The sequence below is a fragment of the Fundulus heteroclitus genome, chromosome 18 (genome assembly GCF_011125445.2).
Source record: "Fundulus heteroclitus isolate FHET01 chromosome 18, MU-UCD_Fhet_4.1, whole genome shotgun sequence".
NCBI lineage: Eukaryota > Metazoa > Chordata > Actinopteri > Cyprinodontiformes > Fundulidae > Fundulus > Fundulus heteroclitus.
In genome coordinates this window covers 33,187,838-33,259,926 of record NC_046378.1, presented here as the reverse complement: position 1 = coordinate 33,259,926, position 72,089 = coordinate 33,187,838, and the positions used below count along the sequence as shown (strand labels likewise).

General features: G+C 39.0%; 3 protein-coding genes across 5 annotated transcripts in view; 2 read left to right on the top strand and 1 right to left on the bottom strand.

The window, feature by feature from the left end:
• The window catches only part of rcbtb2 (regulator of chromosome condensation (RCC1) and BTB (POZ) domain containing protein 2), an 18,773-nt gene extending 13,151 nt beyond the window's left edge, over positions 1 to 5,622 (top strand). For both annotated transcript variants that reach the window (XM_036150024.1, XM_036150025.1), the window contains exons 10-12: positions 2,586 to 2,725; positions 5,188 to 5,318; positions 5,416 to 5,622. In XM_036150024.1, coding sequence (XP_036005917.1) covers positions 2,586 to 2,725; positions 5,188 to 5,318; positions 5,416 to 5,556 — 412 coding nt within the window. In that variant the 3' untranslated portion in view covers positions 5,557 to 5,622. The remainder of the gene's footprint in view (positions 1 to 2,585; positions 2,726 to 5,187; positions 5,319 to 5,415) is intronic.
• A 13,633-nt stretch (positions 5,623 to 19,255) lies between these two features.
• lpar6a (lysophosphatidic acid receptor 6a) lies at positions 19,256 to 21,915 on the top strand. Its single transcript, XM_012875237.3, has one exon. It carries the CDS (start codon positions 20,020 to 20,022, stop codon positions 21,079 to 21,081), a length of 1,062 nt encoding a protein of 353 aa, XP_012730691.2. The 5' UTR covers positions 19,256 to 20,019; the 3' UTR covers positions 21,082 to 21,915.
• Positions 21,916 to 50,380: 28,465 nt separating this feature from the next.
• On the bottom strand, positions 50,381 to 60,954 carry nek3 (NIMA related kinase 3). 2 transcript variants are annotated; one of them, XM_021322923.2, is made up of 13 exons: positions 60,617 to 60,954; positions 60,284 to 60,377; positions 58,737 to 58,834; positions 58,542 to 58,625; positions 58,310 to 58,377; positions 58,112 to 58,198; positions 55,847 to 55,922; positions 55,416 to 55,616; positions 55,115 to 55,220; positions 53,691 to 53,852; positions 53,479 to 53,601; positions 52,565 to 52,682; positions 50,381 to 50,627 (listed from the first exon to the last, which is right to left on the bottom strand). In XM_021322923.2, exons 1-13 carry the CDS (start codon positions 60,731 to 60,733, stop codon positions 50,561 to 50,563), a joined length of 1,401 nt encoding a protein of 466 aa, XP_021178598.2. In that variant the 5' UTR covers positions 60,734 to 60,954; the 3' UTR covers positions 50,381 to 50,560. The 2 variants fall into 2 exon arrangements, with proteins under 2 accessions (XP_021178598.2, XP_021178599.2); XM_021322924.2 differs by having other exon boundaries at positions 55,868 to 55,922.
• Positions 60,955 to 72,089: the final 11,135 nt, after the last annotated feature.

Here is a 72,089-nt window from a genome sequence, read left to right as displayed (position 1 = left end):
TCATTAAAAAAGACAAAACACTAGTGTCCAAAAAAAAAAAAACGGTTCCCGTCTACGAGTAAGGTCAAAAAAAACATGAACACACAATAAGTCCAAAGAGCTACAGTGGATAAGATTTGTGGTCCCTGAATGCATTTTATGGAAATTAGGAAGACAGTACAGGGTCCTGCTCCGTAAACACAGCCGATGTGTTTGAATGAATTCATCCTTCTGCCTCTAAACCTCATTAATGATTTAAAAAAAGAAGGATGAACTAGAAGACAGAAGGCCTCTGAGGGCCTGTTGATGAATAGTTCTGAATATGAATGGTTGTGAGTCAGAGTGTGCGAAGATGATAGGTTGCTGATGTTGTGACGAGAGTTTTATTGATCTTTTATGAATTAACGTGTTGTTTTTTTTCCCTTCTATGACGGACATGTTAAGGTTTTGTTTGTTGTCGTGGTTGTAGCGGTATTTCCCTCTCCAGAAATAATTTTTCCCAAGGGAGACAATAAAGAAATCTTGTATCTAAAAAAAAAAAAATAGGTTTTCAAAAAGAAAAATTCAGGACGGAGTGGAAGCTTTTCGAACAAGCTGCCTGCTCATGCGGCGCTGAAATGATTAGCAACTGCAAAATCACTGCGTACAGTGCAGTAAACGTTGGCTGATATATTCCAAGTTGTTTGAACTTGCATTTTTCTTGTAATATTTAGCCACTTGGACAGAGGGTCACACTGCAAAAACAAAACTAAATATAGGTCAAATTTTCTTGAAATTAGTTTATTTGTCCTTGAAATGAGCATTCAAATAAGATGATCTGCCAATGGTATGAGTATTTTGACCCCTAAAATAAGATAACCTATTTTAAGCGCAAAAATCTTATTCCATTGGCAAATTATCTTATTTACGTGCTGAAATCAAGGATAAATAAATACATTTCAAGAAAATGTGACTTATTTTTAGTTCCGTTTTTGCAGTGCACGCCAGCAGAGGCTCACACCGGACACAAATGGCATTACCCAAAATGCTAAAGGCCACAGAGCAAAGGAAGGACAGGGAGAAAGCGAGAAGGGAGGAAAATAGCAACGGATATTGTCATTGGAATATTTACCAAACGATATCGCCTTGTTGCATTAGTAACAAAATTGTTGTAATTTATTGACCTTTTTTTTCTAGCTAGTACGACCTTGAAAGGTACATAGAGATATCTGATGATTGACTACAGCAAACAGCCCTACTTTTGCCGTGACAACATCAGAAGATAATTTCTATAGCAGTGCAATCTCCAGGAGTTTTTGCAACTGCCTTTCACATACTTTTTTCTTCATTTTATCACTAAATACACATGCAGACACAAACACGTCAGTCTAGTCCAGCGTTTCGGAGAGATTTGCGTGTACTTTGACATAAGATTGCGGTTGTCGTCATATCAGTCGCAAATACAGCTGATGCAAAAAGGGATAAAAGACAGAAAAAACTGTTTTCATGTGTTATTTCTAATGAAGAGTGGACTCCGGGCCATGACCCTATTTGTTATTTAAAAATGACAAATCACACTACAATAAAGTTATTGCTGCGAATTGTAAAAGACAGTGTTATGGTGCTGCTCTAACTGATTCATTCGGAGATATAACGGCGCTAAATGGTGTTAGAAATGTATCAGATTGTAAAATTAATAAAAAAGGCCTAAAAATATATGACACTAGCTTGTAGTGTTATCACAGTAAAAACAAGACGGTTGTACTAGGATCTGTGCTGTCTGTGGGCCTGCTTGCTACTTCCTCGTCGTTCGTCTCGGTCCAAATCCGAAGGCTTATTCTGTGAGTTTTCTTTTCCACCAAAATTACTGAAAGGTTCTAGTAGATGTGTTTTTTTTTTTTGTTTATGTTTTTCTTTGCACAGTCTGTGTAACACAAACAGCTCTTTTTTTTGAGATAGTGATGCTAATTGCTCCGGGTCTAATTTACGTAACTGGAAGCAGAAAGTCAGATTTTCACACATTTAGCACCACAAATAGCTTTGACAATTTGCCTTGTCAGTTTGCGTTTTCACATTCCACCTCCCGTCTAATCATGTTAGCTGCATTTGGCCAAATCTAAGCAGACAACTTATCTAGGAACGATTCAGAAATAATCAAGGCACGTCTGCTTTTTGTAAAACTGTCCCAGAATCCCTGGACTTATATGGTGTCTTCCCCTTGCATGCTTTCATATGTTTTTTTTTTTTTTTTTAGCTTTCTTTCCTTATCATTTTGCATTTTTAAATGCTTGTAATTTTTTCTGCCCTGATATTACTCCTCTCGTACTGCTGACTCTTTTTTTAAAGGATTTTTTTTTTATATGACTTTGATGTCCTTTAGGCTTCGGAATGTCCCGCACCCTGCTGTGATCCCTTTGTGTTTGGTCTTGTGAAGTCTTGGAATTGGTTTGATCTTGAGGCAAACTGGAGTCTTGTGAATAATCGGACTGAGCATTGACTCGTGAACAGCTGTGATGTTTATGCAATTTTTAACAGATAAGCAAACAAAGGCTCAGTTACTGGTCTGCTATCTTTAGTCATGTCGTAATAATAATAGTCTGCCCCCCCACCCCCCTCTCTCTCTCTAGGTGTGAGCATTTCCGTGCTTTGTTGAATGAAACAGACGAAGATGTTATAGAAATTCACCAGTTCTCGTATCTAGTGTACAGAGCCTTCCTGGAGTATCTCTACACAGACAATATTAACCTGCCACCAGAGGATGCTATTGGTAAGCATAAACTTTGGAGCGATGTTCTTTACAAGCGGATTGACACTGTGTTTATACTCATTGAGCTTTTTAGATTTTGCCACATTGTACCCACAAACCCTGTGTTTTTTTTTTATTCTGATTGTATGTAGTATACAAGGGGCGTCCAGCCAGTGAATCACAAGCTGCATGTGGCTCCTTAAGCGGCCCACATCAACTTTATGAACTTTGGTCAAAAATTATTTTGAAATTAGCATAAAAACATATTTTTTACATGTTCTCAAGCAATGTCTGCCAGTTTTGTTTTATTTTTTGAAAGTAGAATCCCTCCAATGGTGCAAGGAATACTGTAAAGATTTAGGCCTCAGTGTTTTTTTTTTTTTTTTTTTTTTTTTTTTTTTTTGGGGGGGGGGGGGGGTGGGGTTGTTGCTTTGATGTGTTTCTTTAATCTAAATCCAAAACGGCAAATACAAATATACAGTACGATCTTGCACAACTTGATAAGTAATAACTTTTTTTTAGATTTTGCAACTCTAAGCAAATTCTGTTCTGCATTCATTAGGACAATAATCGCTCTTTGTTTTTAAAGTTTGCTGACCGCTTTGATAGACCAACACAGAATAGAACTATGCGAAACTATGAATTAAATACTTGCTTTTGATTTTTTTACAAATAAAAATGTGAAAAGTGTGGCATACATTTGTGTTTAGCCCCCCGAAATAAATGCTTTTTAGAGTACACTTTACAATTACACCTGCAAGGTTTTTTTTTTTTTGTTTCTCCACTAGCTTTGCCCTTCTAAAGACTGACGTTTTTGCTCATTCTTCTTTTTATTAACAGTTCAAGCTCTTTCAGATTGTAAAGACAGCATCTATAAACGGCAAATGTTCAAGTGTTGCCCCATATTCACATTAAGATTTAGATTTAGGACCATTCTAACTCGTGAATTTCTATCAAACTAAACCATTCCACTGTAATGTTTAGGCTGCATCTTTAGGGTGGTTGTCCTTCTGGAGGTTGAACCTACACTCCAATCTCAAGTCCTTAGCAGCCTCAAGTAGGTTTTTCCTTCAGGATTTCCTCATACATCCATCTTCCCATTTTCTCTGACCAGCTTTACTGCTGCTGCTGAACAAAGGTGTCTCACAGCATTGTGCTGCTGTCACCATGTATGCATATGTGAGGGAATATACAGACATATTCAACCAATCATTCTATTAAATTAACTAAATTAGCTAAGTGAAACATATTATATACATTCATTATATTATATAGTATAGTATATTTAAAACCTGCTTAAAGGTTATTATTTTGAAAAGATGCTTTCAGTCTGACAAATGAGCTTCATTGGAGTCTCAAAGTTTATTATATGGAATATTAGCTTTCCGTTACAAGTAGTGTTTTGCAGGTAAGCCTTACCTCTGAGTTCTCCACAGAACAGCTGTATTTATACAGAGATTAAAGAACACACACTTGGAGGCGGCAAGTGGATTAGTGATGGAGCAGGTGCTCCATACATGGAGGCTGTTCTGTCCCTATGCAGCTGTCTGGGGTTTGATTTCGCTCTTTGAAACCTTTGCTTTTTGCCCCTCTTCACTTTCTGCCCATTTTCTGTGTGGTTTCTATAAATTGAGGCGACCAGTGTCGCAAAATGTGGTTTAACGGAACTATGCTTGATTCAGCACGAACTCGAACTATGAGTGAGGAGAACAGTTTAGTTTGAATTGCAAGCCCCGCCCCAAGGGTGTTTTTCCAATGAGAAACCTTCGACATGCACAAGACTAAACACAGCCTCAAGCTCATCCTCTGGAGGAAACAAGGCTTCATCGAGGGACTTTTATTAGTTTTCTTTGACATAAAAGACTACATCTCGGGTAAATGATATTTTCCTATGTGAATGGGCAACACTTACATGCAAGCCATGCTGTTCTGTTAACATACGCTGTCGTGCACGCACTGGGGGAGCTGCTGTTTTGCAATGGCTCCGCATCTCGTTGTGCCATTGACAGAGGACTGGACTCGCTCGATCACGCAATCAATTAGTCAGTTCTTATTATCAATTTACGTCTTTTAGCTCTGAATACAATGTGTAAAAAGCATTTTTCTGAACCAGACAAAAATAAATTCAAGTATAGTGCCTTTAAAAAAAATGTTAAGCAGAGGGATATTTACGAAAAAAGGGACTGCTGAAAGGAATTGCAGTGGATTTTATTTAGGGGCATCACAGTAAAAGGTGGGTGAGTAGAAATGCATGCCACACTTTCCAGATTTTGTCTTTAGAAAAAAGTGTAAATCCATTTCCTCACACTTCACAATGAAGCAATACTTTTTGTGTTTGTCTTTCCTATTAAATGTCAATAAAATACAGAGATTTAATATGCGATTGTGCCATAAGGGATATAAGTACTTCTGTTTCTTCGTAAAAAAAAAAAGTTCTAAATATACTCAGATACTGTTTTTTTTTTCTTCCCTCCTGTTTGCAGGGTTACTTGACTTAGCCTCGTTTTATCGAGAGACAAGACTCAAAAGATTGTGTCAGGAAACAATCAAGAGGGGCATCTCTGAAGAGAACGCCATCACTCTGCTTTCTGCCGCCGTCAAGTATGAGGCTCGGGTAAGATCACTGCAGTGCGTTGGCAGGGGGGTCCTGCACAGTAGCCTCTAGTCACTTTAGTCCTCAGCACTCATTACATAGCCCTCTTCGTTTTTAGGACCTGGAGGAGTTCTGCTTCAAGTTTTGTGTCAACCATCTAACGGCTGTCACTCAGACCCAGGCCTTTGGGGACATGGATCATGACCTGCTCAAGAACTTCATTAGCAAGGCAAGCCGCTACGGGGCCTTCAAAAACTAGCGCGGCCCTTGCGGCGGCGGATTCCGGATGATTTGTTTTGATTCTGCAAAAGGAGAGCCAACCAAAGTAAACACCGAGCTGGACAGCTTTGCAAAGACTTGTTACTGTTGGATGTAAACACTGCAGAGGGCCAGTGGTTTCGGGTGGCAGCAGCTATCTGATGCTGCCGTGTTACTACTCTAAACCTTGTCCAAACACGGTGAAGTGGGGCAGAAATATTGGGTTACTCTACTAATCCGGTCTTAAAATGAAGATGTACCACAGAGGTTTGCAGTTTGTTAGACTTATGTTACCAAAAACAAGCTTAATTGCGGCTACTTCCGGTTCGTTTGAAGCAGACATACAGACGGATGCAGCTAGCTTAAAAATGCTGTATGGTTCTTTACATATATCTCAATAAATGACCAGTTTAAGGACTTTCAATAGCAAATTTCCAAATTACGTGGTAAGCTGTGTCTAATTCATGTAGACATAAAGCAATCTGCAACAAATAAATCAATACTTCACATCCTGCTGCAACCTACACGCCAGTCAGCCGATATTTGTTGATCCGAGGTATGTTTGTATATACTGTATATATGCGTTTTCTGTTTTGGATACAGTTTTTACACTAATTTAAACCAAACTTGTGGTAATTAGAAATTAGTTTTATCATATTGGGCGATCCAGTGGAAACCTCCAGACTCTGTTTATGTCATGATCAACCACTCACTGCTCTGTGAAATAAATTCCTAAAAAGTTAATTATCATAAAATTTTGGATTTGTTTCATCTTCCTTGTGTTTTTTTGGGTAACTTGATTCTCCAAATCGGAAGAGTGAGGTCTAAGGAAAGGATCAAACTGTTCCTCTTAAAATACCCTGCGAAATATTGACCATATTTGGCATACTTGGCAAAGATGTGTTCAAAACGAAGTAGTTAGTAGTAGTAGTATTAACAACTACTTCTTCAAAAAAGAAGTAGTTGTTAATATGGATATGTTATGATTGCACTATTTGCTGCTGTTCTCTAAACAATGAGCTTTGGAGTTTGTTTTTTTTAACCTCCCTTACTGTCCACCTGGGTGTGCCTGACATTCACCTTTCTTTGTTAGTTCAGGTCGTTTTAAAGTTTTCAGGTGATATTCTTGTTGTCATTTTCTGATGTAAGAAAAATGGCACACATCGATTTTACTTAAATGGAATAGTCTTTTGGTTTGTTCCATTTTGATGAGGGCAGGAAGAAAAATGAACACAATCTAAACAGAATATAATCTAAACTCATATGATAATCTCATACTGAGCCTGGTTCTGCTGGAGGTTTTTCCTTCCCGTTAATGGGGAGTTTTTCTTTCCACTGTCGCTTCATGCTTGCTCAGTATGAGTGATTGCTGCAAAGCCATCAACAATGCAGACGACTCTCTCTGTTGCAATCAACTGGGTTCCCTTATATAGGACATTTTTTGACCAATCTGTATAATCTGACCCACTCTGTTTAATTTGATTGAATTTGACTTTGGAAAGTGCCTTGAGATGACATGTTTCATGAATTGGCGCTATATAAATACAATTTACTTGACTTGACTTAAACAGTCAATAATCACCGATCCAACTACTTCCTTAAGTTGTTTTTTTTTAAATAATTTTGAGTCCTGAAATTCACAGCACTTGTGATTTTGTAACCAAACAAACAGTTGTGTCTATAACAATAATAAATTAAATCTTCTGGCAGATTTCCGTTTCTAACTTTTTAAAATGCTTTGACCCGCAGACGCTGATTTTAGATCTCTCTTTAACAACTATGAAATGATTTATAACAATATTTTTTCTAACCTTCTGCTTTTAATTATTTCTATTTCAAATGTTACTGCTGTTAAAGACAAATTGACCCCACAGCTTTTAAAAAGTCTTTAGTATCTTATATTACGGATTAGCGAGGTTAGCATACTGAAAAAGGCAGTGTCTGTGTGGATTATCTAGAGAACAGAGGTCCTCACATATTTACAAAAGGCTATAAACATTGCCAAATCCATCATAATCCTTGACTGATAGAGACTGGGAGCTCATAAAGATAGAACAGAGAAACTTTGCTGCACTCTCTCGCAGCCTGAATGACCTGCAGACCTGTCTTGACAAGCTGCAGGAAATACAGGTTTCTAACAACTCCTCTGACTTTATTTTTAAACACATCACTGTTGCTGAGAGTAGTTCGTGCCACTCTTCTTCCTATATCAACAGCATCCTGCACAGGAACCTTATATGCATTCATCCCGTGTGGCAATAATTGTAGTGGAGGCTGTATATTTGTATTCCACCTTATTTCTAAGCAGTTTGGTTTTGTGTTTTTACATGTCATCATTGTTTTGACCATGTTTTTTTTTTTTTAAATCGCTGTTTACTCATTTATGCCATCAAAACATGTTGCAATTGCTGTAAAATTGTTAACTAACACTTCGACAGAATGGGAAGGATGTAGTTTTTTTTTGAGATGCAAAAATTTACTTTTAATGTGCTTTGTTTTGTGATCTGTGCAGCTGGAAATGGTGCTTTACTCACCACAAATTCAATGTGTATTGTTGCTGTGTAGATTAAGTTGAATTGCTTTTCATTTTTATTTGGTATGTTTACAAAGTTTTTTTTTTATTATTTATTAACATTATTGGTAATTCATTGCAAGTGTGTTTTTTTTTTTTACAGGAATATCTCCCCTTACAGCACCTTATGATAATACATACTCCTAGTATTATTTCAATAGGCCATTTATATTGTTTTAGAGAAATGTAATGTCAAGAAATATCAATGTTTTGACTTTGTATGTTTAATGCTGTTAACAAGTTCTGACAGTGTTTAGAAGATCAACTTAATCATAATTTTTTTTGTTGTTGTTGTCATTGCAAAGCAACCCATACTGGAATAAGTTTCAGTATCTTTTTTTCCAAAGTAAATATATCTAATGGGTTTATTGAGATCAAATGCACACACCTGTAACAAACCATTATTATATATAAAAAAAAAATCAACACAAATCAGTATCTAAATTAAATTCCCCAAAGCTTTGTTTGCTTAACTCTGTGTTGGATCATTGGCCTATTGAAAAATTCACTATTATTTCATCTTCAGAATCTTATCAAGAATGTCCCAGCACTTTTCTCCGCTACCATTGAAAAGCAGCTCCACACCACAAAGTTCCCACCTTCAGATCTTACTGTTGGTATGGGTTGATGTGCAATGTGTTGCCATTTTTATTCCAGACAGGGTGTACAATGTACAAAAAGCAAAGGTTTCAGTTTTTATCTCATCTGACCAGAATATATTCTCCGGGTGTTTCATCGGCATGCTCACATCGCTGGAGGATTGACTTTCTGTAACATTCTTGCCGCTTTTTAATAAAGGTGACCGTACAGCAGGCCTTTTTTTTCCTGTTCTTCTTTTGTTACTGTTAGCACAAGCTTTCAGGAAACAGGAAAATGCTGTAAATATGTCTTCAAACTTTGTGTCCCTGCCGTGTCTGTTTCTTGTCGGGCACACGTTACACAGACAGTAATATATATAGATTTTTATAAATATGGGTAACATTATCTCTTAATGCATGCTTTCAACTATGAATAAACTATCAGGGCAGAGAGAGGTTTTTTGCTTTGCAGTACAGTTTGTGGTGCAAATTTTCCTCTATGTATGAGTTGGATGGAAAACTCTAGTTTGCATCTATTTTGTACATGTAAAACATGTGCAAGTGGGCTATGTGTTAATGCATTATTGCCCAAGTGCAATACTATGAAAGGGGCAAATACACCTTGCCACATTTACAAAAAAAAGATAGAATGCACAAGTGTACACATTTGAGAACCTTTAACTGTATACTCTTGAAAAGCAACGTTTTTATCCGATTCAACATGCTTTTTATTCAACAATGGAGTCTTGCGCAGTCGACACACAGCCGCGGCTACAAATGCCTTTCCTTTTTGTTCTCTGGAAACAGCTGTTTTGGCTGACAGGCATCTGCTAAATCTCTATGTAAGGGGGTTCTTGGCTGCAGGAAAACGCTTCTGATAATTTTTTTATTTCACTCTTCTATCAGAATTCCTGCGAGCAGCACCTGGCTATGGCTGGTTTAAGGAGCGACGATGTTCTTTTCACTTGTAGACTACAGCATGCTCGCTGGAGCATTCAGACATTTAGAAATACATCTGTAACCAATTACCGTACAAGCATGTTTTGCAACAAAAGGATTTCAACATTTTTGGAGAACTGTTTGCTTTTACCCATCATGTAATGCGTCTTGTGTAATACCTTGGTATTTAGCACTGGACCAGCTGGTATGAATTTGCATTGATAGGGAGCATGCTTGTGTTGTAAATATTGACAGTTTTTTAGAATTTTTCATGGCTCTCTCCATCTTTTGAACCTCCATTTACATTATCAAATTCATATACCAATTTTAAATGTTTGAATTCTTTTCATTTACGGACATGGTTTAATGTCAATAGTGGAACAGAGATAAGAGATGAGCAGAATCAACAGGAGTAAACAGAAACCAACAGAACGAACCGACAGGGAAGGACAGAATGCAGGGAGCTTAAATAGGGAGGATAACAGGTGTGGTGAGTTCTGGCTTGATTAGTTGCTGACAGGTGTAGATGATTACTGAGGAGGAGAGGAGACATGGGTGTATGGAGGGTGAAAAGTGTCCTGAATATGTGCATGGTGCAGCAGACCCAACTGCACCATGACAGTTGTCGTAATCAATGCAACTTGGTATTGTCTTTATGTGCCTCTAAAGGTTCAGGCCTGATTGGTTGTTCCTTAACTGAAATAAATATGGTACAAACACACGTTGATTTGTTCTATGCATCTACCCAATGCTTCCTAGGCATCTGGTGACATTGTAATGCAGACCTGTGTGTCATCTGCATAGTTATGGTAACTTATCTTGTTGTGTATTATATCTGAGCTAGTGGGAGCATCAAGATGGAGCCTTGAGGAACCCTGAATTGTATTTTGGTCAACTCCAATGTAAATTTATCTATTGAAACAAAGAAGTCCCTGTCCTTTTAGCACAACTTAGTTATAAATATATAAAACTACTCTACAGCTACTCAGCATATCAGACAACAATAAGGAAGTGCTGTCAAAAGCTGCCCAACGGTAACTGGCTCTCTGCCTCAGTGAAATAACCAGCTCTTTATTCTAGTGGTCTTGAATAGTTTTCTTTATGAAACTTTATGTACTCCTTGAACTTTTACACATTTAGTCAGATTACAATAACAAACCTGAATGTATATTATTGGAATTATGTGTGATTTAAAAAAAAAAAAACACAAGGCATAATTGATAAGAAAATACAAACAGATGAAAATCTGAAAATGTGTCCTGCATATGTATTTAGTTCCCTTTACTCGTATATGATTAAATAAAATCCAGTGCAACAAATTGCTTTTAACCTGCACCTAATTAAAGAATAGTCTGTTGTATGTATTTATGTACCATATGTGCATAGCTGTTCTGTGAAGACCTTTTTTTTTTTATAGGGAACCTTACTAAACAAATCGCATGACGAAGAATGAGAAATCCGAAAAAGAGTAATAATAATAATAATAATACATTTTATTTAACAACGCCTTTCTAGACACTCAAGGTCACTTTACAGAAAATAAAAATGAAAATACAAAAATACAAATACAGGAACATAAAAACAGAGTAAACAAACCTAAACTGACATGATGATCATATAAAACATCAATAAAAGAAAAAGCCAAAAGTTAACACTGGAGGAGCTACAGAGATCTATTGCTCAGGTGGGAGATTCTTTTTTTTTTTCTTTTCTTTTTTTTGCTACCGTAACTGTATGGCATGAAGAAAACCACTCCAAAAAATAATGTCATTGGAAGTCCCAATGTGCGCTTTGCAACAGGGCACAAAGAGGACACAGCGAGCATTTGGAGGAAGGTGCTTTGGTGTGTTGAAGGATTGCATTTGACCATTTTGGTCTACATGGTCAACAAACCTGAATGTATATTATTGGAATTATGTGTGATTCCACACATATGACATGCAGCAAAAAACCACCACTTCCTATCAGTCTAAACATAACATCCCCACCATAAAAACGGAAGATGGTTGAAGCTAAATACATCACAATCTGGAAAGAAAACATGTTGGAGATGGCTAAGGTTTTATTTTTGATAATGACAGCAGGAAAGATTACGCGTGGGACAGCTCCTCTAACTCCTCCACAACCGTTTTAACGGACCATCCTCAGACAGGCATGCAGCATTTTAACAGATCCAGTCATGTTCTGCACTTTGAGTGAGTCTCGCTAAACTCAGGACAAAGGTACAGAGTTCTTCTCTGTAATGCTTCTGTTATCAGTTAAAGTTATTAATGAACACAGAGCATGAGATGAACACGTCTGGAGGAATGCAAAGCTACCCAGATAACTTATTCCTGGCAGAACCAGTTAAGTCCTTCAACAAAGTATGTAGAGGTTGGATGAGCATATTTTCCTTTTTTTTATGGTTGTAAGGGTTCCTTCTAGGTTTTTCTAATCATGGGAACACAGTACTGTTTTAAGGAATTTAGCTATTCATTGTGTTTTTTTATATACTTACAATAACACCTGGTTAGTAATGTGCTTTTTAATCAATTGGTGCTTTTTTTTGGAATTATGATTTTATTAAATTGTTGATGTATGTATTATCTCTGTGCAGTGTTACTCCTCTGTCCATGGCAAATTTCTCCCAAGGGAGACAAATAAAATACATTGACTTTGGAGACAGAATAAGACTTCAGGGACAGATGTTCACTTTGCAGCAGGACCATTACCTGTAACAGACAGAAAGAGCTACACACGGATGCTACAGCATGTGTTAAAATAGTGCTGAATCTCATTGAGACTGTCTGGCAAGGCTTGAAAGCTGATGTTCACAGACACTCCATCTTATCAGACTAAATTTGAGCTATTTTGGACAGACAAATGGGCAAAATAGACTTGCAGCAAGAGGTTGTTCTGAAAAGTATTCAAAACGATGTCTCATTTTCCTTCCTCTTCACAATTATTCAATTCAATTCAATTCAATTTTATTTATATAGCGCCAAATCATGAAACATGTCATCTCAAGGCACTTTACAAAGTCAAGTTCAATCATATTATACAGATTGGGTCAGATTATACAGATTGGTCAAAAATGTCCTATATAAGGAAACCAGTTGATTGCATCAAAGTCCCGACAAGCAGCATTCACTCCTGGGGAACCATAGAGCCACAGGAAGAGTCATCTGCATTGTACATGGCTTTGCTGCAATCCCTCATACTGAGCAAGCATGAAGCGACAGTGGGAAGAAAAACCACCCTTTAACGGGATTATATATTATATACTTCTTTGTTTGTTTTTAATCACAAACAAATCACTAAAATATACTGAAGCTTTAGGCTTCAACATGGCAGGTTAATTGTTGTGAACAAGCGTTTTTTTTTTTTTTTGGTGGGGGGACTGTGTGTGCTGGTAATTTATTTATAGAGGTTTTAATGAGTGCGTGCAGTGTAGGAAAACAATGTTCTGTATTTCATAGACAAACTTGTACCTAAATAAGTTAGCATAGAGTTGCATGTTTACAACTATTTCACCTCATGCTCTCATTGTGGCCTCCAGTGTGGTTTGCTCTTTTGTTCTATATTCAACAACAGTATGTCTCCTTCAAATGTCACTTATCATACCGTCAAGAACTTTTCCATGGTGGTCCTTTTAGACTTAGACTTACACTTAGACTTAGACAACTTTATTGTCATTTTGTATGTACAGAGTGCATACAGAACGAAATTTCGTTGCATACAGCTTACGACAGTGTAATGGGATTGCAGGTGGAATAGCACCTTTTTGTAACGTGGAATCCTGCAAAGAACTTGAAGAAGACTCTCCTACAGAAAAGGTTAACCCTTTTAACAGCATGTGGATTATTTTGTTGTCGAGACAGACTCAGTTTGTAATTGGCATGCCCTTTTTATGCTTAGTTAAAAATAGATGTGAAAACATTCTCCTCTCACCTGCCCGTGGACAACATCTATAAACATCAAAATAGATCAATTTTATTGCAGACACATAGTCAATGACTTAAAAAGGAACCCAGTAACAACAAAAAAATATACATAAGACAATAAAATGAACAAAAGTACAAATAAGAACAATGTGCCCTCTGTGCCAACACTTCATTTCATGTTTGCACGACGCCGCAAACTGTGACTCATTTCTATCACCACTTCTTACAGAAGCCACATTGGCCTTGAGGTTTTTCTTGAAAGCCTGAAGAAGAGTAATGGGAGACGTGTGACGTCTGTGTGTGGGCAATTTTTTTTTTTGATGATGGAATGACCCAGATGTTTTTTTTTCTTTTTGTTTTGATTTAGATAAAACCATGCTGGGGAAAAACAACATTTCCAGGGACGTACATTGGCTCTTTATGGGAAAGTGTCAAAACCCACTATGACACAGTTTTTCATACAAGATGAAGATAAAGATAATGTATGTTGGAATTCCGACTCATTGTCCTATCGCTCATCTGTCTGATGCAAGCTGATGCAAGCACAAAAGATTCTCGTGTGAAACAGAAAAAAAATCACCATAAAATCTCTTCAGTTGGTGCTATGTTATTCTTATCCTTTACCAAAAACTCTTTTGTCTTAAATGATGTGAAGTTTGTCGCTGGCTTACTTTCTGTTTTATAAAGTGTCCGCTAAAAGTGGGGCCAAGTGTTAGCTCTCTTCCACACATTTATGAAACTTCTCTTTTTAGAATGAACTGAAAGTTCTTTGCATCACAAGGAGGCCATAGTGCTCTAACTTAAAATTAGACCAGAGTGAAACTGCTCTATCGCAGCCACTGACCATGCACTCTTCTGTATACTAATGATATGCTATAGTCAAATGTCAGAGGTTTGCATGACAGTTGGAGGTCGACCTAAACTGGGTCACCTCCAGAGCAGCTCATACACAGAAGCTAAAAAACAAATCTGTCGCAATGTCCCAGTCAAAGTCCAGACCTCAATTGCAATTGCTTGAAGGAGCCTTCAGAGAGCTGTGAATAAATCGATGTTTACAGATCAAATGAAACAATTTGATCCAGTGAATGAAGGTGTGCTCATTAGTGAGTTAAATGTAGAGTTAATGATTTTTCTGGAAATGTTCACAAGTCCCTCTTTGAAAAACTGCGCATGTGCAAGAGACCATCTTACCTGCTCTTCGGCTCCTCAGGGGAAACTCCCAAATCCATCCTGGTCTTAATTCGTTCTACTTCCTCTTTTTCTCATAAACATGAACACAGTATGCTTCTTGAGACTCTCAGCCATGTTGAAAGTATATGGTGAGAGAGGTGGAGCTACAATGAATGGCTAACACCCAAGCTTACCGCTAAGCTAACCGGATACATAAACACTAGAAGTAAGCATACGCAGCCAGCAAGCAGAAATGAACAAGGAACAAGCATACACGTGAATGCCTCAGAATGATTGACATGTGGGACAACTACGGTAACAGATAAGACAAAGGGGGTGAGAGCAGGAGCAAAACTCAATCTCTGCTCTTAAGACCGAATGGCAGGGATTGGTTAGAGAGTTTACAGGCCTGAACTCCCCACAGAGACTGATTTTTTTACCTCCTTTTTCTGAATACATAATGTATTGACTACTTTCAGGATGGAAGGAGCATTTTACCCAGTATAACAAAAAGTGTTTCGGAATAGGATTACCAACATAGCTTTAATGCCCCTTTTCTTTTCAATGGTGACACATTGATTCAATCCGGTACGGGTCGGCTTGACTCACTTCTATGCTGGTGGTTTCCATTACGACTGAGCGCCACGCCAATGTGGGCGTGATCGACAGCAAGACGCCACCGAGAGTCACCACATAATGTTGGTGCTAATGGAAAAGGGGCATTAGTGAATGTGACTGGGTGAATGTGGCTCTAATGTACAGCACTTTGAGTTGTATTATTATTGTTATGCAGAGTCAGTTCAATTACCATTGGCCTCTTGCTGGTTCTCCGGCCAATGCTCTTCCAAGCTGGCCCGATAATGGCAGTGGACAGTCATGCTGTAGTAGGTTTGCAGTTGTGTCTTACGCTTTCCATTTCCTGATGATGGATTGAACAGTGCTTGGTGAGATGTTCAAACTTTGGCCTTTGTTTTGTTTTGTCAGCCATGCTTTTGAACTTTTGCTGACCTGCCTGGTGTGATCCTTTTGTAATGCTGTTTTTTTCACTAGTGTTCCCAAACAAAGCTCTGCTACCTTCCCCACAAAAACTGTTTCTATACAAATGACAAATGAGACAAAGAGGGACTTTATTTTCTAAGCAGATGACCTATGAAGGTAATTCATTGCACTGGATTTTAATTAGGACGAATCAGGGTAAAGAGGGCCGAATACGAACGAACACAACTATCTTCAGATTGTAATTCTCCAAAAAAAAAAGAAAGCAATTTTTCTTACGCTTTACAAGTTGTGCTGGTCTATCGCATAAAATTCAAATAAAATCCACAGAGGCGTGCGGTTGTTGTGACAAAATGTGAAAAGGTTCAAGGTGTGTGAATACTTTTGCAAGGCAGTTTGAGGCTTACGTTGTGGTATTGATGCTTTTACTTAAAAAAAAAATACTTCCACATGACAGCAGTTGTAAGTTTCATAATGTATACAGCAGTGCTGCTTAATCACTGCCTGGTCAGCTTGTGTTTCTGTTGCAGTTTCTTTTTGTTGTATTTTATTTTTATTTTTTTTGTGGTTTAAGTAGTGATTTGTGGCCCCTTGAAATCATCACGTTCGAAAATGCCGTCTGACCACATTTCTGGCTCCTCCTCATGATCATCACACAACCGCATCATGACTCGGGTGATGGGTGGGGGGTTGTGAGACAGTTTCCTTCCATTGTGAGAGATTTAACAGTCCAGGGATTTCAGGCCCCTTGTTTTTGTTTAGAGACCGCATAGTTGCATGTGAAGAGCGTGTTTTTTATGTGCTGGATGGAAGTATTTTGTAAGTAAGAGACAATGGTACAGAACATTTGGCTGTAAGGCCTTGATGGTGTTTGTTTTGCAGCAGAGTGACAAAGAAAAGGCATTCTGGCCATAAATCACACCGTGTCTGTTTGTCTCTTTGATTCCCTATGAGATTTTCCTTCATTTGTTTGACTGTTGTTTGTAGCTATGAAGTCGTGTTTGTATTAGCCACGATCCTAATCGCTAGAGTCAGGAAAATATCGCTGTTACCGACAACAAACAGCTGAACTTAGCCTACATTTGCAATATCTCATTCCAGTACAAAGAGAGGATTTGACAGCAAAACACCCATTGCATCATGTGTTTACAGAACCAAGCGTGGTTTCTGTTTGACAGAAGAACAATAGCCTGGCGAATCTACATTCACATTTGTAGTTTTCAGTCCCTAACAGAGAAAGGGTCAATTCGGGGAAGCAGAAATTTCTGTCAAGTAGTCTCATTAATTAAAAACAACATTCCTCCTTTCTGGGCTGCTTAACTAACGACTGATGACCTCAAAGTCTTTACCAGCTGCCAAGAAGACTTTCTACGAACGGAAACCTTGAATGCAACTTTTGAAATCTGTTTGAAAAAGCTGTGGGCAGCCACTATTAGGCTGAACAGAGAGGGCCTTCTGCGTCTCTCTCTCTGTCTCATCCCGCATGTTCCCAGGAAAACAGAAAGCTGTTCTCCTTTGGCAGAGCCGCGGCCCACACAGGCCGTAAAAACTACCCCCATCAGACCTGCGGAGGCAGTCACCTCAGGCACTTCCAGTGTTTTCAGAGACCTTCTGACGGTCTGTTGACCTTCCGTCCTTATCAGGGGCTTAACTGATTCTATCAGCCTCTGTCACGCTGCATGGCCTGCACACTACGTATGTTTACATGCGTTAGCAGAAGAAAGGATTCTAACATTACGTGTGAAAGTAGAAGCGCAACAGAGTAAATGTCAAAAGCGCTCATTAAAGACGTTGAAATGCAAATAAATCAGTGGTTTCGAAAGTCCGGATACCGGATACTTGTACGATTTATCTGTCTAAAGTTATTATTTTTTTATTTTTTTATTTTTTTTTTTTTCATCCTGCTGCACCATTTTGTGATAACGTGTCAAATAATTGAAAATCCTCGGCTTAAATCACATACAAAAGAGGAACAAGGGCGGACGTCAGAACATAACTGACGCGGAACAGCAGTTGAACAGCAACCGTTAAAAAAAAAAAAAACAGGGTCTAGAAAAGTGTACACATCCAAGTTATTTCAGCAGTTTTTCTAAATGTAACGCGATACATATCAAGCACAATTCGACATCAAAGAAACGGAAACAGCCCTAGTGATAAGCGCTTAGTCTTGATTCTATGATTTTCCCACATATTGAGTTGACTGTATTTGCCTGCTAACGTGCAAAATGTTAGCAGGCAAACGTCCAAATCTACCAGACTGTGAGAACATCTGTTGTCCACAGCGACCCCACAGATTTGCTGAACAATTTAGATCTGGACTCCAGATCCAAAAATTCCTCTCATGAAAACATTGTTTTGTTTATTTGGATATATGCTTGGGCTCAGAAATTAAACCTTGTCTCACCTTAAAGCACAGACCAGAACGTTTGCACTGGTATTCAAAACTATTCATAAAGAGCTCACTTGCACCACCTGATCAAAAACCCTAATCTAAAGTAAAGGAATCCTAAAACATGAGGCTGCCACGGCCATGTTTTACTGAGTATGGTGATTTTGGTATGGTTTGTGTGCCAAACATCCCTTTTGGAATAATGAGCCAAAGGTTCAGCTTTGGTTTAATCAGACCATGAAAATGCTTTAGACCAGCGGGGTCCAAACATTTCAGCCTTTGGTTCAAAACTGTTGAATCGAAAGCACTCGGGGGCCAAAAAATAAATAAAATAAAAATAAACATTGCCAAAAATATTGTGATTTTCTTTTAACCTGCCCAAAAAGATATCATCATTCATTTTTAAAAAAACATATTAAACTGTATTTAGCCCATTTTCATAAATGAATTCCAATCAGATTTCAAAGTCTGCTGTGGAGTAAAAGTTGCCCTATTTACTATTAAATTAAAGAGAATGTAAAACGTGTGCTTATGAAAAGACAAATGTTTTGTGTTGTGCCGAAAATTCAAGTAAACATTGAATTGGAAGATTTTCACATGTCTATAATCATCAAAATCATCAGAAATGGCCCCCAGGCCACACTTTGGACATCCCCGGTTTAGACAGAGGCAACATTGCATTAGAATCTAGTTGACGGTTTATAGCGAGACTTGAAAATTGAAATTTCCCAAACCTCTAAATCTGATCCGATTGAGCTTGAGGGGTAAAGCTGGCAGCAAAAGAGGAATCCACAAAGCACCGACCCTTGGAGCTGACTGCAAATGCACGCCTCAGTTTTTTTCTTTAAATGCTGAAAGCCAACCTGCGAACCGCTTTATGTCGCAGTGCTACTTTGCATTGCTCTGTCACATAAAGATCCCCACCCCTACAAATTACATTGAAGTTTTGTGGTTATAATCTGACGAAATGGGGAAAAGTTCAAGAGGTCTGACTACTTTATCACGCTACTGCCTCCAACTGAAAGGCACTTCAGTAAATTCCCTGTGAGTGCAGTGTTGCTCCTTGCTGCTCGTGACTGATTCTTTAACCAACAGACAAAGGGAGTAGGAGGAGCGCCGTGCAGCCAATGGGAGGGACCGGCCCAACTGCTCTCCTCATCTAAAAGTACACAAACTGTCTGCGACACCCGGGCACAAAGCAGAAGTGGAAATCCTGAGCGAGATGAGAGAAAGCCTGCGAGGCTTGTCGGAGGAAGAGCTCGAGACACGAGTCTGCTAAGAGGAAGAAGGGGAGAAAAGAGGGAACAGAACATCCAGTCAGAAAAACAAAGACGTCTGCTGTGTTTCAAAGACTTCAGCTCTGCTGTTTGGGGGGAGAAGAGACTGCAGGGTGCTCCATGATGTGGACTTTGTCAGGCATGTGGATCTTGTGACAACTTTGCTCCTTTGGAGGTGAGACAATCCAAAAAAACTGAGCCCTGAGTTTGGACAACGGGACAGGATCTAGTTATAAGGACAGTCGTCTGAAGGATGCATTTGAATGAGGATAACCCAACACCTTACGCTCACAATGGACTACATGGGTGAGAAGGATTTGTGTTCGACTGGTATATCAGAGTGAGCAAAAGTGAGTGCATCTGGTGGGCTGAAGCCTGGGAAGAGAGACCGAGCAGGGGGAGGGGGAGAAGCTCCAGCCTGAGTCTCTGTCCTCTCTGGGGAGGAATCTTTTCAGCACCGATCAGCCCACAGAAGTAAGTACACGAGGGTGAGGAAAGCTAATCAACTTTGCAATGTCCCATCCGGAGGACCCTTTAGTGCCGATGGCCTGACTGCGCCTCCTCGGTGTCGGACGGCTCTGGGTTTTGTTCTTTTCCTCCATGGACAGTCGCTTTGGCTCATGATGAATAACACCACCGACGCGCAGGACAATTCCAGCTGCATCAAGAATGACATGTTCAAGTACCCCCTGTACAGCACGGTCTTCAGCATTGTGTTTGTCGTCGGACTCATCACCAACGTGGTGGCCCTTTACATATTCACGTGCTCCCTGAAGCTGAGGAACGAGACCACCACGTACATGATGAACCTGGTGGCGTCCGACCTGCTGTTCGTCTTCACGCTGCCGCTGAGGGTCTTCTACTTCATCAACAAGAACTGGCCCTTCGGGGGCACCCTCTGCCAGATCTCCGTCTCGCTCTTCTACACCAACATGTACGGCAGCATGCTCTTCCTCACGTGCATCAGCGTGGACCGCTTCCTGGCCATCGTGCACCCTTTTCGCTCCAAGACGCTCAGGACCAAGCGCAACGCCAGGATAGTGTGCGCTGCCGTGTGGGTGCTGGTGCTCTCCGGGAGCCTCCCCACCGGGTTCCTGCTGAACAGCACCACAAAGGACTCGCATGGCAGCAACACGTTCTGCTTCGAGAACTTCTCATCCAAGACGTGGAAATCCCACCTGTCCAAAGTGGTGATCTTTATAGAGACAGTAGGCTTCCTCATCCCTCTGCTGCTTAACGTCTGTTGCTCCATCATGGTGTTGCAGACACTGCGGCGCCCGCAGACCATCAGTCGCGGCGGAAAGGTGAACAAAAAAAAGATCCTGCGGATGATAATCGTGCACCTGTCCATTTTTTGCTTCTGCTTCATCCCCTATAACGTCAACTTGGTGTTTTACGCCCTGGTCCGCACGAACAACCTGACGGGCTGCTTTGTCGAGTCGGTGGTGCGAACGATCTACCCGATAGCGCTTTGCATCGCCGTGTCCAACTGCTGCTTTGATCCCATCGTGTACTACTTCACCTCAGAGACCATCCAGAACTCCATCAAGAGGAAGTCTCAGGCCTCCCGTTCGTTCGACGTCAAGTTCTCTGAGGCCCTGCAGTCGGAGAGCGGCTCCACTTTGCAGTGCAGCCTCAGGAACCTGAAAGCTAAGGTCTTCCACAACGAGTCTTCCGTGTGAAAGTTTTCAAATAGTTTTCTCTGGAACGCTTTTCCTATTTTGGACTTCATCTCAGGGCAAAAGCTTTAAACTGTGGAATTTAACAGCGTCTGCTTTGCTGCTTCACCACTTGACCCTCTGCTCACATGCGAGGCTTTGTTACGACTACTTACACATTGCTGTTTCCTGTGGATTATGCTGTAACAGTGTTTAACACGGTTACTCAGCCCGGTGATGCATTAAGGGAATATGATCACTGGAGTGCAGTACAGTTCTAACTTTAACATATTAATGTATCTGTATATATGTATAGTGAGTTGTGGTGCTAACTGTAGGCCATTATATATTAAGTTAACATAAAGATATTCCATGTACAGGACTTTTTGTTTGTTTGGTATTAAAAGTCATTCTGTAATTCACTTTTGTGAATGTGTCATTTATTTTTTTATGTAATGGTGAATTACAGAATGTAAGGGTGACTCTTTGTTAATGATGTTGTTCTGAGAACATTTCATTGTAGTCTCATTACTGAATCTTAAATGCACTGAAAGACTTCCTCCCGCTGCACTCACCCCGTTGTAATCAATAAAAGCCATGTGCTGACTAATGCAAAAAAGAAAAATCTGCACCTTGAAAGTTTTTGTTTTAAATTTGAAAAAAAAGGGGGTTTGTGTCGCTTATGGCACTGACGTGAATGTTTAGACTGAATTTGATAATATTGGGAAATCCTTTAAATTGTATCTTGGATTAACATTTTTATCATACCGGCGCCACTCCTCTGCTTCTAGTTTTGAACTAAATGGGGGAGCTTGTAGTAATATAAACTGAATAAAAGTGTGACTGTGAATAATTTAACCCTAAATGTTTAATTGTCGATACACATAATTCTTAGATGTCTTCCTCTCTAACCGTATAACGTTAAACGTCTCATTTTTGCTACACATGCTTGGTATTTTCTTGGTATATACTATTTGGCTCCATGCACCTACTAGAAAGCATTTTTTAAATTGTAATTTAAATTCTCTTTTAAATAGTTACAAGAACTAAATTAAGAAGTGAAATTCAACTGAAGATATTTGTAAATGCATCATTTGTGATACATTTTGTTGGTCAGTGCATCCATTTAGTTTTTATTTCTTCTATCTTTTAAAGTGTACAAACTATATATTGATAAGGAAAACACAACAGACGTCTGACCGTCAATTATAATTTGCAGAGACTGAGAAATCCAAGTGATATTTAATTTTTTTTATTTTTTAGAAGCACTCAAAAACTAAGGGGCTTTTTTAAAATTTCATCTGCAAGAAAAAATATTCAGATAAACCTATATTTTTCAACTTTAATGTTTTTGGATGCTTCAAAAAACGTTTTTTTAGACAGTCTTTTTTAAACAGTGATGCAAAGACCCCTAAAATAACCTTAAAAACAACTGATACATACAGTTTCACCACAGATTTTCTTTAACAAGCAATATTATAAGTTATTATATGTTGTATAACTGTAATTAGACAATCACTTTTAAAATAATTAGTCAGATATTTTATTTCTAAATGAGGTGAAGAAGTGGAAACTTAATGTTATACTTTTTCATAATATAAATGATGTTACCTCTATAACAGCAGACACATAATTTTTCATATACAGATTTCTGAGTCCTCCATAATGGAGTTATTTTGTCCCTCAAAAAATGGCATATCAAATCCAATACTTCTCTTTTTTTAAAACAAGTCCCACAAGTCATGCAGCAAATACTTGCTGAAAATCATTTTACGGTCATTTACAAACGCTGATGTGCAAAAAGCCGTACCCATCATCTGCTGAAAGAATCCGGTGTGTTTTGTGGCTGCATACATAAGGGGGTTTTCTGCTTGTTGTTTTGGTAGATTTCTGATTTGTTTACCGTCTGCATCCTTTTGGTTTGGAAACATGATAACAACATGACCATAGATGCCTAAAATATCAATTCTGAAACAAAAATTTGAGAAATCGAGGTGATGTTTCCAAAATGTACCCAGAATCTTCTGATTATTTTATGTTATACATGCTCTACAGGGTTGAGAGCTGAGCAATTGTTTTTTTAAAATGGTATCCTGCGTGAGGTAAAGAAGTGGAAGCTAAATGTTTCACTTCTGCTAGTCTTCTGTCTTCTTCCCCACATTATGAGATCATTGAAACATGAATGCATTTACATCCGTGGCACCAAGTAGTGGGTTGATCCGTTAGAGAAAGGTTTGCAGCACGGTGGTGTCTGTTTCTTCTTAACCCAGACTGGAATTTCATTTTATCTTCCTGTAACACTTTGTCTTCCCTTCCCTCACAAGGACGTGGTGTTTTTGATTTCAGCAGGCAAGAGTCCATACCTCCACCAGACTGGTACAATCTGTACAGACCCACAATCAATCAGGGAGACTCTAATTTTCAAATAATGTTTTTTTTTTTTTTTATAAGGATTAATAATTTCACAAATGTTTTTCAGTAGTAAACGAATTATGAACACATTTCTTTCTTGTGTTTTTAAATGAAAATGTTGGCCGAACGAAACCGTTTGGTGCAGCTTTTTTACCAGTGAGGGTAAACGTTTTATGTTGTAGCAACTGATAGTTGCTACAGCAGACCAGGAGATTTTCACCTGGTCAGCATCCTGCAAACGTGCAGAGGACAGGGTTTTTCATTTAAGGTATAAACGTCTTTAAAACTCAACATTATGGTTTTAGTTTGTGAGACATTGTTACAGTATAATGCATTTCAAATTATTCTAAGATCTCCATTTTAATGTGTTTAAAACCTATAGAGTTAACAAATGTATTCATTGTCATCATGGATCTCTTCGTAGTTAGTTGTCTTAACAGTCATAGCTGGAGACATGTTTATGAAACATTTGTTTTTCGGTATTGTTAAGGTCTCAATTTGTATCACCTCTAAAACATAAGCCATTTATGGTCATATAGCTATCATGTAGATTGCATATGCTTTAGTTAAAAAAAAAAACATAGGTGAAATACACCGGAAATCAGCTGATGCACCAACCCAAAAAATACACCTGATTAGCACCTGTAACAACTGATGCCACATTTCCACCAGCTTTATATAATATTAAGATTTTAAGTTATTTGACTCTATTAAAGGCTTATTTTTTTAAATTAATCAGTTTTTTGTTTTTTTTTACTGTTTAAAAAGAACTTTGTACCCGATGAAAATCTAGCATTTAAGAAATCATGGGTAGCGATCATGGACTTGGATCTTGTCCCAGAGGGTAAAAGATAAGCATAGGATTTGATAAAGCTGTTTTTATGAGGCACATACAAACTCCAGTAACCCTAATTAGATAGATGAAAGAAAAATTATTCAGATAAACCTATACTTTTCAACATTAATGTTTTTGAATGCTTCAAAAATTTTTTTTTAGATTGAAACTAGTTTTTGTTACTAGTTTGGATCAATGATTGTGGTCATGTTTATTTTAACACTGATGCAAAGACCCCTAAAATAACCCTAAATGCAACAGATGCATACAGTTTTACCACAGATTTTCTGTAACACGCAATATTATAAGTAATTATTTGTTGTACACAGTAATTAAACAATCACTTTCAAAAATAATCAGTCAGATTTTTCGTAACAGAACAAGAGGTTGGTTCTCCATGAGAATCATCCTTCTTTGATTGTGCAACCGTCTCAGACTCAGATATTCCAGCAGAGGATAGAAGACAAGTGTAGGATTGGATGAAGTGCTAACTTCGTTAAAGAGGCGGAGGTCTCAGAAAAATCATCAAAAATAATATGTTTGGAGTTGTAGGATTTTACATATATTATTTGCAGTCTGTTGCAAAGTTTGTTTTGAATGGTTAATTTAAAATTGTTTAAATATTTTGTAATCTTCCTGTTTCTTCCTGTTAAAGGGGAGTTTTCCTCTCCACTGTCGCTACGTGCATGCTTGGTGTGAGGGATTGCTGCCAAGTCAAAGACAAGATGCAGGCGACTGTCCACTGTGGCTCCACGCTCATCCAGGAGGAGGGAATGCTGCAAGTCAGTGACAATCTGCTGTGTTCTCTTAGAAAGAAAACCTTTTCACTAAATCCAATGACAAACTGAACTTGACAGTAATGTTTGATAACTTGGATCCAATTGGAACGTATGTGTTTGACTTTTATCTGTCTGTGTGATTCGGTTTGAATTTACTTTTCTTTGTGTAAAATGCCTGGAGATGACGTGTTGTGAATTGCAGCTTTATAAATAAACTGTACTAAGTTGAATATACATGCCACACATGTAGCTCAAATCCTCTGTTGTGTGTCAAAATAAGCTGGTAATGAGTTCAATATTTACCAAACAGAGGTTTGATCTTTTGTTCTGGAGATGTTTTCACAGTCAAGCTTTCATATTTTAGATCTCTGCAGGCTTAAAGGTTGCACCAAAGATTTATGACATGGTCAAACAAAAGTTTAATTTAAGAAAAACGTTTTCATATAAAAAAAAGACGGGTTTTGTAAAGAAAACGTTAATTAAAAAGTATTTAATTGTAGTTTATGATAAAATGTTTTTGATTGAAATTATTTTTGTGACTATTACATATATTTGATCACACATATATATATATATATATATATATATATATATATATATATATATATATATATATATATATAACATTTTTTATTGAAGTGACTTTTTTAATTTATTTATTTTATTAATAAAAAAAGTAATTTCCCACCATAGTAATGGAGGATTACTTTAACAGACCAAGAGAGTGAAACTCTAAAACTAGAAAATTGCTGAATTGGTTCCTTTTCTAACAGGAAACAATGTGCTGTGAAAAATTGTGGAAGTCAAAGCACCCTGTATCAACTCGGTGTGAAAGAAACGAACAGAAGCACATGCTGCCATAACTTTATTGACAAAATCCTAAAGTCAACCGACAGTGTTTTATTCATACCTTAACCTAAATTCAACAAAGTCAAGGACACTGTTGTGAAACCAAACAGCTCTCTTAACAAAGGTAACATCGTCCTCGTCAAGGGCCTAAATTCAAGCTCTGTGTTTACAGTATACAGCCTGAAGGCCTGCTGATATCTCTGCAATAAATAGAGGCAGGAAAAGGAGATTATCACAACTTCAATCCATTTGAGATTAAAACCATGCGTAAATCTTTTCACTCATTTAGCACCGAGACAGACATTATGACAGGATATTTGTCTTAATAGTACAGATTTATCGATCTGGTAATGCAAACATTGAGGTACTGCCCTTTTCAGAGGCAAAGACTTGCATGTTCTCTGCATTCGCAGCCTGTATCTAATCAACTTGACCTTTCCCTCCCAGCTGGCTGCAGGATGAGAAAACACAGGCGAGGAACGGCTTGTTGTCGCATATGCTCTCTGTTCTGCATTCAGACGGGCATGTGGGCCAGAGGTTTTGTAAGATAACACAACGTATTTGGTCCACGATGCAAAAATAAGACACACATTACATTTTAGGCATTTCAATCGTCTAGAAAGGAGAACGCAGTTTTAGCGTGAGTAATTTAGTCTCTCTTGATCAAAAACGCACAAATGAGAGATCTCGGTTCACCAGTTGTGTAAAACTGTAACTGACCAATACATTGCATTTAATTTTATAGTCATGAAATAGACAAGGGATTACGACGAAATAAAACAAAATACACGGTAATAAGGCTGTTTTAAGTGTTTAAGTTTTAATTGCTGATGATGATGATGATGATGATGATGATGATGATGATGATGATGATGATGATGATGATGATGATGATGGACACAAAATTAGGTCAATTCCAACCAAAATACATTTGTTAAATTTTCTGGTGTTGGGTTTTGTTAACAACACTATCTTTCAAAAAGCAGCCAAAGCTTAAACAGTGCATATATTAACAGTTGTTTTTTGGGTTGACAGGTGTTAAAATATGCACCAAAGGCGACATCACACTGAGCGTACGCGAGAGCAGGCAGTGTTATGCATCTCTGCAGCTAAAAACAGTTTCACTTTAATATTATTAACCTAAATTATTAGGTTTGACACTATAAGCTGTCTTTAGCATTTCATATTAGCGTGATTAATATTATAAGCACAATAAATAAAGTATTAAAATTAGTCCTTCTTGCCTTTATTCTGTTTTATTTGCCTATATTTTATTCATGTAAAGAACTTTGCATTGTCTCTGTACTGAATTGTGCTATATAAAATTGTTTGCCTTGCCTTGCCTTGCCTTGCCTAGTCTGGGTATGTATTCCATGTGGAGTTAGTGGACCCTTTTTTGAGTTGTGTAATTTCCAAATGATTTCATACATTTCCAAGCTCCAACATGTTTCCTGAATCCTGACAGGGATGCTTTGAAAGCATAAAACAGAGATATTGTGTGTAGTACCCTCAGCTGCCTATTATCTGCTGACTTCTAAAGCCTTTGTGTCAGCCTAATGAGCAGCCGACCTGCCTCCATTAAAAGTTGTTTCCCTTCTAGAAGTGTCTTACCTTTGCTCCCATTCACTTCACTGCTGAAAATGGCTTTTCGACACTTCTTATCTCAGTAAACAATTCCACACCAAGGACTGTTGCTGTTAGCTCGACTTGTTAGCACTCATTTGTGGTATTTTTTTTTACTTTTTTTAAGAACTTTATTTTGGATTTCGAATTTTGAACAGGAAGGATGAAAAATAGAAAAGAAACAACATATTCATGGGTGTAACAGTATAGGGTCATGGCTCATTCTTTTCCACATATCAAGGTATATCAAAACTACTTGTGGTATTCTTACTGATGGTAAAAAGATTGGATTTTGAGTTTCTGACTGCTCGACCAGTTCTCGTCTAATGGTAAATGTTTATGCTGTCACCTGTGTCGTCGCACAGCACCAGCTAACTCTTTAAGACCTAATGTGTTCAAGATGGCCAGCTTCTGGGTCCACATCATCCTGGGACAAATTGGACATGTTTCTCCTCTGATCCTCCTGGTGAGCTTTTTTAAGCGCTGTCAGTCTGGCTCAGGGACAGTTTCTGCTGGAATTCAGACACAGTCCAAGTGTGTGCTGTCAAAGGAAAATTAGCCTGGGTGGGGTCGGTTGGGAGTGAGGTCATTGTCCTCAGATTTAATCCACAGCTTAGTTCATGATGCGGGGAGCACCAATTTGCCCTTTGGATCTGGGGGGGGAAGGGGTGCCTCCTCATTGGATGATCAGCTATTTTCCCCTCCATGCGGGGAAAATTAGGGAGGAAATGGCTGTTATTCCCTTGACATGGCCAGTGCCCATTTGGATATCTGCTCTGTTTTCATGTAATTACAATAAGCACGCCAGATACTTCCATTCCATCGTGTTTGCGGGAAATGTCTGCTTCTATACAGAGTTAGTCACATTCTGTTGCGCTGTTAGGATAGTGGGGGGGTCTATTATTCAAAACAATGCAGCTCTCTTGGCAAAGATGATGCAATAAAAACACAAAAACCTGCCTTCAGGATGTGGTTTAAGAGCAGAAAAGGAAAATCTTGCTGTGCTAACGCGACAACATCCTGGCACGGTCTAAAACCAGATCCAGCAAGGAACCATTAACGCGCTGCAGGATAAAATAGGACAGGGTAGCTGCTCCAAATAACAGAACAACACGGTCACATGTAATCTGTTTTACTCCCCAGTGCCTCCACCATAAACATCTCTTATCACCCCTGGAGTTATGTGACCAGATCATCTCTTTGTTGCTCAACGTCTAAGGAATGAGACAAAGAGCATGCACATCATGTTGATAAAACACTTTCTAATTTGGGGAACAAGGTGTTTGTGGAAACATATGTGACGTACAAAGGGTTCAGGGGAGTTATTTGGGAGGCCCCGCATGTATCTCAGCAATGCAACCAGGAAACTGAGTTTCAGAGCAACCGTTTGCACAAGCTCTGTCATTGTTTCTGCCTCAATTGATCTGATAAGAATTCACCTCAGGCAAAAAAAAATCCACTCCGCTGGGACCTGTTTGTGTCTTAGCACATGGCCCAGGAACTTCCTGCTGCATATAACTGACAGAAGATGATTAATAATGGGGTTGCTCCGTTTTAGTGTTTTGATTGGAAGCCAAGGAGGGAAAATATTGGGATTGCTTCACTTACAGATGGTGCGTGATGAGACAGCACTACTGATGCAACAGAAATTGTGCTTTAAAGCCGGAAGGTGCAAGTCTCAACACAACATGGGCACATTAGTGGGAGTGGGAGTTCTGGCACATTTTGTTCCGTGAAACGTTTTAGGAATTTGAAACTTCCCAACATTATGACACATAATTCTTTTCATGGTTTCGCAGAATCTGATTCAAATGACGAAGAAAAACAATCTTAAGATACTTTAAGGTGGTGTTTACACTCTACATACTGCTGGGTATTTCTTCACTCCCCAAAAATGTGTTTACCATGTAAGTAGCCAGTTTGTTCACTTAAGATGTTCAATGTCTATTCAACGTTCACACGTTGACCAAAGAATTGGTCAATATAGATTGGCTGTATAAATGGTGTTATTTACACACACACTAAACACCTTTGGGTTATTTGTTTAACCCAACCTAGCTACTCAGACAGGACTGTGGTAGTTGCAACCAAACATTGGGTCAAAAACTGTGACAAAGTTTGTCGGGTTTGAGAAGAACCTAAAAAAGGAGCCTCATTCTTCGGAAACCACAAGCGTGAACTGCACAACAGCCTAATCAAAAATCACAGAGCTTCTTCCACTGTTTGAAAAAGAACATGGCGAGATGGTAAAATTACGCTGTTAATGACAGTGGATTTTTTTTTAATTCACTGTGGAAAACAAGTTTCCTCACGTAAGTACGTCAGAATTACAAGTTTTCCTGAAACCAACACAAGACGTACTATTTTATACAGTGTTTTGGACGTGAGCAATAATTGAGGGTTTATTTTTTTTACATTTTACTTTTTATTGTATTCAATTTCAACACAGTTTAGTTCATTTAAATACCCCCCAATTCACAAAATCATCTGAAAGCAATTCACAAAAAAAAAAGTCAGTTCAATTGAATCATACAGACAGATTTTAAGTATATTCCAACTGATCCTGGTCCTCAAACAACAGAGCCAAGGTCAATTCATTCTTCAAAGTGGCTAAAAAGGTTTCTGTCTTAGGAAACCCTGCAGATTTCATTGAGTCATTGATTTGCAGCACTCATTCCTGCTGGATGGAGTGTGTACAGACAGCATGCAGTCGTTTTCATTGTGTCACAAACTTTCAAGTGAGCCCTTATAATGAGCATGCATGAAACCTGAGTGCAAAGGAAAACTCCCCTTTAACAGGAAGAAACCAGTGTGAACGGCCATCTGCAATGACCGGCTAGGGGTTTGACAAGCCAGATCACACACGCAAGAAGAGCATAGAGGCACTGGTCTAGTACTTTCCATGGGAGAGAAAAGGGAAAAAGGTAATGACAGTAGAAGCTCCGTTTCTGGCTTCATCTAAGAGAGAAACACAGCCACACAGATAGCTCTTAGCCAGTCTTCAAGTCTAAAGGATGACAACGAGCACAGAGAGTTAGTCAGTAAAAGCTCAGGGGTAGCTATGTCTAGGAGAAAGCCAGGGTTAACCACTGACAGACGGTGGCCAAGTGTGTCATCTATAGAAGGAGAACGAGACGTTGTTGGCAGCAGAGGACGGTTTCAGTCCAGATGTAGCTATTATGAAGAGAAAAGAAACAGAGGGAACACCAAGTTAAAAGTTGAAATAACAGGAAATAATGCAAAGTTGGAAAGTAGCAGGTGAATGTAGCAGAGTGAGGGAAGGTGGTCATTATGTCCCCCAGCAGTCTGAGTCTCTAACGGGATAACTAAAGGGAAAGCCCAGAATAACCTAAGCCACTCTAACTGTAACCTTTAACAAAAAGGGACATTTTAAGCCTAGTCTTAATAATAGACAAGGTGTCGACCTCATGGAATAAAACTGGGAGTTGGTTTCACAGGAGAGGAGCCTGTAAACCAAAAGATCTGCCTCTCATTCTGCTTTTAGAACCTCTGGGAACCACCACTAGCAGTCTGAGAGCAAAGCCCTCTGTTAGGAACATATAGAGCAGTCAGATCTCTTTTTCACATGTCCTGTGTTTGCATATCATGCATGGCAAATTAAATACGTATCCTAATTGTGTGATTCACTTCATTAAATCCAGACTGTATCAAAGTAGACGTTCCAAATCAGTGTAAAAGGAACTTGTATTCATATGACCTTCAGCCAACAGAATTATGTGTGCGTGTGAATTTGCCACCTGGAGGTGTAAAACCTCGCAACACACGTCACCAGAGAGCAGCGCAGGGCTGGTAGCCTTGGCCCCGAAGGCCGTAGTAGCCCCAGGCAGACAGAAACAGGAGACCCAACACAGACGAAGGCTCACAAATATGCACAGGAGCTGCAAACCCCAGGCCAGAGGCGTACAGGGAGACCCACTGGCCACTAATTTCTCCATCTCATTACCACAGCCAAATCTTTGCTAAGCCCAGAGCCCAGTAACCCTGGCTACCAAGTGCACATATAAGTGTACAGCAGTAAAACTGCTCAGCACAGAGGAGAGGAAAAACACTGCAAAAGAAAAAGACTGCAATCACAGAAAATAGACAAAAGCGAAATAAAAAAAAAAGGCTGCAAGTACAAAAAACAACAGCAAGTTAAAAAAAAAAAGCTGCTAATTCGCTTTACAAATCGGAAGTGCACCAGACCACTAGGGGGAGTCGACCACCAAGTCCTATGGAACCAGGCTCTCAGTAAAAACATTAACGTAATGCTTATTAGACAAATGTCAATTTCCGTTCATCTCTTATTCAAAGCCCCAATATGTAACTTTTGACCGGCTATGTAACTTGAGAGCCGCGGATCCGTCACTCAGAAAGCCACATGACCCAGAGCGCCCCTTTTACGACAGTCTGAGCACCCCTTGAGCCTGGCATACACTGTATGATATTTTCAATCGTGGTACTCATATGCAGCTCAAACTATACGACGAAATCGCAGGGTTTAAAAGTTCACCGCTCACGATATGTGTTCTTACACTGTACGGCCCGACGCTCTGATGCAACCTGACTGCTAACACTGTGTGTTCAAAAACCACACGTCGGACTCAGCCCCGTAGAGAGATGGCGCTACTCGGAATCGTCTACCCAGAAGCCAAATGTCAACAGTAGAAGAAGAAAAAAAAAGCTGAAACTTTGCCCGATCCAAATAATTCTCGCACGGCTGAAGAATCGACCCGACAAGGGCAAAAACTCGTACAGTGTATGCCCGGCTTTAAACAAGAGAGCTACCACATGCTAGTGGCCTACAGGGGCGCTAAACCTGGAACTTTCAGGTCGTGGCCCCCTAGTGGTCAAAAGTTACATACTGTTGCTTTAAAATGACATGGCCGTAATCTTTAACAATTTTATAGCACATCGACATATTTAGGTAACAAGCTGTAAACTGTCCATTCTGTTCGGCAGATTGACAGCCTGCGGGGAGAAACTGTCTCTGTGGTGGCTGGGTTTAGTGTTCTGTAGTACCGACCCAAAGGTAAAAGCCTAAACAGTTTGTGTGCAGGACGCATGGGGTCTACAGAGATGGAGGGGGCAGTTTTCCTGAGCCCAAACCTTCACATGTCCTGGACGGAGGGAAGGTCAGACCCAATTATCTTCTCCGCAGACGTAATTGTTTGCAGCCAGCACTGCAACAGCCTGCACTGCAACAACTCCAAACCACACAGTGATGAACTTGTCACCATGTGGCCAAAAAACAGTGGTGAATAACACACTATTATAGTACATCTAATCTCTTGCTCTCTGTAATGGTTGTTTGAGTCTGACTAAGCATGGTTTCACAGAGGCTCTTAAAGAATAATGAAAAATAGATTTGGGTGTGCTCTGCTTGATGATACAAGTTGGGCTTTGATGCTGTGAACTCCTCCTTTAGAGGTTTTAGACAAAAGGCTGAGAAGCCTATCTGAAGACACTAATCCTTTTCTGCAGCAGAAGCCCATAAAGTATAGGCCACAACTGAAACTGACATCTCACGAGAGAAACGAGAGGTTTGTGGTAAATAACCACATATTGAACTATAGTATCCAGAAATGGTCACACTGAAATTACATTTGGTTCCACATTTCTTTCTTATGAAACTTTCTCCAGCTGAACAGACTCAAAACTGAAGTTATTATCTTTGGACCTAGGGGGAACGAACTAGACTCAGCACGCAGCTTCCGTTATTATCGCTACAAACTAGTAATTAGGCCTGAAATCTGGGTGTAGTGATGGACTCAGACCTGAACCTTTAAGGACACATAAAGACAGTTACAAGATAAGATAAGATAAGATAGGCTTTATTGATCTCACAATGGAGAAATTCACTTGCCACATCGGTTCATACAAGAAGGTGCAGAGTAGGAAAGGTGCATTCAGTTATATACAGTGAATCTTCATATATACAATGGATCAAAAAGGATACAAAAAAGAAAAATACAAAAAGAAATAGGAATGGGCATATGATGTCTTATTTAAATACATAGTGATCTATAAATATATATATATAAACAGATATACATACTATATATATATATATATATATATATATATATATATATATATATATATATATATATATATATATACCTCTACGCCTACATACATACGTACCTACACGTATATATGTGCATATACATACGTGCATACATTATAGAAAGTCGGCTTTCTACCACCTGAAGAACATCTCCAGGGTTAAAGGACAGATGACCCAATGAGATCCAGAGAAACTCATATGTGCGTTAATCTTTAGTCGCATCGGATACTGCAAGTGTGTCATCACAGTTCTGCCCAAAAAATCAACCAGACAGCTGTAGCTGATCCAGAACACTGTTGCTCGTGTTCTCGTTGAAACCAGGAAGATAGAGCACATCACCCAAGTTTACTGAGTGTATATTGCTTCTGTATATATTTACTTTTTACTTTTTTATCCTCTTTACTTTTTTTGTCTGCACCATCAACACCAAGTCAAATTCCTTGTAAGTGCAAACCTACAAGGATTTTGGGCGATTAAACTTGATTCTGATTCTAAAGTCCTTACACTGGCTCCCTGTAGCTTAGAGAAAATACTTCTGTTAGTGAATAAATCATTGAACGGCCCAGCAAAATACATGAAAGACCTGTTGTTGCTGTATCAACCCTCCAGACCACTCAGATGTTCTGGCTCTGGTCTAATCTGCAGACACAGAACCAGAACCAAACATGGAGAAGCAGCATTTAGTTCCTATGCTCCACAAATCTTCAACGAACAAACTTAAAACCCACCTGTTTAGAATTGCTTTTGACCCATAATAACGGGGCCATGGACCAGCATATCTGATGTGTATTGATGCTTTCACTTGATAAAATGTTATGTTTGTTACTGGTCTCATCACCGGTGACCATTTTGATGTGTTTATGATGTTTTTATGTTATCATGACGTAAAGCACTTTGAACTGCCTTGTTGCTGATATGTGCTATACAGATAAACTACAGACTTGAAGAACTGACAATACTGTAACATTGCATTATTCATTAAAACAATGTATTGATTTTATGTAGACCTTTTAAAATGGCCATATTCAGTTGAAAACACAATTCATGTCAGTGTCAGGCTAATGTTTTGAGACTGAGAAATCTTGTTTTGTCTCAACTTGAGTTTGAGTTTTTATGGTATCTCTGAGGCAAGGAAAAATTATCATTAACACACACAAAAAAAAGATGATTTACATAATCTTTTAGCCCCACCAGAAAATGACATGCTAGCCTTATTTCCATGATCTTATTGCTCAGTAAGTGACGTTTAACAGTTTTAAAGAAACCTTTAGGACACTCAAGAAAGGCTCGCCAATGTCAACACTGTCTTCTAAAGTTGATTCAACTACCAGCGCAGAGCTTGGACGTTTGTCTGGTATCAAGCAGGACAGCAAAGAAGCTACTTTTCTCCAGGAAAAACATTCACCACAGAACAACAATGCACATAAAGAACGACAACTTTACTAGAGAGTCCTGGTGTAAATGCAGTTATCCAATGGAGCTCTTTCAAACTGGCTGGGACATCTGGAAAAAAGAAAAAAAGTCAACACTATTATGAGTTATGTATCATGCCAACAGTGAAGGATCCTTTGACCATTCATGTGAATGTTTGCCTCTCATTCGTTTTTTTTTTTTTTTGTCTAAAAACCCAGTCATGAATAAAAATATTGCATCAAAACATCCTCCAAAGAGCAACCTTTTCCCAATGGTCCGGTGATTTGATGATAAACAATGCAATTTCCCATTTGATGGAACACCATATCACAACACAAAAGTGTCTCAGGGACAAAACCGTTGACATTTTGGATCAGAGACCTTGAGAATCCTAAAATCTTAATCCCAACAAAAACTTGTGGGCGAATCCTCATATTCAGACAAACTACAAACACTGATAAATCAGGAATGGGTCAACATTAGTCAGTATGCAAGAACAAAACGTAGACATCCATTGAAAAAAAAGGTATACAGTTTTAAAATTAAATCTACTCTATGTATTGCTCAATTGAGAACTTTCCAGACTGTGAAAATAATGACGACTGGATCTCAGTATTACCATAGAAACATCTAATAAAAACATCTAACAACAACGAGGCGGTAACATTTGTTTCAAAACCTCCGGTCCCCACAGCATATATAGTTTAGGCTTCTTGTTTTACAGCAGTTTCTCCAAGCAATTCCTACAATAATATAGCACACACTTAAGCAGTTGCTCAGTACACACGCCACACCAACCATAAAAGCCAATGCTTCAGGTCAGCTTTGAGGTCAGCCAGTCCTCCCTTAGGAATTTCCACAGAGTCTCCTCATAACACTTTCCCTCTCGTCCCGAGCAGAATTAAGTCTCCTGGGTGTGGCGGTGGTGCAGGGGTGGAAGACGCCATCCATGTTCGGAGGCCCCGTATCGGCAATCCCGGGTTTGGGTCCAGGCCAGTGGACCTTTGTCGCATGTCTTCCCCTTCTCTCTCAACCCCATTTCCTGTCAGGCTGCAGTCAAATAAAGGCCTCTAGTGCCAAAGGAAAATCGTCTACACTGTGCCACAGAAAATAGCTGATAATAACTGCTCAGCTCACATTTTCCAAGAACCTTAGTTCCTAGAGATATGATCATGTCACTTAGCACTGTATGGTCTCGCTGAAGAGAGGGAAGGGGAATGACGATTGCCTTGTCACCAGCTTCTATGTCCTTTTGAACCAGGATCTTGAAACGACATCCCCCTAACATTTTGGCCTAAAGTTGGGAAGGACACAGCCTGTTGATAGCCCTAAGGTTATCATCACGGCCCCAAAACAAACCCCACAATTAGCCCCCAGAGGACAGACAGAGACGGCCAGGCTAATTCAAGTGGAACCAGAGCCTGAAATCTGAGTGTCATGAAAATACATAATGGACATCATGTATGGGTATTTTACAAGAATATGACATTAGGGGAGTGGTCTGAACCTCTTGTCTAGTTTAGAAATTTGGTAATTTCATATTTTGTTGGTGTGTTTATTTTTAACTGTAGATAGTGAAAATATGAATAATGTGATTAGAATAATGTGATTGTCTAATCTTTCTAGCACATTCTGTGCCTCTTAAAAGCGATTCATACCACCCAGTGTTATTTTTTTCTCCATTTTTTTAACATTACAACCACAGACATGTAATTGGTAGGGAGTTTTGGTGATACTAGCACAAAGTAGAGCATAATTATGAAGAAGGAATGTGTAGTTTAAAAAGAAATGCGTACAAATAGATAGATAGATAGATAGATAGATAGATAGATAGATAGATAGATAGATAGATAGATAGATAGATGGATAGATGGATAGATAGATAGATAGATAGATAGATAGATAGATAGATAGATAGATAGATAGATAGATAGATAGATAGATAGATAAACTTTAATCCGGACTCATGGTCCAATAAATACATACATAAAAACATGAGTAAATGGATAAGAAGGGGAAAAAAACACAATACAATACTTTAAGAAGACAGGAGTATATCGGATTGCACTACGTGTGGTGTCAGCAAGCGACAAGATAATATCATTGCCAGATGCATTTAACCTGCAGATAAACTTATGCATTAACTTTCTTAAAACAGCTTGTAGGATATTGACTCTTGCTGTGACAAACATCTCACTCGCACTAGACCATCTTGGCTGTTTCAAAAGTACCCGCAAAGCATCATTATAGGCCACCTGCAGCCTTTGCAGGTTGGTTTTTCTATAAGTAGACCACAGGTGAGCAGTGTAGAGAGAGGTAGAATATGCATTAAACAGTTCCACTTTGACTTCATCAGTACATGCACCAAATTTACGTGCAAGAGTATTAGCTTGAGCATACAACAATCTACATTGTCTATATATATATCATCATCGTCTGACAGAGTTTCTGTGATGATGTGCCCAAGATACTTGGTTTTGTTTGTAACACCCAGCACAGCATTTGACAGCCGAAAATCTGGAAACGCGATAGATTTGTCTTCTTTACTCCTACAGATCATGACCACACTTTTGGATGGTTTGTACTTAATGTCGTGTTCCAGACCATACTCAGAGCAGATGTTAAGTAATTGCTGTAACCCAGCAGTACTTGGACTAAATATTACTAAATCATCTGCATACATCAGGTGATTCAGTACAGAGTTACCAGCCACACAACCAGTGTTACAAGCTCTCAACTTGGTTGACAGTTCGTCCAGATACAAATTAAAGAGAACTGGGGATAAAATTCCGCCCTGCCTCACCCCATTACTAACTTTGAAAGGATCTGAGACACAGTTCCCCCATTTAATCTGTAGTGTTTGTTGAGAATACCAATAATTCAAAATACGAACAATATACTCTGGTAAACCTTTTTGTGTCAGTTTCATGAATAATTTTCTGTGATTTACCCTATCAAATGCTTTCGATGCATCCAGGAAACACATAAAAACTGAAGAGTTCTGCTTATTATATTTATAAATAATCTCTTTTAGAGCATATATACACATATCTGTGCCCAGCCTAGCCTTAAAACCAAACTGGTTATCTGTAGACTTGATAACCTCTAAAATCCTGTCCAGCAGGATTGACTCGATAATTTTTGAAACTATACTGGCCAGCGCTATCGGACGGTAATTATCAGAACTGCCAATCTTCCCAGTTTTATTCTTGATCACGGGTACTAACAGGACACTTAAAATAGAGTCAGGTAAAAAGCCGTGTTTAAAAAAGGCTGTAAAACAAATGGAAAGTAGAGGAGCTAGCCTTGCACTTGCATACTTTAAATGCTCTGCTGACACTCCATCCAACCCAGTGGCTTTATTGTTAGACAATTTGGAAATAGCTTTATGAACTTCATAAGGCAGGATTTCATCTATATGGTCAACGTTATTTACAGCGTATGGTTCACTATGAATACAATTAAATAATCTACTGTAATGTTGATGCCACAGCTCCAGAATATTAGCAGTGCCTGATATGCCATCAACCGCACAGGGCAGGGATGTTTTGTGGGATGACATACCCCTAACTTCTTTCCAAAAGTCTTGTGTATTGTTACAAAAGAGTTTTCTGGCCATTGAATCAGTCCTCATTGCTCTTTCATTTTTACCAATATACCGCACAGCATACTTGTATTGGGCATTGGTAAACTTTTTATGTTCAAAGACAGGCCCAAACCTCGGTCTCCCTGCCTGTATCCATTCCTTAGAAGCCTCCCGAGCTCTATTCAAAAATTCAGCCACGTGGGTATTCCAACTTGGCCTGATCTTAATTTTCTGTATTTGTTTATAAAAAAGTTTAGTTGGTGCAATCAAAACATTAACTATTTCATTATACACAAAACAATGGATCCAAATGAAAATCTGAAATGTGGAGAGCACACGTATTTAAAACCCCCTTTTACTCTGTTGCTGTCGAATTAAATTAAGTCGTTTGTGGCATTTCTCTACCAGCTTTGCACATTTAAACAAAATTTTGCTGTCATTTTCTTTGTTCTTCTTCTTCTTTTTTTTTTTTTTTTGTTGTCTTGGTACAACAAATCCAATGCCCGTGCTGGAAGGGAAACCTTTGCACAAATCTTTTGGATCTCCCATCAATATCTTTTTCAAGTATTGTCCCTTTATTTAGGTTCATTCGTCTTTACCATTGTCCCTGACGAAGCATCTCTGTTAAATGCCGAAGGAGAGCATCCCCATAACTTATAGCAGTCCCCACCATGTTTCATGGTAAGGATGACATGTTCAGGGTGATGGCAGAAAGGCTAAAAGGTTCAGCTTCTCTCTCATCTGACCAGAGCCCATACTTGCACATTTGCCAACCAATCTGTGTCTTTTGGCAAACTATGTGTCTATTATTACTACCGCTTATTAAATTAGGTGGCAACAGATGGTGATAAGTGTCATTTTATTGTACTAATGGGAGACAGTCATATGGGTTTCATGCAAATGCTTGCCACAACGTATCATTTTCTTCCACTTCACAAGCATGCATGCTATACACAGTTTGAAGTTATACGTTTGGGTTTTTGGTAGGGGGGAAATATTGTATATTGTTGCAGGTTTTAATCCAGAAGTCAGAGCTGAAAGAAAAACTGGGAAGTCGTCTTTTCAGCTTGCTGTAATGGAATTGCTATTGAGTATGGATGTGAGTTTTTTTTTTCATTTTATTAGTTATTTTTATTAGTTCATCTAATTATTTGGATGACTCCAATGAGTTGTAGATGAGTAATGTACTTTTCTTTTCATGACAAATAGTGGATTGGGTCGTTAAGTCCATGAATATCAGGGTTTTGCCAGATTGGAGTTTGTTTACAAGGTGCTAGTGATGTTTTGGTGATTCTTATAATTTTCCACCAGGCTTTCAGGGTTTTTGTAGCTGTTTTGAAGTAATTAGCTTTTTTAGTTGATGGAGTTATAAAGGGCAGTTCTAATATTATTTTTTTTTACAATGACTTTACTGTTTAACCATGATTTGTTGTGGCTGTCCAACTGAATCCATTTTACTAAGCAACTTGACCATTCAAACCTGTTTGTATGTGTCTTGGAAACATTTCCACAGAGGCTGATGTTAAATGAGTAGAGGAAGAGGCAAGACTAATAAATTTGTTTAACTGCAGACCAGACACCAATCAGTCGGTTGATTTGTTGTAGGGCAGCAGCCTGGTTTGTATCAGCAGTTATGTTGTCACAACATACTGACTCATTAAATCCATTCTGTGGTGCCTCAACTGCCACCCGGAAAACAAAAGTAAGTGCCTGGTGACGCACGGAAATTTAAAGAACCGGATTTTGTAGTTAGAAAAATAAGATAAAATAAACCAAACAGGAAGCAGTGAAATGTATTAACCAATCTAACCGACTTAATAAAAAAAAGAAAACAGGAGAATGAAAAATAAATACATGTAAAATATCTTGGCTGTACAGTTAGAATTTAATTAAAAATTTAAAGAAAGAAAGAAAGAAAAGTTCACACATTGTTTTCTAGCTTTTACCTAAAGAGAAATGACTGCAGCTTGGATATTACAAAGAAGAAGAGGGTCATGACCATATGTGTATAAACATTTCCTATACCAAATAAAACTAATTAAAATGAATGTCAATCCATAATGGCGCACCAGGAAAAGGAAGAAAATTCATAAGTGTGTCTGTGTAATGTTACAGCTTCTGCTGTTGTTTCTGTTGCCTCTGCTGCTGTGTGCATGCATCACTCCCTGCTCCCTGTGCTGCTCTAGCAATTTCCCTGAGTGTTTACACCTGTGGAGGCTCTAATTACTGGGAACTGCTGCACCTGGGAGGAGTCATATATATATATATATATATATATATATATATATATATATATATATATATATATATATATATATATATATATATATATATAAAACACAAAAAAATAAAGGGAACACTAAAATAACACATCCTAGATCTGAATGTATTAAAGTATTAAAGGCTTATTAAATACTTTGTTCTTTACATAGTTGAATGTGTTGACAACAACATCACACAAAAATGATCAATGGAAATCAAATTTATTAACCCATGGATATCTGTATTTGGAGCCACACTCAAAATAAAAAAATGGAAAAACACACTATAGGCAGATCTAACTTTTATGTAATGTCCTTAAAACGAGTCAAAATGAGGCTCAGAAGCATGTGTGGCCTCCACGTGCCTGTATGACCTCCCTACAACGGCTGGGCATGCTGCTGATAAGGTGGTGGATGGTCTCCTGAGGAATCTCCTCCCAGACCTGGACCAACGCATCCACCAACGTACCGTCCAAATTTTGTACCAATTATTGGGTCCAAAACTTGATTCTTTACAAAACTGTAAAGGATAATATTTTAATATACAGCCTGTTTTCCTGTTGCATTTTTACTTAAAGGTATAACAATATTTTACAAATCCATTGAATAATTGACTTACTATGTGTGTTTAGCACTTTCCTTAAGTTTTTTTATTTCTGTATTTGTGTTCTAATACATAATGGTTCCGTAGAAGAACTATTCTGCGGTGCCTAAGTTGATGATTTCACGTTGTGGCACCTCTTTTTTTTATTCAGTGCTAACATGCAACTGTGGTTTGAAAACACGTGTGAACCGGAATTGTTTTCAGCTGTCACTCCTTACTCACCTGATTATTTACACCTGCTCTCCATGCCTTCTCTCCTCACTCCCCTTGTATTGAAGCTGCCTGGTTATCTCTTGTCATTTGCTTGTTCCTCCGTTACACTGTCCCATGTCAGTTCCCCTGCCTCATCTGTGTCTCCGTTCTGTTCTCGATTTACCACTGTACATTCACTTTATTTTTGTTTTATTAAACCTTCATAGTTAGAATGCAGCTTGCAAGATCCTTTGTGCTTTTTGTTCCCGTAAAAACTTACAAGGTACACAGAACCTCTTAGGTTCAGAAATGATTTTTATCTCTTGCAATCAGTACTTGAAACAGGAAATGAGACAATATCACACCAGTATAGATATGTTTTAACATTATCATATCAAGTTGTTATGTTTGGTACTGAAACTAATAAGTGGTGAAGATTTGCATACACTTTTTCAACAATTCTACTTGAAGAACAGGCTGATAATACATCACAACTTCAGTGTTTTTTTTTTTTTTTAACTAGACGTGAGGGAACACATTTTATTTTACGTTTTTTTTTTCTAATCCACACACCCTCAAATCTAAACCAACAGGCTGTAATGTACTGTACACACCTAGTTATATGTGAATAAATACTCTCCAGCAAGTAGCAGAGAAACCACAAGCCTTTTTAGCGATCAACAACCTTCTTGCATATTTCTGGATGGATATTTTACAACTCTTCTAACAGGTAAAATCAAAATAAATTGGTGTCATGATTTAGGCTTTTGTTTGTTTGTTTTGGACCTTTCTGGACTAACTAGTTTTCACTCCCCTTAGCCAACAGCCATCTGTCCCCATCCAATTAGCTCAGTCCACTCATCAGTCAATCAGCTCCACCTTCTGCCACTTATTACTGTCAACTCTGCTCACCTGTTCACATTCCTACTTGTATCTGCCTCTCTCAATCCAGTTCAGCTTGACTGCCTCACCTGTGAATAACTTATCTTTTTCAATAAACTTTTAATAACATTAACTCTGTATGGCTAATATCGGGATACTCTGAACACTACTCACAACAATTTGTTGGTTTCCTGGTATTGACCTGGCTTTTGAACCCAATTCCAAAAGTTGGCCATGAGGTCTGGGTTTTGGGATGGCTTTGATCTTTTGGGAACACGTTTGGGCGTCTTTTTGAGATCATATCCTTATTGGAACATCTAACTGTCTGCAACTTTCAGCCATCTGTGTCATGTTCCTGGCCTGACTGTGGCTGTGTGAGCACTCTTTTAGATGGGGGATCTCCACTAAGAGGCCTTTACAAAACAGCTGGATTTATGTTAATAAATTACACACAGGTGGACTCTATTTATTAATTAGGGGACTTCTAAAGGCAATTGTTTTCACTAGGTTTTATTTCTGGATATAAGACAAAAGAGTGCCTAAACCTAATATTTTTGCTTCACTTTTCAGGGCTTTATCTTCAAGAGGTTTTGAAAACTATTTTTCCCCTTCTACTACTCTGTGCTGGTCTAATACTCCCTAAAGGGGGAACAATATCCTGTGTCCTATTTATGCCGGTTCCAAACCTGGATAAATGCAGATGGTTGTGTCAGGAATGGCACCAGATGTAAAACCTTTGCCAAATTTACTGTTTGAGTCACTAACATAATCTTCATACCGGATTGGTCGAGGTACAGTTGAACAATAAACACCATTTGGGGCTGGTGCCTGATAGCGTACCGGTGGAAATTGGGCTACTGTTGGTCAGCAAAGATGAAGAAGACGAAGATGATGTGTCAGAGAAAGAAAAGTAAATGCAAGAGTCTAGGACTGAGAGTAGAGGCTTTGAATGTTTGGACTATGGCAGGAAAAGCTAGAAAGTTGGTTGACATGATGCAGAGGAGGAAGGTGTATACGCTGTATGTTCAGGAGACCAAGTGGAAAGGTAGCAAGGCTAGAAGCTTAGGGCTCAAGCTGCTCTACCATTATCTGGATGGGAAGAGAAATTGTGTAGGAATTTGTCAGGAATGCTTTGGAGATGAAAAGTGTCAGATAGGGTGATGAGTCTGAAGCTGAAAATTATAGCTGCGATGTTCAATGTAGGTGGTAATTTTGCCCAACAGCTGGGATGAGTTAGAGGAGAAGGAGACATTCTGGAGTGAATTAGATGAACTGATGCAGAATATTCCCAGAGATGAGGAAGTGGTGTTTGTTGCAGATTGCAATGCACATCAAACAATACAATTCAATTCAACAAGCATTGCAATGCAGGGACCAGAGGTGATGAGGAAGTGACGTGCAGGTTTAGTAACCAGAACAGGAATGCAGAAGGCAAGGCACAGAAAGATAGTTTATTTATATAGCACTTTTCAGAAGCACAGATAGTGGCAGACTTTGTAAACAGGATAGAAAATGCCATAGTGAATATTTTTCTCCAGGAGGCAGTAACAGAGGGTAACTTATATGAGTGAAAGTAAGAGCACACAGGTGGATTATGTGTAGACGATGTAACCTGAGGGAACTCGCTGACTGCAAGGCGGTAGTAGGTGAGACTGTTGCCATACGGCACTGGATGGTGGTATATAGAATGAGAGTCACCAGGTGTACAGGGAGATGCAGCATAATGTGAATGTAGAGGTAGCTAAGGGCAGACAATGACTTCTATGATAGGTTGGACAGTAAGGAGGGAGAGAAGGATTTATACAAGTTGCCGAGGCTCAAAGACGGAAAGATGGATCAGGTTCAACAAGTGTGACAGGAAGATGGAAGGAGCACTTTGAAGAGTTGATCAACGTCAAAATCAGGGAGAATAAAAAGTACAAGAACCAACCATTGTGGACCAGGAAGTAGCAAAGATTAGTAAGGATGAAGTAAATAAGGCATTTAAGAGATTGAAGATTGGGAAGGCAGATAGTCCTGATGATTTACGTGTGGAGGTATAGAAGTGTCAAGAAAAGACAGCAGTAGAGTTTTTGACCGGGCTGTTCAAAAAGATCTAAAAGAGAGAGAAGATGCCCGGGGAATGAGGAAGAATAGTTTTGTACCAATTTTCAAAACCAAGGGAGATGTGCAGAGACAGAGGAATTAAAGTCGACGAGTGATGAAAACTAGACTGAGGCCAGAAGTAAGCATGTGTGAGAACCGGTACAGTTTCATGCCAAGAAAAAAAAGTGCTACAGATGCAGTTTTTGTTTTGAGGATGTTTTTTTTTTTTTTTCCCCAGTGTCCTGTCTAGCAATGTGGCAATAGGAATTGATGTCTCAATGCCAGATAGAGCTCGACAGATTTTGCTTTTACAAGAGGAGCGAACAGCTTTCGCCATAGTGCTCCACTTGATTTATGCTTGTAAATAGCTTTATTGTGATTCCTGCAAGGAGAATTTCAAATTGTATGGACATGACAATGGGAGAGTAAAGGAAGAACAAGAAGTGAAAGAGAGAGAGAAAAAAAGAGTAGAGGTGAAAGAAAGAAGAGATAAAAGGGAGAGAATGATAAAACCTTCTCCGTCTGCTCTGTCACCTGGAAAGAGAGATGCAAAAAGAACAGCACAACCAACAGACATAAAGCAACAGATACAATCGAATAACACCTAGATGCCATTGCTAAATCATATATATTATTATGTAAGCTGACATGTGTAATGTGATACCTCAAAAAAGAAAGTGAAAGAACATAAATAAATAAATAAATTATAAGATTACTGTATATAAGTGAACACTTAATACCTGGGACCCAGCACCTGTGGGAGTTTGTGAGAGTACACTAGTTTAGGTGAAAATTATCCAAAAGGAAATAGCTTGATAGTGGTTGTGGAGAACCAAAGGCCCGCCTTCCCCGAGCACAGAGGCAGGAGTCAGTGTTTTGAGGATGTTGATGGAGAAGTACAGGGAGAGTCAGGGGGAGCCGCATTGTATTTTTGTAGATCCAGAGAAAACATATGACAGAGTGCCAAATGAGGAGCTGTGGTATTATATGAGGAAGTCTGGAGCAGCAGAGACGTATTGTAGAGTGGTGCAGGACATGTATAGGAGCTGTAAGACAATGGCGAGGTGTGCTATAGGTATGACAGAAGAGTTCAAGGGGGAAGTGGGAAGTGGATCTGCATCAAGGATCGGCTCTGAGCCCCTTCTTGTTTGCTGTGGTAATGGACAGGTTGAAAGAGTTTGTTAGTCAGGAGTTTTTGTGGACTATTATGATTGCAGATGACATTGTGATCTGTGGTGAGAGCAGGGAACAGGGGGAGGAAAATCCAGGGAGATACAAGTTTGTCCTGGAAAGGAGAGGTGTGAATGAGAGGGAACCAAACTGAGCCGCGAGGTTTCAGGGTACAGAGATAAAGAAGGTGGAGGACTTTAATTACTTAGTGTCAACAGCCCAGAACAATGGTGAGTGTGGAAATGATGTGAAGAAATAGGTCCAAGCAGGCTACAACGGGTGACGAAGAGTGTCAAGTACGTTGTGTGATAAACGTGAGAATGAAAGATCGAATGATTTATGGATGGAGTTAAGGAGAATATGAAGGTAGATGGTGTGAGAGAAGACGATGCAGAACCTAGGGTTAGATGGTGTCAAATGACTCGTTGTGCCGTCCTCTGAAAGTGGGAAGCTGAGAGAAGACTCTGTTCTATCATCTAAAACCCAACTAAAATACACTGCCGTTTTCAATTGCAATATAGCATAAAACAAAAAGGCTTAAGGACTAAGAATGTTTTTGTTTGGAACTTTTCTTTATTACTTTATTTAGGAAGTAAGGACGTATTTTAGTAACATTCAATTAAGCTATGAGAGCAAGTGTTTCTGTTGACCATCCGCAGTGGATCCTTCACTGTGTAAAAGGAAAGATGGCAAAGAGTCGCACCAAACATGTACCCCTAACTAAAGGTGTTGCAGCTCATCTGGGCTGTACAAACGTGTGCTCTAAACAAATCACATTCAAAAGAAACCTAACTACGGTAGAACCCACGGTAGAACACAAAGCCGTAAAACCCATATCTAAATTTAACTGCTGCTGATTTTAAAAAAAAACAAAAAACTTTTAGCCACCAATAAACCGCTCCGCCACACACGGAGACACACACAGACAAAAAAAAAAAAACAAAAAAAAAAAACAGTTGGCCACACCAATCTCTATTGTGTGACACAAAGCAACAAAACACTGATGAGCACACAATGGAGGGTCGCTATGGAGCACTAGGAATAATCATAACAATGACAGCCCTCGTATTTATAGTTACAATGCCAAACCAGACAGCATCGCCTAAGTGCTTTGTTATTAACAGGAAGACCTGCTCCCCATCAAGAACAGACTGAACTTCTCTTTAATGGTTGACTCATGTTCAAGTTACCACCAAGGCTATAAATATTAGCTAAAGCTGCAAATTCAGTAAAGAAACAAATGCAGATCTGCGTGTAACGCCCAAACAAAACTAGAGCAAAAGGGTCGCAGAGGCAACAGAGGGTCCTGATAGAAAAACGGCTTTCCAAGCACCAGTAGCCAGACAGGGATCATTGGGTCATCTTGCATCTGCAGGGCTCTTCCTGAGTGAAACTCGGGACAATTGAAAGCGGGAGCGAAAGCAGAGACAAAAAGGGAATAGAGATTGCTTCTGCTAGCCAACGCCAGCATTTCATCAAGAGTAATGACAGGAGCCGAGGGGCCGACGTGTGTGGACAGGCAGCCAGATAGACAAAATGAGGGGTCCTTTAGTGCATCGTTTGATAAGAGGGGATGTTTCTATCAGGTCACCAGAAGAAGCAGGAAGAGAATAAATGACTCGCTTAAGATTAGGCGCCCAAGTAGTAAAATACAGTTTCAACGTGACTTGATTGTCCGCCCTGAAGTGCAGGATGTAGCACGTACGTTTCAGAACGAGCAAGAAATACGGAGGAGGAAATGCTACATCACTTTGTGTAGTGCCGTTTCACAGATTTGCACATGAAAGAAAAAAAAAAAGTTTGAACAAGTGGAACACCTCTCAGACGCTGCGGTTTTTGCTCGCTTTACTGAGCAAACACAGCTGCAAGCTTAAGCATGCCTCCCCTGCCCCAAACAAAGTATTAGTTACTATGATAATAATCAGACATGCTCAAATTAAAGTTGTGTTTCCTCTTTCGTGTCAAAAACCCCATGAGTTATAAAAGTAGATGCAGTGATCCACAGATGTATTTCATCCCCAGACATTGCTTTCTTTGGCTGATTTTATGAGCACTGAGACAACATACATACAAAAGAGACAACTCAACATCCTTCCTGCAGGAGGAAGCTTCTTTTTTTTCTTTCCATCAGATCATTTTTCTCTATATCTAATGACAAACAATTTTGCGGGAAAAAAAAAGTACTTTATTAGTTTCAGACAAATATCTGCATAGTTTCACACAAATTGTAAAAGGCTTTGTTCCGCTGATCTGCACAGACTGCAACCGTACAAGTTTTTAAGCAGTACCTAAATCAAAAAAGTTTAAGATTTACAGTGTCACGTGTGGAAAACAAAGTTTGTCATGTATGCCGTCATGTTTTTTTGTGGTCAGTCGGGCATCAACTGTGCACATTTTGCTGATTTCCTGTTTTCAGCCAAAGGTTATCGTGATTAAATGTCAAAGCTAATTTTAACTTTACGCTCAACTCTTCTCAGCAAAAACCGCACTTTTAATTCTTTCATGCGCGCTCCATTAACAGCACAGGGCGCATGACTCGGAGCACAAAATTATGCTGTTTCTGAAACATTGTGGTTTTGGGGGAACATACAAACACCGGGGGCTCCGCAATTATCAGCACCGCCGCTGGTGTAGTGTTGGCAAAACAACAGGTCTGAATAATTTAGATTTCCGCAGCAACATTCCGATGCATTCAGGTCAGAACTTGGCAGGAAAACAGGGATAGGTCTCGCCTTTTATCTTTAGGCTGCTGGCGATGCTGTAATAGTCTAAGCCATATTTTTTTTGGGCTCTTTTGAAACACTTGTGCGTCATTTAAACACCACAATCCATCTGAGTATTGTTATTGAGCATGTGCGTCTGTTCATTTTGAACATTCCCTGTGTTCCTCCAATATTCTCCAACATAAACTATGAGTGAGATGTTTTCTTGATGGCATTTTCCCGACTTATGGATGAGTAGAAACACAACTTTTAGCTAATTTGATTTTGACTGAAGCAATTTTTTTCTCATTGAGGGATATTCCTACCAATGTTTTTTTTTTTTTCTTTCTGACTGGCTGGGACAAAAATGTGAATACAGCTTCCAGAGTTTCAACTTGAATCTGATAGATTGTGTGTCCAGGGAGCAAAAATTAGGGTAATGGTGATGAGACCTTCCAAACTCAAAGACTTGGAGCTCAAAAACCATCATTGAAAATCCCCAAATTCCGTTGATTCCGGCGAAACATGCAAAAACCTGTTCCGAAATTATGGGAAGGGTTTGACGTCTGTAATGCCAATACATTTTTTCTATAGACCACTGAGAAGGGCATACATATGTTTTCATCAAAATGTAAATAAAACTGCTAGATGACTTGTTTTAACAACCTTTACATTGTTCTGTCTTCTTTTAAAAGGCACTGGTCCCATTTCCTATCAGAAAACCACAAATTAACCGAAGTTCTGAGACCACAATTAAGATACATATTGAAGAAATATGCTGAGTTGTTAAATACATCTCGACCACTGATGGGAGACCCTCCTATCTGCAGGACACAGAGCTTGGTGACACTGTAAGCTAACTTTGCAGCTCCAGTTTGTCTGTATCTTCACTGAACATGAACATTCTTTGGGGGGTTAGAGGGGGAAATGTAAAAAAAAAAAAAAAAAAAAAAAAAAAAAAAAAAAAAAAAAAAGGGAGGGGGCTGGACTGTGAACTCTGGATGTGGATTTTTTTGTAAGTTCAAGATAAGCGCAAAAACTGCAGGACTGAGTTTCCCTATTGAAAAAAAAAAAACAAAACAAAGCAAGAGAAAAAAAACTTCCCAGGCAGCCTTAAAACTCATGGCTAGGAAACTCCTAGGAGGGTTCATTCTCTGGATAAACTTTGGCAGCAAGGATAATCCATCCCTGGAGTGACTGTTGGTGAATCAGCATCATTATGGTTTTGTTTATATCCTGGTGAGCCCAAAATGTCTTGGGCGAGGCTTGGGTTTGGCTTTCTTTGTTGCTTGTGGGATTTTTTTTTTGTTCATTGTTCCTTTTTGCCTCCACACGGTCAAGCTTTTAATTTGGAAAAGTTTAGATTCTTCTTTTCCACACTGGGACACCTCTCTCGTAAACTCCCATGTAACCAGGATAAGCACTCAGGTTTAATTTTGTTTGAGCGATTCTCTACATCTTCCTTTCAAGCCCCGTCCCAGCAGCAGCAGCTTTAGCACCACCTAGTGGTCTGTAATCAGTATTTAATAAAGAATAAAGAATAAAGCCCTGACCAGGCCGCACTGATTGACATAAATTAAACATAAAGCAACAACCAAAAGGGCCAGATGTGTGCAACGTCGGGGTTCACGTCAAGAGCGTGGAAGCCAAACAAAGACGGACGGAGCATGTTTAGTCTGCTTTTGATATCACAGAGGAAATGGGTTTCTCCAGGCTTAATATTTCCTGCTTTCCCAAAGAGCAGAACGCAAGCTTCTGAGACGGCCTTCAGTCTTCTGGGAATATTATCACCTGATGAGCCAGACAGCACGCAGCGGATGATCCACTTGATTCAGAAACGAGCAGAAAACACTCCAAAAAAAAAAGTCAAACAGCTTTACTGAAAAACAATTACAGACAACTTTCTGTTCAAATCTTTCTTCATAGTTACAGCTCCACCCAAATGGTCTGATTCTGGCTCTAAAAAGGAACAAAACAAAAGTTTGGCACATTCAAAAAGTTTTGTGTTTTCATCAGCCGGAGGTCTGAAGGAATGAGGCTTCAGTGTTCCGAAAATATTTTCTCAATTTCTTCCACCCAGTCAGAAGGAGATTCTTCCTCAAAGTCCCTGTGTGGACAGAACACAGAATACAATGAATTTTTACTGTGTTTTCATAGGAAAGCTGTTTTATGTAATGTAAACGACCCAAGGCTAAAACATTTCACGCATTCTGCAGGTTCTCGGAAAGCTCTCCCTCTGCACGTCAAATATTCTGAGTCTGAACTATTGATTTTACTAGAAACCTACTTACTGACAGCCTCAGAAATATGAGGCGTACTCATGAACAATAAATGTGCACATTTCAGCCATTACTTCAAGGTTATTAATACGCAAATGAGAGAAAAGGGTTTTCACCCGGAACAAAGTCCGGTGATGATCTGAAGCAAATTATTGCAATTTATAGAACACGTGCAGTGAGACTTTTTACATCCCTGCACCAAGGGCATGAGTGCCATAATATATTTGGGTCTTTAAGGATCAATTCCAGCTGTTCTTGTTTTAGGGTGGAATGATAATACAGCAAACTACTTGAAATCTAAAATCTAGAATTGTGTGCATAAGCCACAGGACTGTGGGGTGTTTGAAGGGTAGCGAGATAAAAACTACCAATCAAAAGTTTGGACACACCTTTGTCATTCAAAGGCTTTTCCTTATTTTTTGTTACTTTCTATATTTTAGATAGAAAGTACATCAAAAGTATAAAGCAGAAGTCTAAAGAATATAGAAACATTAATATCAATATAGGCCCAAATGTTCATAGGTGCATCCCTAAAAAGAATAGATATATTAAAAGTACATAATACTTTAAGGTGAGGTCTGGATCTCCCACATCTTTATCATTATTATCGGGCTGCAAATATTAAAAAATATATGGCACCAGCCTCCACTTTGGATGACCTGTTAGAAAAACCCTTTAGATTCAAATAAACTCATTTAAAAAATAAAAGACTTCACTGCCTCTATTAAAGATCTATCCTTTGCTAAGATAAGGGCTGATTGGCAGAAGGAAATTATGTCTGTGTTATATGCTTGAAAACGTCTGAGCTATGTTGTAAAGACTTTCTCTTGGCTTATGATTGGCAATAAAGATATTTAAACAAAAATTCAAAATGTCTTTCATGTTCAAAGGGGTTTTCCTAAAGACATATGCAGAAAACATGCTGTAAAAGGAACCAAGGTTTTAAAAAAAAGAGCCCGTTCGGCCATTTATGCAGTTTCCTAGGGTATGGTGTGATGAATAGTGTGGGTTAATACACCCGACAACAGAACACTTTCACTTATTCACTTGCAGCCTTGGTGACGTGACACAATTATATATATAAAAAAAAAAAGGAATAGAGAGTAGACAACACTGAACGGCTTGAAAAATATGACCCAAACAAATATAGAGACATCTATGCAGTAACTGGTGAGACAGCATTTAACTTTTCTGCATTGCAAGAGACTCCAAGTACACAACAAAATGCATTTAAGGGCTAAAAAAAAGGATAAGTCCCCTTTAAAGCTAAACTACCACTAAGAGGTTGGGTTAAAGGGCAGCCTGCATTCCTCTTATAAATGTTTTGATAAAAAACATTATTGTGTTTCTGCCCGCATGTTGCTTTTACAACTGTTTATATTGTGGAACAACAGGAACCAAGAGGTTTTGTCGGAAGCTCTTGGTTCCTAATATGACTGCACAGTAGGCAGCATGCATACATTAGCCCTTTAATGTGGTATAAGCAAGCAAACTAAAAAGCAACGTGCAGTACTTTGGAAAAGTGTTAAAAACCACTAATGATTTTCTCATAAAACCACAAACAGCAGCGAGTTTCATTGGAATTTTATCTGATATGCTACCACAAAGTAACCCATTTACTCTTTTCCTTTAGCAAGTATTGTGTTTGTTGTTAGCAAGCATGCCATGTTTAATGACACTTACGCACTACATATGTAATGTGTAGTGTGTCTGAATCCTGGCTTGGGGAACTTTATAATGTGTTAAAAACAGCAAAGGGTCTTACGTGTCCTCATCATCTGAGCGAGGCTGCAGTCTGTCCTCGTCTATAACGACTTCTGGCTTAAGGCCATCGGTGTCATCACCCTGCTGCGAGGAGAGGGGCCCGACTAGAGGGTTTTCATCTGAAAATGGATATAACGTCATCAAGCGAAACTCTCCATACCATCTAGAACAGGGGTGTCAAACTCATTTTGGTTTAGGGGCCGCATTCAACTTAATCTGATCTCAAGAGGGCCACACGAGTTAACTCATTGCAAGATTAAATAGAACTAATAAATGTGGACTTGTTGATTTTTATATTAAGTTAATTTCACTTTTACACAATATATTATGAATAACCTCAGCGTTTTTAAGAAAAGTATGTACAATTTCAACAATACTTTTACTCAGTTAAACATTTACGTGTGCATTATGCATAAGAACTGATCACAGTGATTATACAATGTTGAAAAACATTTATTTACATTTTTTGGAACTTAAAAACACTGTCCTGCATGACAAAATACATCAAACAGATAAAAATTAAGAAATGATTTGAATTTTTCCACACCTGAAGCTTAATCTGCTAATTAAAACACAGCGCCCCTCGTGGACAATATAGGAACTGCATATTTTCAATTAAACAAAGTACATGTTTTTTTCAATAATTGTTTTATCATTCTCTTCCTTTTATCTTGTCCACTTGTGAAAGTCAAATCTGATGAGCTCTTTGTGGCATCTTATTGCCACATTGCCAGACAGGACACTGGACAAAAAATATAATGATAATGCATTTGGCCACAGGGCCAGACTAAATTGTTCGGCGGGCCGGATCCGGCCCGCGGGCCGTATGTTTGACACCCCTGATCTAGAATGATGTCAGCCTCTTATTGAGGATGTTTAGGGTGGAAAAACAATGCTTTAAACATGTTTGTTTACCTCCCCTGCGAATTAAAAAGGTGCTGAAAGCTTTGTTCAGCTGGGCCTTCTCCAGCAGGCCCAGAAGGTTCTCAGGAGGCTCCCGCACCCATTGTCTTCTCTGCCTGTCGGCCTCTGAATCACCTGGATAAACAAGGAAAGAACGTTGGGATCGCTTCGACAAGATTTGCTTTCATGCAGCTCAGGAAATGAAAACGGCGCTCCTGTCGTACTTTGGTGGGCGTAGCCGACCTGGCGAGCTGCAGCCATGCTGTCTGAGGAAACCAGGCTGGCGTTGGCCAGCATCTGCAGCACGGCACTCGGTGGCTCGGTCGTCCACTGCTTTCTAGGGCCCGGCTCTGTGCTCTCGCAGCAGCTTTTAGGTGAACCCCCACCTGGAGGTGCCACAACCTGAAGCTTTAAGACTAATTCTTGTTGAGAAACCATATAGACTTCATACACACATTTGACACGCAAAAAAAACAAATAGTTCATCGTATTTTATGGGACAGACAAACACACAGCACTAAATTGTTGTCGAGTGAAAAAGGGCAAAGAATAAATGGGTTTCAGAATCTTTTACAATGAAAATCCATAAAGTGTGGCCTTTATAATTAGCTCCCCTTTAATCAAAAACCCCAAATAAAATCTATTGTGACCAATTGCCACCAGAAGTCACCTAAACAGCAAATACAGTCAGCCTGTGTGATCTAATCTCAGTATGAATCCAGCTTTTCCGTGAAGGCCTCAGAAGTTTGTTAGAAGACATTAAAACAGTACAGTATTGAACAGTATCATGGACACCAATGAACACAGGACTCTTTCCTCTCTTTTCAATAATTCTGATTATTACATTTTAACTACAGCATCAAAGTCACCTAAACTATATCCATCTTTATGGGTATGTATCCTTTATTTAACCAGGTTAATAACTCATTGAGATTAAAACCTCTTTTTCAAGCGGGACCTGGCCAAAACGGCAGAATTACACGTAAAACACATCGCCAAGGGGCGGCACATAATTAACATTAGGGCAGCTGCTTAAGCCAAACGAGCTGGTGTCTCTGTCCTTTAGAAATGGTGCCACGGACTGCTGGAGACCAGCGACCTGGCCAGACGTGTCATTGATATGCAGAGTGCACAGTGCACAGCCCTGCAGATTTAAATACCTGTTCATTTGTCACAAGTCATTACAACATCCGCCAACCAGGTTGCATTAAAGATTACACAACGCCTTGCAGAGGTTGCTCCGGTTAATCTAGTAACGGTGGAATGCTGAAACCCTGAGAACACCCTTTCACGGGTAAACGTAATGGTGGCGGCATCATGCAGAGGGGAGGCTCTCCTTCAGGAGGTGCAAGGAGGCTGGTTGGTAGTAAAAAAAATAATGGATAAAGAAATAAATACAGAAAAAGAAACCAGTCTAAGGCTTGTTTCCCTAAAGACATGTGGCTCTACTTGCGCTGACGAAAACAAAGTATTGACTTTGGGGTCTGAATATAAAGGCACGTCACCACAATTCACTCTTCACAATAATGTACTGACTAGTGTTGGTCTATCACATCAAATCCCAACAAAATGCGTCCACCTTTTTGATCGCAACATATAAAAAAAAGGACTACTTTTGCAAAGGCACTTTCAAATACAGTGTATGTACCCTCAGCTGTTGATGTTGTTATTAAACTCTTTTCTCCCAGGGAGTTAGCCACTTTCAGCCCTTCCTTCCTGTTCCGTCGACCCGTCCTGCTCTTCTCCTCCTCTGTCTGCAAAACCGACAAAGAATCCAAACCACCGTTTTAGTTGAAACACACAGGAACATCTGCAGCACCGTCTGAACCTGCACAAAAGCTGGCCTGAGATCGGATTACGCGGACGAGAGGAGTTGTGCGAGAGCTCCGACTGATATCAACATCTCTTTCTGAGGCTAGTTCGTACGATCGGCCCCGCGGCGCCTCTACCTGGGAGGGCAGGTGTGAGCGCAGGAGTCGGGACACCCGGTGAGAGGTCAGGATGGTGTGCACCGACGGCCTGTCTCTTGGGTTGGTCTTGAACATGTGCTTGACCAGGTAGTGCAGCTCGTAGGGCAGGTGGCCGGGGAGGGGAGGGTACGCACCGCGGCACACCTTAAGGATCAGCCTCTTCCAGCTGGACGCCTGGAACTGGACGCAGGAAATGAGAGTGAGCGTCCGAGAGACAACGAGCCGAAACCAGAACATTCCAGCCACAAAACAAGATTAAAATAAATAAATAAAAATACACAGCGGATGACTTAGCCCAGCTGACAATGCGGGTCCCCTGCGATTCAATAACAAAGCTTCGCAGGGTCTCACTGGCTTCGGGGAACGACCGACTGAGAAATATTTGGACAGAGGCCCGCGGTTGAACCCACGGGGAGGGAGGAGGCGAGTACCGGGTGTCGCAGGGTGCAGAGCTCGTAGAGGACGCAGCCCAGCGACCACACATCACTGCAGAACACACAAAGACAGCAGTGGTTATTTGTTGGACCCAGACGTTCGTCATGCACAGTCACAGAGGCGCAAAGTACGTTACATAATCCACACCGAGCTGGGAACCGAGACTAAGACTTAAAAAAACTCCACCTTCTTTTTCTTTGTTTTTGTTCTTTTTTTTTTTTTTTACATGTCCTGTCCTGACGGCTTAAGGGAACCGTAAGGTGGGTCCGGTTGCCTTGCAGCGTCAGGGATAAAATGACATTCTTCCTGTTCCACTACTGGCTGTAGTCAATTATTGGCACTACAGGCCATGTTAGGTTCAGAAAAATAAATAAATAAAGAAAGAACATGATGGTCATAAGAGGACACGCATGAACCTGCTGGTCGATGGTATAATTAGCAGTAGATGAATTTAGTCCTTAAAGTTGATGTGTTAGAAGCAGGAAATGGGCCGAATTAAGGCTCGGGCTCGGGTGTTCCTGGTCTGCGTCCAGAGAAACGATGGAGCCACCATCCTGCAGCCAGCAGGTCACCGGGCAGCCGACACTCCTGCTAAGCTAACTGAGCACAACGTAGCAGGAATGGGTTGTTCTCCCTTCATCGCAACCCCCAACTAGCAGCGGCGTTGTGTACCCCGCCCCACACATCCCAACTACCAGCAATCCAAGGAAAACAACCTCCACCTGTTACCTCATACCCCCCACAGAGGTTTCCACGCCACCCCCAATCATCAGTAATACCGAGTCAGGCCGCAGCGCAACACCCAGGGCCAAAATCCAGATTATTGATGCATTTTAACATGCAGAACTGTAGGTCACTGAAGAGGAGAATTCTGCTATCAAACAAGGTATTCAAGTAGAACTGTGCAGTTTAAAATTCTGCAATGTAACAATCTTTATCTCTCCAAAATTAGATGCTTTGTAAACGGATATGAATATAACCTTACTTTCTTTTAGTTTTATTTAGCCATAAAGGAGCTGTGAGCCAAGGCCAAAAACGGCACCGGGAACAACCAAAAAATCCATTAAAAACACATCGAGTGACTGGAGAGAGTAAAAAGCAAATCCCTGCTCTCTGAAGAACATAGAATTAAATGCTTCCAATTGTAAAATTGCAAGGAAATAAGTTAGGGATTTAATTATGCTGTGCAGGACATGATTGAGATGGCTGCAGAATGTGTGCAGCTACAGTCTGTGTATGTAGGGCAATGTTTAATGTGCAGGCAGAAGCATATTACAAACTGGCAGGCTCTGTAAAGGCAAGCACACCGTGGGCTTAGGGAAACTTCTGAAAACCGCTGACAGGCAACAGTTGCTCACTGCACCACAAATCCTTTTAAGTACCATGCAAAAAAATAAAGAAAAAACTCTTATCGCTGCAAGGGGATAAAGTTCTTGAGGAAAACTGCACTCTGTGATTCTTTAAATATATAATATATTTTATATTTATATAATATATATATAAATTATATATTATACATAATATTATCTCTATAAATAAATATTATATATATATAACATAAATATTAAATATTAATCTACATCTATATATATATATATAAATACATCTTATCTCTATATCTCACATAATTTTATATATACATATATAATATATATCTATATCATATACAAACCCCATTCATTTTTTTTAAACTAACCTATCTCTCTTCTATCATACTATCTATAGCTATAATCTACTCTCTACCTAGTTTCTTATAATATATTCTCATTCATTTCTCATCTCTTTTACTCTCTAGAGTAAGAGAGACGGGGAGCGAGAGGAGAGAGAGGGGAGAGGAAGAGAGAGAGGGCGAGAGAGAGAGAGAGAGGAGAGAGATTATATTTTCTATATATATATATATATATATTTATATATATATTTTATAGATATATATATTTTATATATATATATATAGATATAATATATAATATATATATATATATATACACAAAATATGTCCATATTTTTAAACATCCTCCTGGCTATAGAGTAAAGGTAATATCCAAACTGGTTATTACAGGAATAGAACAAATCGTTGCAATCTAGCTTTATATTTCTAATTTGCAAAATCTGTTTTTGACAAACAGAAAACTTAATAAAAGTCCTTTTTTGCAGCAAAAAGAAAGAAAAAAGCATTGATGTTTAATTACTTTTAATCAGGAAATAGAAAACTCATTAGATTCCTATTTGCTGCAACATACCTCTTGTTGTTGTACGGTTTGTTGTCCCAGATTTCCGGTGCCACGTAATACGGGGTCCCGACATACGTACAAGCATAAGCATTTGAGCTGCAACAAATTTACAGTCATTTTTGATGTTGTTGTTTTCAAATAGAACAGCAAAGGCGACAATAAGAAATGCGCCCAGAGAGGTCCTCTAAATGTGTTTTCCTGCAGCACCTGTTCAGAACACAAGCAGAGCCGAAGTCCCCGAGCTTGACTGAGCCGTCGTCAGTCAGGAAAATGTTCTGTGACGTTAAATGAGACAGAAGTGGGGATTCAACACGAAGCAAAAACAGAAGAGCATTGAGCGACATTATGCTCAACAACGCGGTCGTGCGCTCATCTCTGTTACCATTAAACAACTGAGTTCAGTTCCTATATATTAATCCACGCTGTGAGGCTTCTATACCTTGGACTTTAAATCTCTGTGCAAAACCCTCTTGTCGTGAATATGCTGTGCACCTGCACACATCTGGGCGAACCACTTCAAGATCTGGGAAAAGGAGAACATTACAAAAAAAATAAATGAATAAGGGACAAAAATAAGCACAGTACCAAATAAATAAATAAATAAATAAAAAACAGCTGCAGGCATTCGACCTACATTATCAACAGTGAAATGAGAGGATTTCTGCAGCTGGATCCTCTGAAGCAGATCTCCTCCACTGCAGTACTCCATAACAATGCACAAGAGGCCGTCCGCTGGACACACACACACACACACACAACCACGTTACCTTTCAGGTAATTAGAACAGAAGCTCCAAAGACGTGTGCACAGCTCTGGACAAAAGGATTGAACTTTTTCCACATTTTGTCCCGTTGCAACCACGAACTGCAATGTATTTTATCTGTATTTTACAGTCTAGAAGAGGGATCAGCAACCTTTATAACCCTATGAGTCATTTTTGCCCTTTGTTTAACACAGCTAAATTGTTTAGAGCTACAGAAAATTCATCCATCCATCAGCTACACCTACTTGGAAAAAAAAACACACATGCACGGGGAGAACATGCAAAATCCATGAGAAAGTTCCCCATGACTGGATTCAGATATATGACCTTCTTGTTGCTAGACAACAGTGCTGCCAAAAAATACATCAAAATTAGTTTATTTTGGTGTTTAGTTTTTAACATAGAGAGAAACTTTTACATTAAGAGAATTAACATATTTTCTTCAAAGGAACATTATTTTCATAGACAATTACGTAAGGAGAAAGCTTGTATATTGAAAACAAAGGGACAAATATTACTTAATAAAAATAAACATTCTTTACAATATTAGTGTTGTTCTGTGCAGAAATGCAATATATATATTGGCTGGAAACGCCTAGTATAAAGTGCTAAAGTTAGTATTTTTAATCACCTTTGTATTTTAATACATTGCTCAGTTTTTCAGCACTTTTGGATAAAGTTATTTAGACGGTGGGGGGTCTAAACAGCAATATGTTGCTGAGCTGCATTTTGCAGATCCTTGGTCTACTCTAAACCAAGACAAAGCACAGCATTATGAAGTGGAAAGAAAAGAATGGAAGGCTTTCAAATTTTTTAGAAATAACAACCTGAAAAGCATGGCATGCATTTAAATTTGGACCTTTATGGAAGAGTGACAAGGCAGTTATTGTTGAAAGAAACCCATAAGAAAGAAGAGAGCAAATTTTAGGTTTCTGGCCAACACCGTGGGTCTGAAAATGAACACAGCAAACAGTGTCGCACATAATGGTGGTACCACCATGCCGTAGGGGAGGCTGGTGAGAGTTTATGAGAGAATAGTTGGAGCTAAATACAGAGAAATCCAGGAAGGAAATTTGTGAGAAGCTGCAGACTTGAGACTGAGGCAGCTGATCACTTTCCAACAGGACAACTACCCTGAACATACAGTAAGAGCTACAATATAACACTGTAAATCTAATCATATGTGTGTCATATTTGCTCAGATAAAGGCCAGATGTAAAAGTCCATATAAGAACCTCTGGCAAGCCCTGAACATTTATGTTGTCAGATGTTCTGTGTCTTGTTATTATTATATTTTTTTTATTTTATTTAGAAAATGTAAAAAACACGACTTTGTGTGTCTATCCCATCCAATTAATACGAAAAATACTTTCGGAAGTTCTTGTGTATGGTTTTCATTTTGAATTGTTTTGAATTACCTTCGAATGTCTCTCTGAAAGCCACAATGTTGGGATGTTTCATTCTGGACAGCAGGACTGCTTCCTTTCTTGAACTCTGCACTTTGGACTGATTCTGTGAAATGAAACAAGAAGCCGTGAGCTATTCGCCGATTTTAAATATAGGAGCAATCTGACCAGCCCTTTACAGAAGTAATAATATAATGATTGCCTTTGAACGTTATTAAACAGTGAGAGAGTTTATATTGTTCTAAGTTATCAAAATGTTCCCACCGAGTCGTTATAAAGGACGACTCAATTATATTTTAATCGATTTATGTTACATTTAAATGACACGGTTATCTTCGTACCCACCTTTGGCAACTGTATCTCCTTAAGTACATATTTATCCTGAGTGTTTTTGCATTGCACCAACACAGCCCGACCGAAAGACCCTTCCCCGATCACTCTAAGGTGGGAGTATTTTTCCATGATGCTTCACCACACCATACAAAAAATAAAATAGAAATAGTCCCGACACGGCACACCAAATAAACCAAGTAAGTTACTGTCAAAAAATAAATAAAAACATTGATTAAAACTTTTTTTTTTTTTAACCGTATAGTTCACACAAGGTTAAAATCGGTTAATAGTTCACTGTAATGCCACCAGACAAATCGAGCCATGGGCTCGTGCGGTTTGTTTGGTTGCTACTTCCTTGTTATTGTCTGACGTAGCGAGGGACGAAGCTGTAGTGCGCAGCGCGGCCACTAGATGGCGGCAGATTACAGTTTTTAATTTCTTGTTAACGTCCGGAAGGATGAGCTGCTTGAACGGATTTACCGCGTCATATTTTAATGAAATGGCATTATAATGCGTCATAACTACTTAAACAGTTTTTTTTTATTGTAGTGATCTTTTTTTTCTTATTAAATCTATGAACCTTCTTAATACTGGGGGAGTGGTGGCGGCCTAGAGGTTAGAGCAGGGCCCCTTGGGTCCTGGAGAGGGCAGCAAGTGCCCTGGTTTGAATCTCATCTGTCACTCTGGCTCCCTGAGCAAGACCCTCAGGCCCCAGGATGCTCCCAGGGCGCTGCACAGTGGCAGCCCACTGCTCCCTGAAAGGGACGGATTAAATGCTGAGGACAATTTTCATTGGGATTTAGTTGCAATGAGAACTAAAGATTATTCTTAATCTTGTCCACTGTGGATAACTTTTACTAAAGAATACGTTAATATTTCAAGTTCAGCATTTGAACTGTTTACTTTACACTGCCCAACTATTTAATTTTTTTTATTATTGAAAGCTAATAGCCATACTGATGTAAAATTGATCAATTTAACTCGGAACATAGACTCGTTAGCAACTTCATCATGTACTGGGTCATACCGTGTTAAATCTCTTTCGCTCTTTAAACTTCCTCACTTCTTCATTCTATAGATTCAGCAAGTTGTCAGAAATATTCATCAGCCTTCCAATATGAGAGTTTTCGAGCCCTAACAATGCTTCCTGGGAAGCTCATGCTTCACCTCATTCTTTGACCCAATCCTACCGGCTGGCTTCTCCAAGAATACACCTGCAGCACTGCTTATGCCATCACCCTCATTTGAGTCAATGCCAGGGGCAAGACATGTAAAAAAAAAAAATCGTAGCTGTTCTGGTGAACTATAGCACTGGGAGTTCTGTTTCACAGCTTTGCTGTGGTAGTGTCCAACTTTGTCGAGGGTCACTGCAGGCGGACTCTGGTTCAAGCAGGTAAGGTTGAACTCTTTACGACTCACATGCAGTCTTTCAGAATCTACTTTCAAATTATGCATGACGTCACTCATACACCATAAGGTTTACCAATGCCTGATTTGTTCTTGCGCCTTATTTTGATATAATTGACACGAAGCAGGATAAGCATTTTTGTTTCTTTGGTGCATTCTTTTAAAAGTTAGTAAGCCTGCAGTTAAAGCCTATTGTACTCCTTTGTATTCTGCCCACTTGTGGAGACATGTTAAGCAAAGCAGTATGCAGAAACTTAAAGCGGCGTATAATGACGCATTGAGGACGCTGCTAAGGATGCTGAGATAAACCAGTGCAAGTCAGGTATTTGTTGGTGCGGGGGTTTGAACTTTTTACATAGTGTTACGTAACCGTATGTACAGCTGCATGTGTAGATTAGCTAACTCTGCAAATTACACGATGTTAGCACTGACGAATCCTGCACGACGTTCAGTCAGGCATAAGCCCAGGATGTGGATCCATTGGCGTTTTAGTTTGTTATACATTTGTGATTATTTTAATTAATTTTATCCCCATTTTCACTTTTTTTTATTTTATTGTTTCTTTCTTTTCATATTAATTTATCTGTGTGTATGGCTGTTAACATGGACCTATTTGTGTCTTTAAAAAAGTGGTGATGATGATGATGATGATGATGATGAAACTACATACTTTATCACCCAGTTCGCTGGGTGTTTGCTTTTATTGACATCTTTAATTTTTGAGAAAAATACACCACTGGATAACATAAAAAAAAGTAAAAATTACAGACCGAAATTACAGTTCTGTTTCACTCAGAACCTTGTGCACTATGAGGAATTTCTTTCTTAAATGGCAGTTTTTGAACTGGACCCAGTGAGGGCTGGTGATCTATTTAGCTGCTGACCTCGAACTGAGGATGGAGATGCTTTTCTCCCCGGCAGAACTACTAATCACACTTTTAAAAGGTGGGCAGAGTGTGTCAGGTTGCAGGGTCAAGCCATCGTGACACGGATAAGAAGAGAGCCGTGAAGGAAATGTAATGAGGGCAGCTGAAATGATCCCTTTTCCCCTGCTTTTGCAGCCATGAATGCATGAAGAGCAAATAACCTAGGATGGCATCAGTGTAAAAGAGATTTATTTGGTCGCCGATGGAGAAGCCTGATATTCGTTCACAAAGATTGGAACTTTTGGATATGAGCCAAAATGACTGGCAGCTAAATTAGGAAACAGATGGAAATAAAAAAGTGGTCTTCTAACAGCAGAGGGCCTCGGGAAATTTCCTAATTAGGTCTGAAAGGCTCAGTTTGGAGGGGGACCTTTATCTAAGAGAGCGCAGCTCAAGTATTTAGATGATCTGATTTTCTAAAATACAGGGGGTTATTTTGCAAACACAAGTAAACCTTTTGATCTGGAAATATGTTATAAAGTAAACATGCAGCAACAATTTCTCCTGTGATCCATGTTTATTTGTTTAGTGAAGAATCACAGATCCTTTCATGCACGTTCATCGTTCTTAAAGTTTTTTTTTTAAGCATTTTGTCAGGTAACAACCACAAGCCTCTTTGTATTTTATCAGGATTTTACGGTGCAGATGAACAAAAGGTTATACATAATTTTGAAGTGGAATGGAAAAGATATGTGCTAGTTTGCATATCTAGAGAATTTTGGTCCATTCTTTTTTTTTTGTGAAATAGTCTGAACTCAGTCAGATTGGAAAGAGAGTGTTTGTGAACATGACAGTTCAAACCTTGCCTCTAATTCGGAGTTGGATTTAGGCCTTGACTTTGACTGGGCCATTCTAACACTTGCTTTGATCTAAACTCTTTATGTGTAGTTCTGCCTGGAAGTATATGTATTCATTGATCAGCTTGAAATTGAACCTTACCCCCGGTTTTGAGCATGTTGCTCCTTCTAAAAAGCTCTGTCTATAGATTGGCTAGTATTTAGCTTCCCCAACCTCTCCATCATCTCTGTCCCTGCTGAAAGAAATGCTTCCCCACAGCGTGATGCATTCATCACCATGTTTCACAAAGGTGTGCTGCATTAAGAGTGTTAGTTTTGCACCACGCATAGTGTTTTTTAAATTTTTTTTTATTGCGTGTAAACCTAAAATGACCATCTGGCCAGAGTTCCTTTTTGCTAAATGTTTGCTCTGAACCCTATCTGGATTGGAGAAAACTGCAAACCGGACTTTATTTCTACAATGGCTTTTGCCTTGCAACTCTTCCATTAAATATGGATTTGTAGTTAACAGATTTTCCCACCTCAGCTGGGAATATCGGCCCTAACTATTTATCAGTGACTGCTTGAGACAGTCGGTCGCAATGGATTTTATATGGTGGTTTCAGAGTAAAGGGGGCTGAGTAATGCTCTTTGCCACGTTTTTAAGATTTGCATTTGCAAATACATATTTTGCACCTCCACTTCATAAGTATGTAATAGTTTCTTGCTGATTCTTCAGATAAAAACCCTGTGAAACACATTAAAGTCCATGGTGGTGAAATTGTGGCATTTTTTTATGCAGGCAGGTTAACCTCTGCCCTACTTTTAAGTCTTTTGCAGCCTCTAGAGGGTTCTTTTAGGATTGCAGCATATTTAGCTCATTCATCTTCCTGTCAACTCTGTCCAGCTTCACTGTGGTCCCACTGCTGGAAGTAAAGCAAAGCCACAGCATGACGGTGCCACTACCGTGTCGCATGGTATGGGAATGCTGCGTTCACCTTCGTGTGGAGTGTTAAGTTATCAACCAGACGTCATGTTTTGGATGTATGCCAAAAAAGTTTACATATGTATACATTCACAAAAGCAGTATAACATAGAAATCTAAAATAAATTTAAATGTGAAACATAAGTTTCTACAAATCAAATATATATTTTTTGATGATTTGTGGTATCTGGCACTTGAGTAATGGAGCCGATATAATGCAAGTTGTTGGCCACCAAAATGTCAAAGTGTACTTTACTTTTTCAGAAGATATTTGAGTTTAGAATCTCAGAATATGGTTGGTTTATATTTATACTCCTTCTAAATAATATTAAATACCCATAAAAACGGCTAAAATATAATGCAGATATCCCATAACTGTGGTTATATTTGCTAAATTAGAAGAGAAGATGTGGCAGAGAGCATATCGTTTCATGTAATGTGATCTTATTCAATGCCTTCTCTGCTTTCTATTCACACCCACATGATGAAAAAATACAGTCTTAATGCTGTGATGAATTTAGAAGCATAATCTATATTAAACACCTAATATACCAAAGAAAAACAGTGAGCATTTTGACATTCAGTGTGATGGATTAGTCCATTCAGGCAAGTTATTTGCTGATTGATTTCCATATCACCCTTTATTGAATGAAACGCGGCGGTCCATGTGTAAATTGCATGCACAAATTGAAGTGCATTTGATTTGTCAGTTCAGGAGATGAAAACCTCACCCACATGTTCCCTTGGTGTTGAGCACAAGTCCTCATGCTGCTCTAAATAAATGCATCACAGCCTGACGATAATATATAGCAGGTCAATTTTCTAACGTTTGCCTCATTATTTTCCACTTTTCTTGCTCCTTTCCCATACATTAGTCCCATCTCTCTGCAAATGGTCAGCTAGAGCAGCAAAATAAAGGAGAATAAATGATAAGGCACAGTGAACCAGTTTGTTCATAGCTTCTGGACTATGGCGCTCAAGCTGTTCAGGGATACATGGAGGGCCTTTTTAGCTTTTGTTGGTGTCTAAAAAATGTCTCATTAGGTCTTGTGAACAACTCTGAAAGCATCTGGGTGCAGAGATGTAGCAAAAATGGGCGAGGACTCAGCATATACAAGTGAATACAAGAGATACAAGCAAAATATTTTAGTTTAATTCTACTGAACAGCTGCAGAAGGGTGAATAAAAATCAAGATCCTCCTCAAGGGAAAATTATAGAAAAGCAGGAAACAAACAAACAAATAAATAAATAAATAAAATAAACAGACCCATTCTTGGTTATTGAATAAGAATAATTCCCCTGCAGATGCATAAACATGAAATTGTGTCTGGTTCTTAAAATCTTACAAATAAAAATCTTAAGTAATTTACATATAGATAAGTACTCCTAAATAAAGTCAAATAAAACATGGGAAGTTATTAACTAATTATTAAGTAGAATAAATTATCTTCTGATCTTTATTAATCTCAGTATAATTCAGGCGTTTAATGTTCTAAACCTCAGCCATTCAATGCAACCATCAGTTCATGGGTACAGTTGTTGTAAAGTTTAAATCAGTTACACAGATAATTAAAAATAGAACGAGTGCTGCAAAACTAAATGGAGACTGTCAATAAGGGAAGCAGCCACAAGATCTGTGGTAACTCTAGAGGAGCTGCAGGGATCCACAGCTCAGGCAGGAGAATTTGTTGACTCAACAACTATTAATTGTCCACTCCACAAATCTGGCTTTTTTATGAGTGCCAAGATAAACCTTTTTTGGTTTTCTTAAAGAGCCATAAGAATCCCAGTTTGCAGCTAGGGAACATACCAAACACGATGAGACCAAACCTGAACTGTTTGGTCTACATCCAAAATACTATGTGGCAGAAAACTAACACCAAACATCATCTGGAGCATATTATCACCCCAGCATATATGCAGATGGAGATAAATGCAAAAAAATGCCAGAAGAAAACCTGTAAGGGGCTGCAATGAACTGCAGCGAGGTGGAGATTCACCTTCCAGCAGTTCAAAACTCTTAAATATCCAGCCAGAGCTATGTCACACTGGCCTGGCCCAAGTCCAGACCGAAATCCAAATGAGAATCTGCAGCAAGAAACTGATGCCCTCACTATGCAGTTTGACTGAGCACGAAATTAAATGTTAAATGGCTTGTACTTGTACAGCGCTTTATCAAGTCTGACGACCCAAAAGCGCTTTACACTACAGTCAGTCAGTCACACCCTGACGGTGGTGAGCTATGTTAGTGACCACAGCTGCCCCGGAGTAGAATGACAGAAGCATACCTCAGTGCCACCAGACCCTCTGACCACTGCCAGCAGGTAATGCGAGTGAAGTGTCTTGCCCAAGGACCCAATGACTGAGATGGCAGGGAGCAGGGATCGAACCGGCAACCTGCCAGTTACAAGAAATTGAGCAAAATGTTCCTTTTCTACATTCACCAAGCTTTAGGAGACATACCAGTCTGGACAAAGACTTGCAGCTGTAAAGGTGATTCTATAAAGACGTTGACTCAAAGTGAATGAATAAAATGCATGGCATGCTTTTCTGTTCTTTTTAAACGTATTAAAACACAAATAATTTTTACAGTTAACTATACAGTTATATGCTGCTTTCTGTTGATCTATCATATTCTATCCCTTTAAAATAAACTGGAGTTGGAGGCTGTTGGTAATTTTAATACCCACAAATTGAATGTCTTCGATGCAAAAGACCTCGATTGTATAAAGATCTAGTTTTAATGAGAACGCGTGTCGCTGTTTTGATACTGAGGGAGCTTCTAAATGCAAAACAACCTCCCTGGTTTCTGCTTCTGCATAAATGACGAATGAGTCTCAGGAAGCAGCGGTGGGGCTATAAAGAAAATTAAAATAAATGAAATTAAAAATCTACGGGAGAAGGATTTTCTCAGGGAAGTCAGGCTCCAGTGGTTCAAAGTTGGCCTCTTTTTTTCTTTTCTTTTCTTTGGATATCCTGGCAAGCCTTTTAGACTTATTTGGATACATTTTCGCGTTCAGCTATAAAGGTATAAACACTTCAACGAGACGTTATACTTACAAAACATTAATACTGACAGCATTCCAGCGTGATAAGCTCCCTTAAATGAATCATTTTAAAAGTGTTTTTTCTTAAAATATTTTAATTAATCATTATCATATAATTTTTTTTTAAATAGAATATGCCCTGCCCATCTTATTTATGAGAAAAACTTAATATAACACTTTAAGATATCAAATGTTCAGTCTCCAAAACTTTAAAAGTGGACACACATACACATTAACAACCAGAGAAGGCTGCTGTTATTAATCGCTTGAGTACAGTTTTATATACATATTTATGTGGCTCCATGAGATATTGCAGCAATATGCTGTAGCAACTCAGGTGAAACATTTTAATGTATAAGACAAATTACTTTAAATTTAGGTCTTGTGGAAACTTAGATAAGGACAGCATGTTATGAGGAGTCGGGATGTTTGATTTTTCACTGATACGAAACACTTTCAGAGGGAAACAGAAAATGTGGTCTTGCTACAAATCGCTGGTCGCATCTTAAAATCGATCAGCAGTTCAGACAAAATGAATGAATAAGCACGAATAAACAGCATGAAATCAATCTGAGAATAATCCACAGTGGGGCTGCTGTTTTTTGGGATGCAGAGGGTTCCTGGTATGACTCTGTTGTAATTTTTCTAAGGGGTTAATTTTACTCTGATGAACAAGGACGTTATTTTTGTCCTGGCACACAGACCATGACCCTGATCCTCAGATAATTATCTTTAATATGGCCGCCGTTCTCACTTCTTTGTCCTCCAGGCTATTATTAGGTTTATCCTTCACAGATTTTTGGAGCAAACAAATATGATAAAAATACAAAAACTGCATAACCTCTACATCAGAGATCACCAACATGGTGCCGGTAGCCCCATGTGGTGCCCATGAGACTGTGCCATTGACAAGTAAATGGAAACTAAATTTCTCCCTTGGGGATTAATAAAGTAAACCTTAACCTTACAAAAGCACAATCTGTAATAGTTTGCGTCTCTGGCACTGTTTACTTCTCTGTTTTGGGTTCTTTCCTGTCTGATTTCTGTTATTGTTTATGTTCTGTCTCTGGCTTGACTTTGAGTTCTGCTAGGATCTACACACTGGTGCCTGGTCTGATTACTCACTCTGCACACCTGCTAAGCTCTACCCCGCCTGCAATCATCTCTCACCGGTTTCACCTCTTTCCACCTTCATATAAACTGTGTTCAGACCAGTCATCAGTGCCAGATCATCTTTCTGCGCATTCGGGTGAGTCTCTGTCCAGGATAATCCTGTTCCTGTTTTTGCCTGTTGATTTTGACCCCGTTTGTTCCAGAGGATCTGAGCCAGCCGGACCTGTTAAGCACCTGTTTCTGCTCCTGCCTTTTTCAGACTGCTTGTGAGTTGCCTGACATGGTTTGCCTTTTGACTGAGAGTTTGCCTGACCCGTCTGTTTTTGTAGCGTGCCTTCCCTTTTTGGTTCGACGGTCATTTTTTGGGTTTGGCCTGTTTTGTTGTCTTCTGTTAATAAACAGCCTCTTTCTGAAAGCTCTGCTTGTCTGACTGAATCCTGGGTTCTCCGACGTGAATCATTACACAATCCACCAATGAGCTGCACCTAATACTTTATTTTATTCCATCTGTTTTCATGTTTATGTCACACCTGCATTTATATAGGTTTAAAAATGCCAATATCTATAACAAAGCATGAAAAATATATTTATTTTGCATAGAGTTCAGGTGCACTCTGACTCGTAGTTCAAAGGTCAGTACTTCTGGCCCTTTGTATGACACGCCAGTAAAGTAGCTCTCAGTTTAAAAAAATGTTAGTGACTCTTGCTCTACATGATTAACAAAACAAACACAAATACACAAATATACTGTATTTGGTGTTTAGATTAGTCTAGTAATATTGCATCCTTATTGTACATTACGTCATTTTTGCTTGAGCTTGTAGATTTGGTGTGTTGGTTCCCCTTAAATAGTCAAAGCAGAAGTAGTATTAATAACTTTAGTCATACTAGTAGCAGTAGCTGTCACAGTCCTTGGTGTGTTTGGGTTTCTTTTTGTCTTTGTTTCTTGACTGTTTTTTATGTTTTCCAGTTGTTACCAATTTAATGTATACGTCTGCCAATAAAATTCTTAGTTCATTCTTGTACTTATTGGACATTTTGCATTATTTCTGTTAGATTTCTTCCATGTCTTTTTCTCTTCTCAGTGTCTTGTTCATTACAATTCTCCCCTCAGCTCCCCTGTTTTCTCAGTATCAGCCATTCCTCACCTCCACTTGATAGCTCTCCCCTGTTTCTGCATCACCTCTCTCCAAACATTCCTCTGTATTTAAGCTCCCTGGTTTTCAGTATCTGTCATGGTTTCTTCCGTTGCTCTGCCTTATGTTCCAATAGAGATTCTGTTGAATATTCTGCTTGTGCTCCACATTCTGCTCTCATTTTATGGCTGTTTGTAAGTTTTCCTTTTTTTAATACAGAACGAAGGCTTGATGAAAAGTATGGTTGACACCTGGTTAGAGGTTATTTTCTAAATGTATTCATCAGAACTTGAATTTATTGAATATGGCTGTATATTTGTACCCTGCTTTTGACCAATCTGTGTCTGATTCTTGTAACTTTGCTGCAAAGTATCGTTTTAGTAATAGGAAAATATGGAAAAGTTTATCTGATTTACTATAATTTATGGCCAATGTAAGCTCAAGAAGAATGAATGCTGAAAGTAAGTCCAATATGCCTAAACATTTTATTAATTGAGGGCATCAGTAAATACCCTGAAACACTGAATAAATTGAATGATCTGTCTTGCATAACAATAGACGCTGCAACATCGAGTAGCAAACAGGCTTAAACCGCAGGCAACTAGACTTTCGTTCAGTTTTCCTGGTTGCATCCCATTTAATCCTGTTTGCTATTGCGATGACCCGGATAACTGAGAATCTGCACAGGCATGCAACATCCAGTATTGTGAACCATAAGAACATCAGAAACAGCAGTTTTTGGGACCCTTTATGGAGCTTTCTAACAGCACAGGACACTTTCAGGAAACTGGAAAGACAAAATAAAAAGGTTATCAGAAATCTGACCCAGACAAACAGATTCTGATTTGAAATGCAGCCATGCAGGTGGGTTATTTTCACTATGTCTTTGAAGATATCAAGAATAATAAAGGAAAAACGAAACACTGTATGATTCATAGTGACCGTCAATAATGAACATTAAGTGTTCTTTTTCTTTTTCAGAAACCAAATGTGTTCAAAATCTGGACTGCATTACTTACCCATATCTGTACCCAAAAGAAATGTCGTGGTGTGTTACATTCTGAAAAATTATATCCATACCTATAAACTTTTAACGAATGAAAAGAGTCAAAATGAAAAGAGTGTGAAAAGTGTGCAAAAAACAAAGCAAAAGAACAACAATAAAGTACAAAGAATATTTAAATGTTCAAAGGAGCAGGTAGATGTACAAGTCCTTGATACATTAGGGTCATAATGAAACAAAACGTCTTCAAACTTCGGAAAAAATGTCCAGTTGGTTTTTTTTTGTATTTTTTACTTTTTTTTTTTATTAGGGTCATTATAATGTTTATTTTTGATATAATTTCTTCCAATGTCTCTGTAAATACAGTTTTTATTGGTTGCTTTGACACAGCAGTCAACTCAAAACCCACATTTTTCAAAACAGTTAACGCAGAGGTCTAAACAGTGGCACCAATGGTCAAAATTAAACATTTTGTTTGCAAAAGGCTCCAACTCTGCCAAAACATTTAACATATGATCCAAAAGCACATTTTGCCTTCAAACAACACAACTTGCACACAAATGTTTGAGCCCTTCCAATCATTCGTTACACAAGGGGCAACAAAATACAAAACACCATACTCAATGTGAATCAGTGCAGCATTGCTGGTAATTGTAGCCAAAGACTGTACGCAGCTTACATGGCAGTGTCATTTGTAATCAAATTTGCCTTTTTGCAAAAAAAAAAAATAAATGGATCCAGAAGCAAATATGTTGCGATGCAAATTTTATTGATTCTTCATTCTTTTTTCCAGACAAACAAATGAAATATTCCAAAAAATGAAAGATTGCAACAGAAAATACTAGGGCTGTTTGTTCCTTCTAGTCCATTCTGTCCTGACGAATAGGCCACATGGCCTCATCTACGTCACATTCAATATTTTCCCTTGCACCTGGGGAAAAATCTTCTTGCATGCCTGATCCATCCTTGACATGCCTCTGCATCTACATCTTGTGCAGCAGCAGACATTGCATTGAGCAAGGGCATCTGCTCATAGGAGCCGTGATCATATACTTTCCATCTCCATGCACTGAATAATTCCTCTATGGAAT

Coding starts and splice junctions, on each gene's coding strand:
- lpar6a (XM_012875237.3), top strand. CDS start 20,020: ATGATGAATAACACCACCGACGCGCAGGACAATTCCAGCTGCATCAAG.
- nek3 (XM_021322923.2), bottom strand. CDS start 60,733: ATGGAAAAATACTCCCACCTTAGAGTGATCGGGGAAGGGTCTTTCGGT. Junction 53,853..55,114: donor AACAACATCAACAGCTGAGG/GTACATACACTG, acceptor TGGCACCTCCAG/GTGGGGGTTCACCTAAAAGC. Junction 50,628..52,564: donor CGCTCAGATGATGAGGACAC/GTAAGACCCTTT, acceptor CTGTCCACACAG/GGACTTTGAGGAAGAATCTC.